This window comes from Phacochoerus africanus, chromosome 1, assembly GCF_016906955.1.
Source record: "Phacochoerus africanus isolate WHEZ1 chromosome 1, ROS_Pafr_v1, whole genome shotgun sequence".
Taxonomy (NCBI): Eukaryota; Metazoa; Chordata; class Mammalia; order Artiodactyla; family Suidae; genus Phacochoerus; species Phacochoerus africanus.
Window position 1 is genome coordinate 281,676,290 of NC_062544.1, and position 72,089 is coordinate 281,748,378.

At 44.4% G+C, this 72,089-nt stretch overlaps 1 non-coding gene across 1 annotated transcript; it reads right to left on the minus strand.

Moving 5' to 3' along the window:
- Positions 1-28,559: 28,559 nt before the first annotated feature.
- Positions 28,560-28,691, minus strand: LOC125114347 (small nucleolar RNA SNORA72). Its single transcript, XR_007131767.1, has one exon. It is a non-coding gene; the product is annotated as a small nucleolar RNA SNORA72 (small nucleolar RNA).
- Positions 28,692-72,089: the final 43,398 nt, after the last annotated feature.

The following is a 72,089-nucleotide window of genomic DNA, read 5'->3' on the forward strand; positions in this document are numbered from 1 at the left end:
TGCTGTGAGTGCAGCCCTAAAAAAGCAAAAAAAAAGAAAAATCAGAGTTTAGTACTTCTTAATTATCCCAGTTGCCACCTCCACTGATTATTTTGACATAGCTCTGGTTGCAAGGGCAGAAGCTGACTTGGATGTGGAAGGTATGAGGGGCGGAGTTTAGAGCATCCATTCACTGAATTGTTTTCATGTAAATCCCTTGATTTTGCATTTTGCTTTTAGATTATTTTTCTTCTCATCAAACAGGAGTGAGACATGCAGGGGCCAGGGGTCAAGGTTGGGCACCAGCCTTTCTGCAGAGTCAGGGAATCAAAGCCTGAGCCTCTTTCTCATTGAGTGTTTTTCTTTTTTTTCCTTTTTTTTTGGTTTGTCTTTTTTGGACTGCACCCATGGCATATGGAGGTTCCAAGGCTAGGGGTTGAACGGAGATGTAGCTGCCAGCTTATGCCACGCCACAGCAACTCGGTATACAAACCGCATCTGTGAACCACACCACAACTCATGGCAACACTGGATACTTAACCCACTGAGCGAGGCAGGGATCGAACCTGCATCCGCATGGATGCTAGTCAGGTTTGTTAACTGCTGAGCCACAGTGGGAATTCCGAGTATTTTTCGTACCTGCCTGCAAACTCTCATCTGATCAGCTCAGAAAACTGATTTAGCAGGACCATGTGCACCTGTATCTCTGACCTAAGTCACATCCTAGACTCCTTTACCATCCTGGACTTGTGCTCTGTAAATCTGCAGGACATTTTTCTCCCTACTCAGTGATTCATGCTAGGAAAGTGTGCAGAGTAAGTACACTAACCCTAAAGCCATTGTGCTCACACGAGAAGGGTTTTGCCTTCCTCCCAGAGAGTAGTCATCAATGTCCAGAGAATTTTTTTCACAGTGAACAATTCAGTGGCATTTAATATAGTCACAATCTTGTGCAAATGCTACCTTTATCTAGTCCCCAAATATTTCCATCATACCAATATGGAAATATTCATACCCAGTAATCACTTTCTTCCAATATTGATCCTCCTTAAATCCCTGACAACCCCTGATCTGTGTCCTGTCATATGGATTTATCTATTTTGGTTATTTCATATAAATGGAATCCTATCATATGTATCCTCTTGTGTCTGCTTCTTCATTTAGCATAATGTTTTGGAAGTTCATACTTTGCAGCATGTATCAATCCTATGCATTTTTATGGCTGAATAATATTCCTTTGTGTACATCACAATTTGTTTTTCCCTTAACTGTTTATAGATGTTTGGGCTGTTTTATCTTTTGGCTATTGTGAATAGGTCTGCTCAAACATCCAGAGACCGAACTAATGGTTACCAGGTGGTTGGGGGGGGGTACCGGCAAAATAGGTGAAGGGCATTAAGAGGTACAGATTACTAGGTATAAGATAAATAGGTTACAGGGCAGTAATAGTACAGTGAGGGAATATATTTGGTATTTTATAACTTTGTATGGAGTATATTATTAAAAAATAGCTAATTATTATGATATACACCTGAAACTAATATTTTGTTAACTATATTTAATTAAAAAAGAAATTAGAGAAATATTTCCAAGTTACTTCTCAAAATATATATAAAGAACTGTTACAAGAAGTCAAAGAAACCAATTAAAATGGATGAACAACTTGAATAGACAATTATCCAAAAATTAAACACAAAAGACAGATACACATTTAAAGTATGGAAAATAACAAGTGTTGGTGAAGATGTGGAGAAATTGGAACCACGGTGCTTGGCTGATGGGCTGGCAGAAAATAAAAGTTGTTCGTCTTTCAAAAGTTCAGCATAGAATTACTATATGATCCCATAATTCCACTAGGGAATGTACCCAAAGTAATTGAAACAGATATTCAGACAAATCCATGTTGACATTTTTGATTGCCACACCTGGGGGAAGGTGCTATTGGCATCTTTGGACCGAGTCCAAGGATATTGCTCAACCCCACAACAAAGATTTGCTCAACCCCAAATGTCAATAGTGTCAAAGTTGAGAAAATTTGCTTTAAAGGAGATGGCATTGATGCTGTGGCACAGTGGGTTAAGGATCTGGTGTTGCCACAGCTGCAGTGTAGGTTGCAATTGTGGCTTGGATTAGATCCCTGGCCTGGGAATTTCCATATGCTGCAGGTGTGGAAAAAAGAAAGAAAGAAAGAGAGAGAAAGAAAGAAAGAAAGAAAGAGAGAGAGAGAGAGAGAAGAAGAAAGAAGAAAAGGAAAGAAAGAAAGAAAGAAAGAAAGAAAGAAAGAAAGAAAGAAAGAAGGAAAGAAGAAGGAAGGAGAAGGAAGGAAGGAAGGAAGGAAGGAAGGAAGGAAGGAAGGAAGGAAGGAAAGAAAAGAAAGAAAGGGAAAGAAAGAAAGAGTTCCCGTCGTGGCTCAGTGGTTAACGAATCCACTAGGAACCGTGAGGTTGCGGATTCAATCCCTGGCCTTGTTTATTGGGTTAAGGATCTGGCGTTGACATGAGCTGTGCTGTAGGTCGCAGACGCAGCTTGGATCCCGTGTTGCTTTGGCTATGGTATAGGCTGGCAGCTATAGCTCCAATTAGACCCCTAGCCTGGGAACCTCAATATGCCACGGGAACAGCCCCAGAAAAGGCAAAAAGACAAAAAAAGAAAAAAAAGAATAAAGAGAGAGAAAGAAAGAAAGAGAGAAAGAAAAAGATGAAAGAAAAAGAAAGAAGAGAGAAGAAAGAGAAGAAAGATAGAAGAAGAAGAAAGAAGAAAGAAAGAGAGAAAGAAAAAGAAGAAGAAAGAAAGAAAGAAAAGAAAGAAAGAAAGAAAAAGAAAGAGAGAAAGGGGAAAGATAGCATTTTGGTAAATGTGACACATGGCTACAATCACTTCCAAGCTCTCTCTATATTTGACTTGTAATTTAGAGTTCTATCTTCTATTTAAAATTGCATTCTAAGGTTAAATTTCCTACAAAATATCCCTGTGATGGATTGATATCTTCATATAATCTCTTCTCTAAGACATACTTTGAAAAACATTGTAATTTATAGGTTGAATCAGAAAAGGTGGAAAGTGAAGGTAGGAGGAAAGTTAAAATAAAGAGAGACAACATTAACTCTGCACCTGGAAGGTGCACCCAGACTCCTACTGGGGCACCTTTATCAAAGCATCAGTCTGAAATCTATGCTGGTTTCCTAGAGATGCTCTAACAAGTCACCACAAATACAGTAGATTAAAACAACAGAAACGTATACTCTCACAGTTCTGAAGGCCAGAGGTTCAATATCAAGGTGTCGGCAGGCCTGTGCTCCCTCTGAAGTCTCTAGGGGAGGGTCCTTCCTTGCCTCTTAGAGCATCTGGAAGGTGCCAGCAATCCTTGGCTTATGGAAGCATCACTCAGATCTCTGCGTCTCAACACATGGCCTCCCTGTAAGTCTGTATCTCCAAATGTCCTTCTCTGCACAGGAATGCTCATCATTGGCCTTCTGCCCACTTTAATCCAATAGGAGCTATCTTAATTACATCTGCAGAGACATGTTTCCACATCCCATCATATTAACTGGTACCAGGGGTTAGGACTGAACATGTATTTATATTGTCTGCTTGCAGCTATCAAGACCCCTTTTCTTTCTTGGAAAGACTCTCACCCCATTCACTGAGTATACTATCTGAATCTTTGCATCTTCCTGGTGGTGCTCATTGGCTGTCGGTTGCCTTCTGAACCAGAGGAGACGTTTTCTTCTAAGTGCTTAAAGATCAGGAGTCCGGGGATTCAGATATGATGCTTCCAGAAAAGAGAATTTGATGGCAAAGCTCTACACATTAACAGCTCTAGGGGATTGCATTTAGATCTTTTAATTTTCAGATATCATCACTTGGTTTTTAATTTATTTGTGAACACTAGCCTTTGGGGTCCCCTGAAGGTAAAAGGGGGTAAGAACTTAGAGGCATCATGTAGAAAGCAGGGAGTGGAGTTTTCAGTTGAGGAAAGAAAATGCTGGGCAGAAAATTTTGTTTGCTTTTTGGGCTGCACCTGCAGCATATGGAACTTCCCAGGCTAGGGGTTGAATTGGAGCTGCAGCTGCTGGCCTACACCACAGCCACAGCAGCACAGGATCCAAGCTGCATTAGCAACCTACACTGCAGTTTGCAGCAATGATCCTTAACCCACTGAGCAAGGCCAGGGTTTGAACCCACATCCTCATGGATACTATGTTGGGTTCTTAACCCACTGAGCCACAATGGGAACTCACAGAAACTTTTTTTTTTAATTAGGCAGAGCAGTAGTCTGTGAGAAGAGGCTTGAGACATGGGATCATTCCCTGCCTCAGTCAATGCCGAAGAGCCTGAAACCCCTGCCTTGGTCTAACCCAGATGATGCTGGAAAGATGCTCAAACAGAAATACAAAGTGGACCAAAACCGAGGCCAGATCAGCACTGGACCATGTTCTGTTAATGAAACCAAAATATGTCACGGATATGTTAAAGCTGCTTAAGAATACGGAGCAGATTTTAACTATGCACAAGTCAAGCAATGAAGGGCTGCAGGTTGGCCAATCATTGGCTCCATGTGGCTGGAAGTGAAGGATGTGGGCTGATTTCCCTCCATCTTCTCACCATGTGCGTGTGTCCTCTGTCACTTGAAGGTTCATGCACATGTCCTCTGAGAGACAGTTCCCTTGGTCCCCCTTAAAATATTGACAGGTCAGTTTTCAGCAGGAATGTGCTGCTCCATCTGTCTAAGACGGCAACTCTCGCCTCTCCCACCCGAAGTGCTCATCCCCTGCCGTGATTTCGTCCCTTCTTATAGAAATCAGCTTCAGATACACTATTTAATCCTTAATCGAATCCATCCGTGGTTGCTCCTGCCTGGAACAGCAGGTCCATGAGGGCAAGGGTTCTCGTGTTTTGTTCACTGCTGTGTCTGATGTATCTGACACAGCCCTGGACCACTCCCACGTTCCCAGCCCCGAACTCACACGCTTGTTATGACTTGGATGTGATTCATTGGAGGGAACAAACTGATGTTGAGGACGTAAAGCACCTGTGAACTGGGAGTAACAATGGAATTCAGCTCGTGTGGTTATTGTGAATTAGTATCTGCAAAGTCCTACAACAGTGCCTGACCCAGAAGAGGAGCTCGGCAATGTCTCTCGGCCTACCGCGCCCCTCTGGCTGGACGTGCTTGGAGTGCTGGGGTCCTGCTGCTGAGAAGAATTCATGTTTTATCTTTCAACAAAACTCAAAATAAAGGAGCATAGCATAGAACATTTGGTCCATTTTTATTTTTGCATTAATTTTTTCTTAATCTTTTGGTGCTTGGTCATTGCTTCTTTGTTGGGGAAACTATCCATGAAAAGGGGGGGGGAGGTAATGATAATACTTATTTCAACAACTTGTATTTTCAGACTTATGTATAAAGATAGTTTAGTTTTCTTTAAAATTATTAGAAGTTAATGAACTTAGGCTTAATTAAATTAAATACATCGATGTTTCATGAGCTTCCCTAATTACATCATGACCTCAGACACTCAGTCCCTCCTCTCACTAATTTTAATTGCTGTCTGGCCACCCAGGCAGGTCCATGCCCTTCGTGGACAATTACTTCTTCCTTGCGAGTTATAATCTGTGTTGTGAACTGAATGTTTTTCCCCCAAGCTCATAAATAAGAGCCCATTTCTCATTACATTTGGGGGAGGGGTATCTGGGAGATGACAGGATGGAGAAAAGTATATAGATAAGCTTCTGCATAGGTAGGCATTGATAGGCATTTGATGCTTTCAGCTTTGCTATAGATTATAAAACTACTAATGATTTGCATAAATGAGTAGCAAACTACAAATTACTTTATGGTTAGGAACTTCTGAAAGACTTATGGTAATGGCTTTCACTGACACTATGTAATTGGAAAAAGTGAGGTGATTTAAGATGAAAATTGATTTACATAAAAGTATATTATGGCCTTTTATTTCTGTGGAGAAGGGATATCGACATATTATTCATCTTTTAATGTTCTGAAGCCCTAGTGAACATTAAACTTTCACATGGTACAAAAACGGATTGTGACAAATTGGATTTCAGGCCAGAGTGGTTGATAATTTCAGCCCCAACCATCCGCCGAATCCAGGCTGGTAGAGGTGTGTGGAGCAAAGTAGATGCATATTCACTGAATTAACTCAACAAATAATTCGTGCGCCAGCTCTGTTGCAGCTGCTGTCGTGTTTGCTAAGCATCTAGTACAACACGGCCCTGTGCAAGCAAAGATGATGTAACCAAAAAGAAGACACAAGTGTATACAAATTAGCAACAAATGTGTGTGTGTGTGTGTGTGTGTGTGTGTGTGTGTGTGTGAGAGAGAGAGAGAGAGAGAGAGAGAGAGAGAGAGAGATGACTGCAGTGATTCTGGGTCCAGGTCACAGTGTGAGGAAAGTTTAGGAGATGAGACGTAGGCAGGGCAGGAAGTCAAATATGACCAAACTGTGCGAAGAGCTGCAAAGAGAATCAAAACTGGAAGGAAGTTCAGGTCAGACCTTGGCAGGACCTGGAGGAGCTTGGAGTTGATCCACTGGGTACACAGGAACCATTAACATTCTTTTTTTTTTTTTTTCTTTTTGCCATTTCTTGGGCCGCTCCTGCGGCATATGGGCGGTTCCCAGGCTAGGGGTCTAATCAGAGCCATAGCCACCAGCCTACGCCAGAGCCACAGCAACACAGGATCCCAGCCGCGTCTGCAACCTACGCCACAGCTCCCGGAAATGCTGGATCGTTAACCCACTGAGCAAGGGCAGGGACCGAACCCGCAACCTCGTGGTTCCTAGTTGGATTCGTTAACCACTGTGCCACGACAGGAACTCCAGGAACCATTAACATTCTTCAGCGGTGGATTGAAATGATCGGATTTCTTCAGCAAGGGGTCTGGCCTAGACATGCTCTTCTGAAAGTCGCCAGTGTATAGGTGGAGCTGAAAGTATAAAGTGAATGTCATTGTCTAGGCAAAGAATGGAGAATGAAGAGAGACCAGTATTTCTGGGCTGACAGGAGGAGACCAGCTCACAAAAGAGGGGAGGAAGTGGGGGATGGGGACACTGGGAGAAAGTAGATCCTGAATCCAAGGGGCTTCAGGAAGGAAAGAGTGGGAGTTCCCATTGTGGCTCGGCCATAACAAACCCAACTATGATCCATGAGGATACGGGTTCGATCCCTGGTCTCACTCAGTGGATTGAGGATCCAGCATTGCTGTGAGCTGTGGTGTGGGTCACAGATGCTGCTCTGATGTGGTGTCGCTGTGGCTGTGCTGTAGGCCGGCCGCTGTAGTTCCCATTAGACCCTGAGCCTTGGAACTTCCATATGCCACAGGTATAGCCCTAAGGACAAAAAAAAAGAAGGAAAGAGCTGTCTGAAGCCACAAACGCCACAAAGAGGGTCATGTGGCTTTCAGCTACAGTACCTGTTGCCTTGGGAAGAGGATAAGGAAGCTGTTCTAAGAGAGCCAGGCTGCGATGCGAATCTGTAGATCAACTGCGGTGCAGAGAAGTGGAGATCCGGGTCCCACCTCTGAATGGCCGTATGGGCCTTTGCTGCAGGAGAGCATCCGGCTCCTCTCAACTCCGCTAGGCCGCCAGACAAAATCAGGCACCTGAGCGACACGTGCCCTTTGTCCCTCTGGCACAGGATTTCTCACCCTCAGCACCACTGATGTTTTAGTGTAGACCCGTGTCTGTTGTGGCGGATGTCTCGTGCATGGCAGCAGGCCTGGAAGCAGCCCAGGCCTCTATCACCAGGTGCCGCTTTCACCATTCCTCTCCCCAGGCTGTGACAACCAGCTATCTCCCTAGGCCATGCCCCATGTCCCCCTGGGGGGTGAAATGGCCCCAGGGGAGAGCCATGACTCCAGATCTGTAGCAGGACAGATCAAGCTGCATCTATTGATATGTTCTTTGGGATAGGAGCAGAGATTGTAGAAATAGATTTTATTTTTTGTATTATTATCATCATCATCCTCATTTGCTTTGTAGGGCTGCCCCTGCTTTCACTGTTGCATTTTTTTCTTTTACAGCTGCACCCCTGGCACATGGAAGTTCCCAGGCTAGGGGTTGAATCAGAACGGCAGGTGCCGGCCTACACCACAGCCACAGCAACACAGGATCCAAGCTGTGTCTTCGACCTACACCACAGCTCAAGGCTGGATCCTTAACTCACTAAGTGAGGCCAGGGATCGAAGCCGTGTCCTCATGGATACTAGTTGGGTTCATTACGGCTGAGCCACGATGGGAATTCCAGAAATAGATTTTCGATGAAAATGGTCCCGGCCATAAAGTTATCTCAGAAAAGATGTGTGGTGATGGAAGCCAAATAACAAAGCAACACAGACCTTAACTGTTTGAGTAAAACATATACATTTTTTTTTTCTGAAGCAAGGTTCAAGTTATCTCTAGAAGGACAAGAAAAAAACCATAAAAGCCAATAATAGAAAGGACTACCCATAATGACACGCGTGTGGCCTGTATACCAAGCACAGGGAAGCAAGAGCTGACAGCAATTACCACTTGTCTTGGGTCCATTGGCGAACAGGACCCATCTATTGCTTTGGTACTAGTCCTCATAGATCTTCAGTGGTTGATTAAAATATCAGCTCAGAGTCACGTCATTTGTTCTCTACCTCACCTCTGCTGACCTCAAACCAAAGAGTTCAGGTTCTCTTAGTCCTTAAGACAGAAGCAATATTTTTCCCTGTTCATTTGGTTGGTTTTCTGCTTTCCAAGATCTGGGCAACATTCGTGGTTATTAGCAGATCTGTTTTTCCCTTGCTCACACCCATGCTCATAAAACGATGGAATGCATAAACCCCCTAGTGAGGCGTTTTCTGTCCAACTGAGTATGTGGCACTCATTCTGGTTCTAGGAAACCATCCTAATTCATTGGTTCCTTCATTCAGTCAACAAATAGTCATTGTTGGAGTTCCTGGCGTGGCTCAGTGGTTAATGAATCTGACTAGGAACCATGAGGTTGTGGGTTCGATCCCTGGCCTTGCTCAGCGGGTTGAGAATCCGGCGTTGCTGTGAGCTGTGGTGTAGGTCACAGATGCGGCTCAGATCCCGAGTTGTTGTGGCTGTGGTGTAGGCCGACGGCTACAGCTCCGACTGGACCCCTAGCCTGGGAACCTCCATATGTCACGGGAGCAGCCCTAAAAGGACAAAAGACAAAAAAGAAACAAACAAACAGTCATTGTGTGCCTGCTGGATGCGTGGCACTGCGGAGACTGGAGCTGTGGTGTAGGTCACAGATGTGGCTCGGATCTGACCTTACTGTGGCTGTGGCTCTGATTTGACCCTGAGCCTGGGAACTTCCATATACTGCAGGTGAGGCCCTCAAAAGCAAACAATAAAAATAATAAATAAAATAAATAAATAAAATCTAGTTCTATGATCTGTGCTCCTATCCCAAAGAACATATCAGAAGGTGCAGCTTGATCTGTCCTGCTACAATGCAATCCTGCTATTATCTTCTAATAGCTTCCTCATCCTCTTCCCAAAGCAAGAGGTACTGTAGCTGAAAGCCACATGACCCTCTCTGTGGCATTTGTGGCTTCAGACAGCTCTTTCCTCCTTTTCTTTTTCTTTTTTTTTTTGTCCTTAGGGCTATACCTGTGGCATATGGAAGTTCCAAGGCTCAGGGTCTAATGGGAACTACAGCGGCCGGCCTACAGCACAGCCACAGCGACACCATATCAGAGCTGCATCTGTGACCCACACCACAGCTCACAGCAATGCTGGATCCTCAATCCGCTGAGCAAGACCAGGGATCGAACCTGCATCCTCGTGGATCCTAGTCAGGGTCATCTCAGTTGGTGTCCCCTAGGAAATATTCCGGAAAGAGCAGGTGGACTAGAGAGCCACCTCCCTGGGGCCACGCAGGAGGCTGGGTTCCTGGGAACTCTCATCCCTGCTAAGTCTCTGAATCAAAAAATGGCATCGTCAGGATGCAAACTCAAGTGTCACGACAAGAGCAAAGCCTTTTATAGGCTCATGTGATCATTGTTATAAATCATTTCCAAGACTGGGGGCAGGCACAGCCCAAGGAAAAGGGGCTGTTTCTGTCCTGAAAAGCCCAGTTGTCCATCACGGTCTGAGCGCAGAGCTCCCCCTGGGATCTTCTCTGTGGCTGAGAAGGGTCACTGATGTTGGACTTGGTGATAGAATTGGGGGCTTCATCACACTTAATGAGTGATGCTGAAATAAAAGTTTTAACTAAAAAACAACCCCCCTTGGCTAAAAAGGCAGCTGCAAGCCTTTCCAGCTATGCTCACCACTATACTACCCTTCTTGTGTGCCCTACGTCCAAGCCAGCAGCCCTGCTAATCATGTGCCTAGCATTGCTTTTCAGTTCCGCTTCTGTAACCTTGCTTGCTCAGTTTCTTTTTTTTTCTTTTTTCTTTTTTTTTTTCATTGCTCAGTTTCTTAGGGAGGAACACTGTATTCTTGGGGAAGGGGGGGAGGTCCACGATGCTTACTTGGGAAAATCAAGACCTCATAATGCATAAAAGTTGCTGAGAACAAAGACCTGGTGCTCAGACTCTGGAGGTGACTCCTCTGAGGCGGCACCGGAGCTGAATAAACCTTGCTTTTCCATATGTCCGAGTGCTGTTTGTCTCCTTCCACTGCCACGGTTCTTGCAGTTTCCGCAACAATGCCAATTGTCTAAAAAAGCAGAAATACATAACAAGTTTTAAAATGGGGTGTCATTTTGACCCCTGTGACCCTCACTGAATCCTCCAGGGTCCAGGTCCAGCCTGATCTCTGCTGCCGGCGCCCCTCCCCTCCCTGTGGGGGCCTGTTGGCCTCAAGGACACAGTCAACCACCTGGGCCTGGCCCACTCCCCACTCAGGGCCACCCCCAGTCTGTGTGCTCCCATCCCTGCTGGCATCTGCACACGCCCCACTCTCATGACCCTAGCTACAGACCTGGTCCTTGGGCTGCCCCTTCCCACAGACCCCTGGCTGCCACCCCTCTCCCACAACCGCCGGGACCCTTGGCCCCGAGATCTCATTTGATGCCATAGAGCTGCCGGAACATGATGTGGTTTCAGAAGGTGTAGCTCACATCCAGGCCCATCTGCCTGATTTCCTGAGAGTAGAGCCTGGGCCCCTCCTCCATTCTCTGTGGGCGGGGCCAGGGGTGGGGAAGGTGGGATCAGAGGTCTGGAACCCTGACCAACTGACACAACTGCCACAGCAGAGTGGGCACTGCCGGCTCAACAAGAGTGTCTTCTGCAGAAACCACTCTTTTGGCATGTTTCAGAAAGCTGGAAGGGTTGCAAGGGTGCCCAGGTCTCAGCCTGTGCCCAGCAGCCCTGGGCAGGAGCCCTGGCCAGAGGATAATCAGCCTGTGGCTTCTCCAAGGCCCAGACGCCCAGGCTTCACCCAGGCACCGGCCAGGCCACCAGGGTGGTCCTCTCCCACCTCCATGAGCCAGTCCAGGATGACAGTGCTGGAGCCAGGGCCCTGGGCTTGTCCCCTGAGAGGCTGCTCCCAGGTGCGGGGGTCCCAGGGCTGTGGGGAGGTTGGGGTGCTGGGCCTCTGTCTCCTGACCCCAGCCGGGTCCCACTGCACACAGACGGCGCTTTCTGTGGGCGGGAGGGGGGAACCTGAGCCTGGTTTGGGGGCCTTTTGAGAGCTTGAGCACCAAGTGTGATGCTGGCTCTTGTCCCACAGTGGCTGGGGGCGTCCACCAGGCTCTGGGCCTCTCTGAGGACCCTTTGTCCTCGGGCTCAGGGGACAAGCATGGCCGATTGATGCATGCCTAAGAGAGGAGCAGCGGCATCTCCAGCCACACTGTGCTGAAAGTGTCCTCAGTTCCCAGCGGGGAGGGGGAGGTCCCTGGAGGGAGGGGTCCTGAGTCAGGCCAGAGCACTGACCCTGAGGCCCGGGGGGGATCCCTGTGGGCCCCGACCCCTTAGTGGGCTGTGGGGGAGCTGCTGAGGAAGAGGCCTCCTGGTGGGTGGCCCTGGGGCTGGAGAGGGGTGGGTTCTGCCCTGAGCAGGCGCCTTCTGCAGGCTGGTAATTCAGAGCCAGAGGCACAAGGGGCACAGGCTGAGCCTCCCCGCTGAGGAGGGCAGCAGGGGCTGGGACTGCAAGAGCTGCACGGTCCTGCTTTCTGGACACCAACGCCGCATCTGTAAATGTCTTGCAGGTCTTCCGTGTGGCCCCCACGTGGAGCGCCCTGCTGTGGGGAGGAGGGGCACGCAGAGGAAGGAGGAAGCAAAGGACAGAGGTTCCAGGCTGGTGCCAGCCCAGCCCAGGTCACTGGGCACATCGATCACAGGTCTTCCAGGATGCTTAGCCCAAGCTGTCCTGGCCTTAAGCCTCGGGCACCTCAACTCTGATTCTTCTCCTGCCACTGCCCTCGCCCACTGGGCACAGGCTATAGGGAGGAGATGCTTTGAGGGTCTTGACCCTGGCGCTTGGGTGAGGCTGGGAGGAGGCAGGCGAGAGCCTCAGCTTCAGGCAGCCAGCAGCTCCCTGCCTCTGGGGGCACCCAGGGCATCCTGTAGAGACCCCTGAGTGCTGCACGACAGGCCAGCCCAAGGTTTCACAGGGGACAACGTGTTTGACCTTTGACCAGCAAGGAGGGAGGTTGAGACCAAAGGCAGTTCTGTCCCTGGGAGGAGGACCTTCGTAGGGAGTGGCCCCAGGAGGGGGCGGGCCTCCTTCTGACTCCCCCTGGGGTCCTATTGCCTGAGCTTGGGGAACCTTGAAAGGCAGTACTGACTTTGGCATTCACAGACATTAGTATGAGGGTGTGGCCTGCCTGCCCCTCCCCATCTCCTCCTCCTGGGTGGCTTCCTATTCTTGAGGTTACTTCAGGTCAAGGAAGTGGCCCTGAGGGCAGGTCTAGGCTCCAGGTGGCAGGCAGAGCTCTGAGAGGGCTCAGCTGGTACTGAGCCAGCATTCTGGACTGGCTCTGCCCAAAGCGGCCTTGGCCCTTCAGGCATCATCCTGGCTAGAGGGATGGGTCAGGGGGCCACTGCCCCCCCCGCCAGAGCCTGCCTTCAGGCCAGGCCTGGCCCTCCTTGACTGCTGTGCGGGGGACGTTGTCCTGCAGGAAAGCCAGGTGTGGAGGCAGGGGGTGGTGCTGGCCTCCCAGAGCCTTGGGGCCACCATGCTCCTGATCCCCCCCTCCTCAGGGAGCCCCTGAGTGTCCAGCATCCCTGTGGACACAGAGGTCTGAGGTCATGTGGAAGTTCTGGGCCTTGGGGCACTGCCCTGGCTCATTTGTGGCAGTGCTGGTGCCTGCCCCAGGAGGGGCACTGGCTGTGGAAGCCATGGGGTAAGAGGGGTGCTCCATGGGCTGTGCCTGGACAGGACGTGTGGTTGGGGCCTCGCTGTGACCCTGAGGGTGTCCCTGCCCCTCAGTGAAGAGCAAATGTCCCTGCACTCTGGCTCAAATCCGATGTCTATTGCAAAATTAGTAGGCACTCCTAGTTCCCTGGGAGGGTGGGAGGGCACTGCATCGCCAAGGCCAGAGCCAGTCCTGAGGCCTGCTCTGGGCTGGGGACATGCAGGCCAGACTCAGAGGTTTCAGGGCCCCGAGGGAGGCCTGAGGCCATGGTGCCCTCTTGGTGCTCCTCCTCAGCCTTCGGGAAGGCCTTTTGGTTGATGGTCTTGACTTCAGTTTAATTTTACTGTCCCAAGGATGGCCAGCCCGTGCCCTCCAGAAAGTGTCTCAATGCTGGCAGAAGTCAGGAGAGGCTCGGGTGCTGGGACAGTCACTCCAGGTCCTGGGGCCTCGTGGGGGGCTCCCAGGTATCAGTGGAGGTGATCAGACTGGGTCAGTGTCAGGGTGGGGACTGCCCTGACCCCACCCTAAGAACATCCCTCAGGGCTTCAGGGGACCTTAGAGCAGGAGGCTCTGGGACCCTCCCTACCCACAGCCCTGGAGGGAGCATCAGGAGGAGCCCCCAGCTGAGCCCACCTGGAGGGACAGGTCACGATTATTCCTGCTCAGCTCTGCCATCAAGGCCTGCAGCTGCTTGAGCACCGCGTCGTGCTCCAGGGCCCCGTCCTGGGACAGCATGTCCTGCATCTCCAAAGGACCTCAGGGTTATCTTCATCAGGCATGCTAGGGGTGGTGATGCTGTCAGCCCCCACCCAGGGGCCCCTCCCCAGGGGCCGCAGTCATGCTGCTCTGGGCTCAGGAGAGCCCTGGCAGTGCCCTGGCCAGGGGCCGGCCCCATTCCCACTGCCTCTCCCAGGGGCCCTGCCTGGCCTGCCGTCTGGCTGGCCCTCCTCTATGGCCCGATGCGCCCTGGGCTCCTGCTCCTTTCTGGGCACCTTGAGGAAATGTCCCCATGAGTACAAGCACTTGGTCGCCCTCCAGTGTGTCTGCATCCCAGAGCTTCAGGTGAGTGAAAACGGTGTCTTTGGGGACACCTGGCCCAGGAAGGGTGGCCTGAGCAGGGCCCGGGGTGGGGAGTGGGGGTCCCAGCACAGCGGAGGAGCCCCCCACGGACTCTGGGTCCTGCAGCCTGGCAGTCTGTCTCACAATGGTCCGACAGTTCCTATCTGGGTGGACAGAGGAGGGCCCCGCAGGCCACGTGGAGTCCTCAGGGCCTGGCCTGCTCAGCGTCCCCCTCTGCTGACCTGGGGACAACAGCCTACCCCACACTCGGCAGGAGCTCCTCAGAGGAGCCTGGTGCTGGCTGTGGGTGGGCGTGGGCTTGCCCTCCCCCCGGGCTGCCCCAGCCTCCCCTACAGAAGCCCGGGGGGAGATAGCAGGGCCCTGGGACCCCAGGTCCCTGCCCCAGGGCGAGGGAATTGCCCTGGTGTTCGCCTCACGGACCTAGTCTCCCTGGGCACTCTCACCGGGTTGATGAAGCACTGTGGAACCACTTGGTGGTATAAATTGCGTGGATGCCTATTCCTCCTCCTGGCGGAGGCACGAGTGCCCAGGGCCAGCCTGCTCAGCCCCAGACCTTCCCACCTGGTGTTCCCATGCAGATGTTCCCAGGGCCAGGGCACCCCAGCTCGGGCCTGGCTGCACCAGGACCAGGAACATGAACCTGCAGGCAGGCCGGGCCCTGAGAGGCTGGCTTCTACTCACCAGGTGCTGCTTCCGCTTGGGGAGGGCCTGCCTAGCATGTGCTCTGCTGGGCCTGGACTTGCAGCAGTTCAGAGAGGCCTGCAATGAAGAAGCCTGAAAACCCCCAGATTCCTGCCTGGGAATCTGGCCCTCGGGGGTGGTATGGCATTTCCATAACAATATTCTCTTCTCCGCAGTCTGGAAGGGGGCACAGCAGGGGATGCTCCCTCCTGGGCTTCCACTGAACAAGGGCTTTTGGGGGTGGGTGGCGCTAGGTGGGTGGCAGTCAAGAGGCAGAAGGACCAGCAGGGATGGACTGGTCTGGACAAGGCCTGGCGTGAGGGCCATGGCTGCTGGACCCAGAGGGCCTAGGGGTGCCAGTTCCCTTTGCTGATGGGGACATGGACTGGCCGGTCCCAGCCAGCACCCCTACTGGGGAAAAGCTGGAAGGAGACTCCTGGCCCTGAGGCATGTCCAGCTCTGTGGCAGTCACCCACCATGCCTGGCGTGCTTTGTGTTGGTCATTAGGTGGCCCGGTGCCCAGAAGGCATTTGCCTCACTCGGGAATGTCAGCAGGGTAGCCACACCTAGTTCCCGCCTTGGCAGTTGCCCACCTCCTGCAAGAGCCAGACATGCCTGCAGGGACCCCTTCGGAGGCCCCCTCTTGCCCTTCCCTGGCACGTGCCCCTCAGCTCCTGGATGGGTTTTGCCCAAGCTTGGGCGCCATGCAGTGTCCCCTTTCCTGGACCATGAATTTTGGGTACCTGGGACCAGCTTGGTCTGGACAGGAGGCAGGGGTTCTGACTATGGCACATGTGTAGGCCTGGGAGGGTGCACTGTTGGTGGGGGGGGGGGAGCTGAAATCCCATTCTGGGCAGCCTGTGCGGTCACCTCAGCTGGTGTCCCCATGTGAATGTTCTGGAAAGAGCAGCTGGGCTGGGGAGCCGCCTCCCTGGGGCCACACAGGATGGTGGGTTGCTGGGAGCTCTCATCCCTGCGAAGTTTCTGATTCATCACATGGCATCTTCGGGATCCAAACTCAAGTGTGACGACCACAGCAAAGCCTTTTAGGCTCCTGCGAACTTTGTCATAAAACATTTCCAAGTTCAGGGGCTGGCCCAGCCCAGGACGAAGGGGCTGTTTCTGTCCTGAAAAGCCAAGCTGTCCACCACGGATTGAGAGCAGAGCTCCCCTCGCATCATCTCTGTGGCCGCATGAGCTGGTGACCTGACTGATGACAAGAGGCCACTCAGGAAGCAGGGCCACCCTGGATGGCTGGCCGGGAGTGGCGCTCGCGGGGTTGTACACGGACTAGGGCCGAGAGCATGTGAAACAGGACAATGGGGTTCGCTACAAAGCACCTGCCACTGGTCAAGCGTGTGGTGAGCGCGGGACCTGGACAGGGCAAGGGTCACTAATGTGGGACTTGGTGATAGAACTGGGGGCTTCATTGCCCTTTAATAAAGGAGGCAAATTGTCTAAAGCAGAAACAACATGAAAATGCGGTGTCCTTTTGAGCCCCTTGACCCTCAGTCCATCCTCCTGTGTCCAGGTCCAGTCTGATCTCTGCTGCCCGACACCCCTCCCCTCCCTGCCAGGTCCTGTTGTCCTGAAGGACACAGCCAGACCCCTGGGCCTGGCCCCCTCCCCACTCAGGGCCACCCCAGCTCCAGACCTGGTCCTTAGGTTGCCCCTCCCCCAGGACCCCTGGCTGCCACCACCCCCCTGCCCCAGGACTCTTAGCCCAGAAGTCTCATTTGATGCCATAGAGCTACCAGATCATGATGTGGTTTCAGAAGGTATAGCTCACATCTAGGCCCATCTGCCTGATTTCCTGAGAGTAGAGCCTGGGCCCCTCCTTCATTCCCTGTGGGCGGAGCCAGGGGTGGGAAGGGGAGCTGAGGTCAGAGGCCTGGAACCCTAACCAACTGCCACAAGGGCTACAGGAGAAGCGGGCACTATTGGCTCAACGTGTCTTCTGCAGAAACCTTTCTTTTGTTTGTTCTGGAAGCCAGGCAGGGTTAGAAGGGTGGCTAGGTCTCAGCCGTCAGCCAGTGGATGATCAGCCTGTGGCTTCTCCAAGGCCCAGACCCTTACCCATGAGCGAGGCACTGGCCAGGCCACCAGGGTGGTCCTCCCCCACCCGCAGGAGCCAGTCCAGGATGACCATCCTGCCTCCCCGGCCCTGGGCTTGTCCCTCGAGAGGCTGCTCCCAAGGGTGGGTGTCCAAGGGCAGTGGGGAGGCTGGGCGGGTGGCTGGGCCTCTGTCCCCTGACCCCGGCCGAGTCTCACAGCACACAGGCAGGGTGTGTAGAAGGGTGGGATGGGGGACCTGAGCCTGGTTTTGGAGGCCTTTTGAGAGCACGAGAACCAAGTGTGACGCTGGCTCTTGTCCCACAGTCAGTGGGGGTTCACCACGCTCTGAGCCCCTCTGACCACCTGTCCTCAGGCCGCTTGGAAAACCGGGCCCCCATCACCCCTGCTCCTGCTGCCCTTCCCCTGCAGGTCCTGCTTAGCCTCCCTGCACAGAGCGCCCTCCCTGGGCGGTGGCACCTGGAGGACCCTCCGTGGGGATGGGGGTGAGTGGCACGAACCGGCCAGGAGCAGCACCTCTCTGGGTTGATGGGTTGAGCCCTGTTTCTTGTTCCAAGTTAGTCAGGCCTGTGCTCATCTGGCCCGGCCATCTCTTCCTGTTGTTTCTCTGGGGGTCTCCTTGCACTTTTCTCCTGGCTTCTGTCCCTTGCTCTGTGGCTCTGTCCCCCTCAGGTGTCTAGGAGGTGAGCGTGACACCAGGTAGCACCTGTTCATCTCTGGACCCAGTGTCTGCACTGGGCCAGGCAGGACAGGCAGCGAGGAGGTGGGCAGGGGGCCTTCCTGGCAGACGAGCCCCAGGGCTGTGAGACTGGGAGGTGCCAGGATTGCTGGGGACGGGGAAAGGGTCCTCGAGGCATAGGTGGAGGGGCCGTACCTGGTATTTCCCTTTGTTCTCCGCCTCCACCTTGTCCAGGTCCAACAGCAGAGACCACACCTGCCCTTGCACCTGACTGACCCCGGGAGGGTGTTGGCTCTGGAGCAGACTGCAGCTCCCTGAGCGGAGCCTCTCCTCCCTCCACTGCTGGTCGCCCCCTCTGCCCCCACCCTGCCAGGTGAGCGGCCTCTCCCAGAGCAGAACTGTCTAGGAGCCGAGCATCTGCAGTATAGTCTCCCCTCCCCCAACACGGCTGGGCCAGGCCTCATACCCCAAGTCTCCTCCTGGCCTCTGTCACTTTCCTGGGAGCTTTTGGGTCCTGCCTAACCACCCCCAGACCACCCCTCCAATGCCTAAAGCCTCATGCCCCTCACGCCTGGCCCCATGTGGCCCCCTGTGTGGGCCCAATGCTCTGGGAGACCTGCGCCCCTCACCCTGTGGCCAAGCTCTGTAGAGCCACTGCATACCAGGCTGAGCCCGAGCCCTACCCTGAACGCTGGACAGATGACCCAGCCCCTCCCCAGGGCGGGCATGAGTGCCATGGACCTGAGGCCCAGGCCCAGCCTATTGCCTAGCTCTGCCCACATTACCTCCCCGAGCTCTCTCAGTGCAAGCCGAGTGTGGACCCTGGTCCCCAGTGACCCCCAGGGCTCAAGGCCCTGAGCTGGGCAGAAGGATCCTCCCTCCAGAGAGGCAATTCTGCAATTGGCAGCCCTCCCTGGGGAAATGGGAGAGGGGTGTCCTGATGACTCATGGTCAAAAACCTAGCCTGTCAGTAACTTTGTACAGCGAGATGTTAGCATCTTCCCGTGCGTCCACTGGAGACCCTGACTGGCACCCCCGAAACCCAGATGAGACACCAAGGTGAGGGTACAACCAGAGCGTCCGCGGGAGTCCGGCAGCCTCTGACGGTGGGCCCAGCACAAGACCCTGCCTGAAGGGGAGCCACCTGCACCTCACCTGCTCATACCTGCTCTGATCCTGCCTGGGACGCACCTGCTCTTGCTGCCTGTGGGCCCCACCTGGGCCTCACCTGCTCAGTCTTGGCTATGATCCCACCAAGGACATAGCTCCCCCTGTGGGCTGTGATTTCCCCGCCTGGGCCTCACCTGCTCCTGATGGTGCTCACCTGGGCCTCACCTGTCCCCTCAGGCTATGGTCCACACCTGGGCTGCTATGATTCCCACGTGGGGGATGTACCTGCTCCTGCTGACGATGATGCCCCCTTGGGCCTCACCTGTTCTACACAGCTTTGGTCCCTACCAGGCCTCCCTGCCTGTCCTTGCCTCTGACCCCTCTCAGGGCTGTACCTGTGGCTTTTCTCCCTCTGGGGCCTTACCTGCTCATATTCGGCAGTTATTTCTGCTCATTCCAGGGCCAGCAGGGTCTCCAGCTTCTCCATGTCCGATGCTGCAAGAAAACGTCCAAATATTCCAGCGCCCGAAAGAGCTGCAGAAAACAATCTGGTTGAAGTGGGCTCCCTGTTGGTAGCTCCCCCATCTGCCTGATTGGAGGGGAGAAAACAATGCCGCCTGGCTGGGTGACATCCCATATGTCCTAATACCTCCAATACAGACCCCTCCCAGCAGCCTGGGAGATCCTGTCACAACGAGACGAGGAGGAACAAGAAGTGGGCCCAGAGGCCCAGGCCAACGGCCATCCTGCAGCGCTGGGTGGCATGCTCCTGGCCCAGGGCACTGAGGGAAGGGCAGCTGCCAGCTGGGGAGGGCCCTAACAGGCTCATGGGACTCACATTTTACTTAGGCATCAAAAGCACAGCCAACAAAAGATAAACGTTGATAAATTGGACCTGATCAAAATTAACATGGCTGTGCCTCAAGTGAATGACAACCCACACAATGAATAAAAAAGTTACAATGACCTGAGGGATAAGGGCCTAGGGTACAGAATACGACCAAACTCCTAAGTGCACAACAGACGGACCCAGTAGAAAATGGGTGGTGAACTTGGACAGACATGGCTCCAAAGTCAACCCAACTTTAGAGAACAAGACCAAGGGGCTCAGGAGAGGAGGCTCAACATTAGTATGGGGGGCGGGGGGGATGCAAATTGAAGCCCCCAGGAGACCGAACTTCTCACCCAGCGGAGTGGCTATTACTTATCACATGAGGACATGGAGAAACTGGAACCTTCCTGCATGACTGGCAGGATTGTAAAATGGTGCAGCTGCTGCGGAAAACCAGTCTTTTCTCAAAAAGTTAAATGAAGAGTCGCCACAGGACCCAACCGTTCCACTCCTAGGTATTCACGCAAGAGAGAGGAAGACTGGGACGCAGACATCTGTACAGGCACGTTCATAGCAGAACTACTCCCAAGAGCAAAAGGGCGGGCCCCACCTAAGTGACCCTGGACACGTGGCCAGAGGACCCGAATTCCACCAGAGGAGGAGTGGCACACGGCCACATGCTGCATCATGGACGGACATGACACCCAGGAAGGAAAGCAGACCCAGAAGACCACCTGCTGTGAGGTTCCGTGGATGTGCAGCGTGCAGCAGGGCCAGGCCCAGAGAGACAGAAAGAGGCTGGTGCTCTCTGGGGTGGGGTGGGGTGGGGGGCGTGTGGGAGTATCTGCTGATAAGAGATTGTTTTGATGAGGTGGTGGAAGGTAGAAGCAGTGATGATGGCGTGGCTCTGCCAATACACTAAAAGCCACTGGAAGGTCTACTCTCGCAGGTGCATTTGATCCCAATTCGACCGGCTCTGGGCTGGCCAGGACGCCCCTGGCTTCCCCTCCACCCCCTCCTCATCTCACGTTCTTGGTCTTCCATCCATCCATCTCCTCCGGCTCAGTCCTGTCCCCTGCCCTCCACCATCTACTCCTCTTCCTCCTCCTGCTCCCCTCCTCTTTCGAATCTACTCCTCCTCCCCTCCTCTCATCTTTCCTCTTCTTCCTCTCACTTCCTGTCCCTGCACTGTAGGTGAAACAGTGGCCTTTGGGAGTTCCTTCTGCGGCATAGAGGGTTAAGGATCTGGTGTTATCTCTGCAGCAGCACGGGTTCAATCCCTGGCCTGGTGCAGTGATTTAAGGATCCAGCATTGCTGAAGCTGTGGCAAAGGTTGCCGCTGTGGCTCAGATTCTCTTCCTGGCAGGGGAACGTCCATAGGCTTCCATCTGTTTCTTTCCTTTTGCTCAACTTGGGGAGAGAGACAAGTTAAATATGATTAAAAAGATAAAATAACTGCAAAATGTGATCATTGCTGTGCAGGAAATAAACAGAATATCGTGGCCATAATTGGAATGGAGTATGATCAGGGGTCTGATTTAGAGAAGCTGGGCAGGGAAGTCAGCTCTGAGGAGACAGCGTTTGGCTTGCTGCCTGTCGTTTGAGAGGTAGCCAAGCGTTTAAGGAGCTGGAGAAAGGTAAGGACTCTTCCAAGAACAGGAAGAACAGTCTAGGGAGCAAGGGGCTGAGTGGTGGGAAAAACTCTAGACATGGAGGCAGGGCCAGACCCCAAAGAACTTTTTGCTTTGGAATTTTGGTCTCAACAATAGGGGGGCAATGAGGGTTAAGCTGGAGATACAAGAGAAGATTGCATGCCTGAGGCTTTGGAATATTGTTTTGCCTGCAGTGTAAGGAAAAGCAAGAGTGGAAGCAGAAAGAATGAGCCCAATGATAGAGGATGATGGAGCGGCTGAGGGCAGTGAGAGTAGAGAGAACTGTGAACGGATGGACATGTGCATTGAGTACAGAAAGACGGGATGTAGAAAGCAGAATGAATGACCTCCTGAAAGTGTCTGTGCCTAATAATTCCTAGAACCTGCCACTGTGGAACCTTACATGAAGAAAGGGACTTTGCAGATGTGATTAAGAGCACGGATCTTGAAAAAAAAAAAAAAAAAACAAACCTCTAATTCAAAAAATACATGCACCCCAAATAGCAGCATTATTTACAATAGCCAAGGCATGGAAGCAGCCCAATCAAGTGCCTATCAATGGACAAATGGAAATGGACAATATGGTACATACATACAACGGAATATCACTCAGCCTTAAAAAAAAATGAAATAATGCCATTTGTAACAGCATGGATAGACTGAGAGGTTATCATGCTAAGTGAAATAAGTTAGATAGAAAAAGATATTATGTGATATCACTTTTATGTGGACTCCAAAAAATAATACAAATTAATCTATATACAAGTTCAGAAACAGACTCACAGACAGGGAAAACAAAGATTACCAAAGGGGAGAGGATGGGGGTGAAGGACAAATTAGGAATTTGGGATTAACAGACACTAACTTCTATAGATAAAATAAATAAGCAAAAAGTATTTACCATATAGTACAGGAAATTATACCCAATATCTTGTAATAAACTATAATGGAACATATAATATGCAAAAAAAACCTGAATCAATATACTGAAACGAACACACCTGCAGCTAACACAATATTATGAATTAACTATGTTTCAATAAAAATAAAATATTTTTTTAAAAAGGGTACAGACCTTGAATTGGGGAGACTATTCTGGATTACTTGAATGGGTCCCACCTAATGGATCCTTAAAAGCAGAGTCTTTCCCAGTTGAATCAGAGAGATGAATTGGAAAGACTAGAAATATAAGAGGCACTTGTCTCATGAATTCTGGCTTCCAAGACTTAGGAAGGGAGCTGTAAGCCAAGACATACACGTGGCTTCTTAAAACTGGGGGCCAATAACGAGAATCTGAATTAGCAAGGAAATGGACTCTCCCTTAGAGCCTCCAAGAGGGAGGTGACCCTACTGATGCCTTGATTTTAGCCCAGGGAGACTCAGCTCAGACTCGTGGTCTTCAAAACTGTAAGATGATACATTTGCATTGTTTAAGCCACAATTATAGTAATTTGCCAGAGTGGCAGCAGGAAAGTAACCCATAGAGCTTGGAGGTGGATTGTATGTGGAGGGTGGGAGAACCACAGTGTGGTCACCCAGGTTTCCAGGCCGGTCAGCCAGTGGGCAATGATGTCATATAACAAAGTGCAGAAAACTCGGAAAAAAGCAGACTATGGAGGGTGAGACCCAGAATGGTGTTTCAGAAGTTTGAGATGCCTATAAGATACTGAAGTGGAGGTACCAAGCAAGGGATTGGTTATCTAAGTCTGGGCTACAGGGAAGAAGTCTGAACTAATGATAAACTTATGGACTGGAAAGAAAACAGGTGACATTTACAAATGTGAGACTAACTGGTCAGATCTAAGCAGGGCATGTAGATGGATACGCAAACGAAGGCTAAAGTCCAATTCGCAGATGCTGCAATGCGTGGAGGTTGTGTGGAGCAGGAGCAGGAGATGGCAAAGGTGACGAGAAGGTGCCCAGAGCACAGGGAGATGAGCAGGAGAGCAGAGCATCAAAAGCCAAGAGAGGGGTGTGTATTGTAAAGGAGGAAGTGACTGTGCCAGACACTGAAGGGAGTCTGGTGGGACCTCATAGAAGTGCCACTGGATTTGGCAATAGATGTGGCTCACAGTCCTTGGCAAGACCACAGTGGTAGACTGGTGAGAAAGCAGGACACATAGGATCAGGATGAAGAGATGGCAGGGGGTCAGGTGAAATAAGAGCAAAGAATGGAGAGGTTTTAGCTGGTGTTGAGCAAGAGATCAAGAGGTGCCTTTCAATGATGGATCAAGTGTGTGAATTGACATGAATGATCCCATGGGGATGGAGAAATATATCTGGATGGGGGAGAAATAGAAATGGGGGGGAGAAGTGAGGAGTAGAATATCTAAGAAGGGAATAAGACATGGACCCAGGGACAAGCAGAAAAATGTACCAGTTTTGTTTATGTACTCGGAAAGCAGGGCAGATGGATGGAGGTGATGGTAGGTCAATAGATTTGTTGGTAGGAGGATGAAGAGAAGAAAAATTCCAGGCAGCCTACTAGCCCAGCCTTTCTGCATTAGTATTGCCTTAAGAACAACTTGGGAGTCATGATCCAAAAATTAGAGGACATGAGTCACTTGGACCCAAACATCATTTTTATGATTGTACCAAATATGTTTATGACATCTGTAAGAGGAAAGTCTAGAATGCTGAGCAAAACAGTGCCTTTGGGAAGGAACCTTAACAGACAACAATAACTACCAGCCTTGCTTCTCCTACTTCCCTAGAACTTATGCTTCTTTTAGTCATTTCATCATCAAACACCTGAGAGGTGGACCAGCAGGCCCATGCCCAGGGACCAGGCTCTTTCAGCCGCATCCTGGCAGTGGTATTGGGATCTTTTTGAGTCAAATCATTAGTCTTCCCAGGTGAACTTGAAACCTGAGATAGTCATCTTTGAGCTGGTGCTTGCTTAGATCCCAGGGGCATTTTTTTTTTCCTGAACTATGTAGAGTATCAGTCCATGCATTAAAAAATAAATTTTTATTGGGGTACAATTGACTTACAATGTTGTGTTAGCTACAGGTTTACAGTAAAGTGAATCAGATGTAGATAGATAGATAGATAGATAGATAGATAGATAGATAGATAGATAGATAGATAGATGGATGTGTGTGTGTGTGTGTGTATTTCCATGCTTTTTCAGATTCTTTTCCCCATAGGTTATTAAAGAGTATTGAGTAGATTTACCTGTCATGCATGGTTTTTAGGGGTCCGTAAGGAGAAAGAAAATCTTAGAACTTTTATGGTAGTAACTTGTCTCTCATTTAACAGGTTTGTATATTATAGTACACACAGAATATCAGTACAGTAATATAAGCATTCAATAGCACTCCATAGAATAGTGAGTGTGTTCAAAACCTGTATCCCAAGAGTGCAAAGTGGTCAAAGTCATACATGGACCACTGTTCTAAATAGCTAAGCCAGTTGGATAAGACACTGAGTCATTTTTCTCTTTCTCCTCCTCCTCTTCCTCCTCTTTCTCCTCCTCCTTCTTGTCCTCCTCCCCTTCCATCTCTCCTTCCTTCTTCTCCTCCTCCTCCTTCATCTTTTCAAGAGGCCCCTGGTTCTCATGGCAGGCAGGATATGATTGGTTGCTTTAAAAATTTTGCAGGCTGGCAGGAACTGAGCCCTCTCCTCTTGGACAAACAAGACTGGGCCTGGTCCCCTTTGTCAGGAGGACTGCTTGGCTAGGAGACCTTATCTGCAAGAGCAGGTGGGAGAGGGACCAGGACAGACTACGCAAGGCCCTCCCAGGTTGACCAGATGTCAGGGCAGCACACACTGTGGAGCCTTCATTTTGGTTTTCATGCCATGACGAGGGCGGCAGAGCAGTCTGACTGCAGTGAGGACTGTAGCCCAGCGTCCTGCCTACCCAGAACTTCTCCTTCAGGGGAATGGGCCCTGCCCGCCAACCGCAGAACCCTGGGGGTCGCTCCCAACCCCGTAGGGAAAGCTCTGCGCTAGAAGACCCTTCCTGCCCCTGCACACACCTCTCTCTCTGTGGACCCCGCTCTGCCTAAGGCACTAAGTCCCCACTTCCCTGCCTGGCTTTCCAGCACCGCCAACAACGTGTGAACCTCCACATCCCCAGCATAGCTTACCATCCCATTTCCTGTTTCCGGGTCCTCATTGCCCCATGGCTGGCGGGACACACACTGTCCTCCTGACCACACATCTAGTCTCGGTTCTCAGTGTGGGACTGGCTGCCTTCCCTGACCCACCCTCCCCCCTCAGAATTTTGTTAGGATTATTATCGGGTTCCACTTTCCTGCGGACCCCAATCCCTATCTTCACCCTCCCACTTTGCTTTCAACTTTTTGCAAAGAGGCCCCACCCCCGACCACCACTAGTCACTTTACTTGACAGCTTCTTAGCATCGTTTCATGGAGTGCTTTCTCTGACTTTTTACTTGTGGTTCCTTCTTCACTTGTATAAAATTGAGGTCTAATCAACATACATTGTATTAGTTTCAGGTGTACGACATAATGATTCAACATTTGTATATATTGCAACATGATCACCACAGTAAGTCCAATTAATATCTGTCATCATACATGGTCACATATTATTTTTCTTCATATGAAAATATTTTAACATCTAAGAGTAAACATTTAAATCATCTTTAATTTCATCTTTCAGAGATAACTACAGTTAACATTCTCATGTGTTTCCTTCTAATCTTTTTTTTTCCCCATGAACTTTGAATACAAAGAGCTGTAGTTTAGAACTGGCAGTAGTGGAGTCTTGTGTTATATCTTGACAGACGTTTTCTATTTTTTGCATTTACAGAGTAAATGAAACTGACATAAAAGAAAAATCATATTTCTTGTCATAAGAGCTTTTAAGGAACTATGTCTGGCCACTTGTGATGGAGCATGATCATGTGAGAAAAAAGAATGTCTACATATATGTGTGACCGGGTCACCTCGCTGTGCAGTAGAAAATTGACAGAACACTGTAAATCAGCAATAATGGAAAAAATTAAAATCGTTATTTAAAAAAAAAGAACGTTTAATATATTAAAAGTCCTTTTTCTTTTCACACTCAGAAGTTATGGCTAATTTTAAGTTAAAGCATGACTTTCAACAACCCTATACGCACCCACTCCCACATTCCTGCATGTGACGGTCACTGGACATTAAAGAGGCAGACTTTCCTCCTTGTCATCTTTGTTGGAGGCTCCCTTCCAACAGTCTTGCCTCATGGGTTTGGATCATAGAGGACTTTCCCCAGAGAATGGAGGACACCCTGGCCGCCTCTGAGCTGAGCTGTGAAGGGCTGGCTCTCAGGGGAAGGAGGAGAAGACCGGGGGGACCCTACTAGAGAAGGAGGAGGAACATCCACCCTCCCCTTCTGGACGGTGATGACAGAAGATGCATTAGAGGGAAAGGACACTCCCTTTCCAGGCTGAAGCCCTGGGAAGGAGTGAACGATGTGGGGGAGAGCTGGACGAATGTTTGGATGGCCTCCTAAGGGAGGTCCCCAGTCATCGCCTGGAAGGCTGGTGACTCAACAGACAGCTTGCAACCCTGCTTCTAGTACCTTGATTTACATAGAGAGTGAGAGTAGAAGGCTGTGGACCAGCAGAGGCTGGAGACCAGATGTTCACGTTGCAAAAGACGGATTTGGCACACAGCACAAATGACAAGGATCACCAACTGGATCAGTCAGTCCCAACACAGGTGCCAAGGAGAAGACGGGACCTGAAAAACTGAAAAACTGAGTCTTTCTCTAAAGGAGATGGAGCTGTGTCATCCACGTAAAATGGAAAACACTGGGACTTGAGCAGCAAGTTTGAAGCATGTCTCCTGCGTCTTTCCCCAGCTCTGAAGAATGATTATAACAATTATGGAAAAGGAAGAATGTTTGTAGGTCTGCAGTGTTTGAGCTACAGTGAGGATGTTCTTACTGTGATGTTATTACTGTCTGTAATGTCAAATGACCTGCAGTGTACCAGTCGGTACTGACTGATTGGCCCAGAAGTGGTTTCTCGGCAATAGGGGTCCAGAGGCGGGTGATCCAGCATCCATGGTCCATGGCTAAGTGCCTTGCAGAGACACTGCCTATTTCCAGGGCTCTGTGCCCATGGGTCTTCAGAAAGGCCATTGGTGAAATGAAGCTCTCAGTATCCCACTCACCTGTGGCTGCACCCAATGTTTTTTTTTTCTTTCATTTAAAAAGTTTTATTGAAATACAGTTAATTTACAAAGTTGTGATAATTCTGCTGTACAAGAATTTATTCAGTTATACATCTATACACATCCTTTCTTTATCAGGTTCTTTTCCCATATAGATTATCACAGAATATTGGGTAGAATATCCTGGGCTATACAGCAGAATGATTGGCCAGCCATTCCACACACCTCAATGTGCATATGCCAATGCCAAACCCCCCGTGTGCACCTCTTCCCACCAGTCTCTTTGGTAACCATAAGTTTGTTTTCAAAATCTGAGTCTATTTCTGTTCTGCAGATAAGTTCATTTGTATCCTTTTTTTTTTTTTTAGATTCCACATATAGGTGATACCATATGATGTTTGTCTTTCTCTGTCTGACTTACTTCCCCTCAGCATGATAATTTCTAGGTCCATGCATGTTGCTGCAAATGACATTATTTCCTTCTTTTTTATGGCCGAGTAATATTCCATTGTATATATGTACCACATCTTTGATATTTTCGATAGTGACAGCTACTAGTCACTCTGTGTTTCTTCTGTGATAGGCACTGTTCTTTATTCATGCTCAGAACAACACTTAGGTGAGTTTTCTCTTACTAAACGTACCTGAAATATAAGGAAATGGAGTACCATGTATTTATAATTTTCTCAGAGCTACTAAGTGGTAGATTCAGGATTTGATTTCACTTAGAGTGTCTCCAAACTCTGCCTTCCTTTTTCTTTTAAAAATCTGTGGCCAGTTTTATTAAAGGAAATTTTTAAATAATTCACTTTCTGTTCTAGCATGCTTCTAATGACCTAAAAAATAAAACACAATAATTTTACAATTCATTTAATTGCAGCTGGTAATCATCAACGTAGCATTGGTTATCTTCCATAGTTTATTAGCTATTCTGTCTTTTTTTTTTTTTTTTGAGGTTGACCAGATACCTAGAGTCACAAACATTTTCTGCATTAGATGCATCATGCAAATCAGAGTTGGTTTATCACCAGCATTTGTAAAACCAGACCTAGGAAAAGACCTAGGTCTTGGGACACATATATGGTCTTAATATAGTGAATGTTTAGCCTTCCTGGATTATTACAATATCAGAAGAGCAAGAATATTCACAGCAAACCTTGCATTCTTTAATGCCTCGTGCACATCTGCACACACAATGATCCTGGATTTACAAAGCCCTGGGAATTGGAACATCTAAGCTAGCATGATTTAAGGAAATGCTGATGTCTGGGAAGAACTATTCAACCAACCTGAAATATTGATATTGTGCCCTCACCTTTCAATTTCATTTTTCATGTGTGCACATATTCTCAGGTAATTTCTACAGCCACAACATCCTGGCACATATTAAAAGGTTATAAACAATAGTGCCTTTAGCTTTGTTTTTGCTTTAATGACAAAAGGAAGGAGGTAAGTGAGTGTACTGGCTTCACTTACCTGCATTAGAAGTACTTTCCTGGGAGTATTTTCATGTAGCCATGTGAATACAAATAAGAAAAATTGAAAACAGGAGTTCCCATCATGGAGGAGTGGAAATGAATCCAACTAGGAACCATGAGGTTGTGGGTTCGATCCCTGGCCTTGCTCAGTGGGTTAAGGATCCAGCATTGCTGTGAGCTGTGGTGTAGGCCAGCAGCAACAGCTCTGATTAGACCCCTTGCCTGGGAGCCTCCATATGCCACGGGTGTGGCCATCAAAAGACAAAAGACAAAAAAAAGAAAAAAAAGAAAAAAAATTGAAAGTAGTTTTTGAATTTTAAGTTAAGATATATATATATGTTTCACCTCTTATTTGTTTCACTTTATTTGCAATTGAGTTGGCGCAAACAAAGACCATTTATTTGACTAAATGGCCTGTGTCAGTTGCCTTGATGGGTTTTTTTTTCCTGTTTTTTATTTAACTGTGATACTAAATCTTAAGACAGTACTAAGGCAAAAAAGACAATGTACAGAGTTTTCAAAGATTATATAGGCTGTTGGATGGAACCTCTTAAATGGGAGCTAGCTTGAGGTCACAAGATTTCAAACCAACTGATAGTCCCTTAATAGAAGGCTTTCTTTCACTCATGACAAGGATGAATACAGAGTGGATTACACAGGGTGACCTGGACAGGCCTGGGCCTGAGGCCATGTCTGACTCATGGCCATGGTGTCTTGCCTGGAGACTTTTATGGCTCTCTAGGCCCCTCCGTTTGACCTGGCTTAGTCTAGCTGTAGTCACTCTCATAGCATGTCACACACTCCCACTTGTACTTCTATTTTTCTGTATTCCTTCAACTTCTAGTAAAACAAAACAAAACAAAAAAACCTGAGGCAAGGCTGGTGCTTGGTGCCCCCAACAGGCTCTAGCCTAGAGACATAACCTAATTTGTGGGTTATGTCTCTCGGCTGACCCAATATTGGTTTATGGATGAAGCAGACAGCTAAAAACCTGCCCACCAAAACCAGAAGGAATGGGTCAAGACATCTTTTATTCACCTGTGCAGCATCTCTGATTTAGACAGTTGTATGCACACCTGTGTGCACATCTTAGGCAAGTAACCAGCATATAGCACCAGCTCGTCAGGGATTCATAATTAGTTAAAGCATAACAACTGTAATAATGTAATCTGAAGAATTAAAAGCAGGGCTTCTGATATTTATTTTATTTAGGATGCGTATAAATATCCCACTGCCCTCTTCAGCTTATACTTAGAGAGGGGAAAATGGCAATCCCAAATTACTCAGTAAAAGGGGCTTATGAACAGGTATTTGTTTGTGTGGACAGAGGCACTAGGAGCTTGTCTTAAAGCAGAATTTTTATAGCAAGCATATTGGTGTTATATAAATTGTGTATCTATTTGGGACTTGGAGAAATACCTACCCATGCCACCCCTCCAGTTCTGTCTTGGTGGAAGTGAGAGGACCCCTCCTAGAGTATTCGATGAGTATTAAAGAAAAACTATTATTTCACATGTTTTAGAAGTGTACCCCAAGGCTGACAAATTGGCTTAGGAGATCCCCAGCGGAGTTTTGTGTTTATACAAAGGTATGAACCTGGTAGCCAACCAGTCTGGAACAGGAGTGATTGAAATGGAGATTCAATTTTGTTTTACAGGGTGAGCCAGGGAGTTGGGGGCTCAGAGAAGAAGAGAATTGGGCTCTTGTTCTAGAACCAGAGGGTGAAAACTGGCCACAAGGAGACCTATCTTCTGCTCTGATGACATACTGTTGGGTAACAGAGCACCCAAATCTTGTGGGGTGAGTAATGAACATTTTATTAGGTTTACAGTCTTCAGGTCTAGTGATTCTTCTGTTTCATTAGCATTGGCTGGGGTCCCTTGATGGGATTCAGCAGGTAGCTGGGCTGGGCTGGAGGACCAAGACCATTGGGCTCAGGTCAGCATCCACTCTCTCCATTATAATTCTCTCTCTCTCTCTGGTTTCACAGTCTCTCCACGTGGACTTTCCTATAGGATAGTTGGGTGCCTTACACAGCAGCTCAGGCTCCAAGAGACCGGAAGTGGAGGCTGCCAGCTCTGGTTTGGAATCTGGCACAGCACCACTTCCACCATATTCTACTGGTCAAAATAGTCAGAGGCCCACTCGGATTAAGTGGGAGGGACCCCACCTCTCAAGGGGAAGAATCTCCATGACTCTGTCTTTAACGCGCCATATCTGCTGTTCTTCCTGAGGTGGCTTTTGTTGTTTCACACTTGCTTCAGTCCACCTCTCCCTTCCGCCAACACTTAGTAAAAGTGAGAAGAAGGAGAAGACTCTGTGTTCATGCCTGAAACACTAATGCAGAGAGGAGGCTGGGCCTCAAGGAGGCCAGGAATCCATGGGAGCATGGATTGAGAGAGAGGTGAGCAGAAGATCCTAAGTCAGCTGCGGGATCTTCAGGAGGACTGGGGAGAGCTCTGGATGCCCCACAATGTGTAAGATGACATTCGAATGATAACAGTAGATGAGCAGACTGAGGGATTCCCTGTTCCTACGGTAGAGCACATAGCAATCCCTCCGCCTTTTTGCCTCTTCCCCAGCAGAAGGCACATGTCGCAAAACCAGGGGTTAGATCTGGCTTTTTTTGCCCATGTCCCAAGCACCCAGGAAGTGCTTAATCACTATGTGTTGGATCAATATACATCTGTGAATCTATTGCTCCCTATATGCTATTCATTCTATTAGTGTTTACATGCTTTACCCAATTTAACAACGTTGACAACCTATGCCTTTATTATCCCCGTTTGACAGATAAAAACAATGACCTATAATGACCTACTCCTAGTTGTTCAAATCCAGGCATGCCCAACTTCAAGCTCATAGGCATGTTGGCTCTCCATTCACAAATATTTATTCAACTCCTGCAATATACACAGCACTGGGCCCCTCCCTAGGGATATTACAGTTTATTTAACCAGAGAAGTAAAGACAAATTCACAAGGAGTGAGCTGGCCAGAACCTAAGTAAATAATGATTGAAGTGTGTCATAAGGCAGTGCAGGAGACCCAATGCCTAAAAAGGATAAGGAGAGTGAGTTCTGTGAGTCCAGAGGACCCAGAAAGGAATGGACTCTAAAGGCCCGAGGAAGTGTCACAGAGGGATTGAGACTCCTAGGATGGATGCAATGTAATGGACTGGGGGGGGGTGTAGGATCAGGAGTCGGAGGGAGAGGGCAGGGCAGGGGAAAAGGCATGAGTCAAAATGTGAGGACAGGAAAGATACAAGGTACGTCGGAAGGACTGGGGACCAGGTTGAAGAAGAGGTTAGTGCTGGATTTGAATGTGTCCACATACTGTAATCGAAATTAAAAAATAAGAAAAAAAGAAAATGTGGCATACATATACCATGGAATGATACTCAACCATAAAAAAGGATGAAATCTCGCCCTTTGCAGCCACATGGAGGGAGGGTATTATGGTTAACGAAATACGTCAGACAAAGAAAGACAAATACCATATGCTTTCACTTATAAGTAGAATCTAAAAAACAAAAGAACAAACATAACAAAACAGAAACAGACTCACAGAAAACAAACTGGTGCTTCCCAGAGAGTGGTGGGGAGACTCTCCCATAACAGGGGAAATAAAGTAAAACGGGGAAGCGAATTAAGAGGTACAAATTACCAGTTACAAAAAATGTTAGACGGACATAATGTACACACAGGAGGTATCAATGTTTTATAATAATTTTGTCTGGTTTACAACCTATGAAAATATCAAATTGCTGTGTTGTACACCTGAAACTAATATAATATAGTAAGTCAACTATATGTCAATAAATTTTAAAAGAAAAGTGTCCCCACAAATAACACTCACAGAAGATGCAGGACTGTGAGAAATGGAAAGATGATTATTGTAATAAAATTTTAACATTAAAAGACTGACTCCAGGAGTTCCCATTGTGGCATAGTGGAAACTAATCTGACTAGAAACCATGAAGTTGTGGGTTTGATCCCTGGCCTCCCTCAGTGGGTCAGGGATACGGTGTTGCCACAAGCTGTGGTGTAGTTCAAAGACATGGCTCAGATCCTGCATTGCTGTGGTGGTGGTGTAGGCCAGCAGCTGTAGCTCAGATTTGACCCCTAGCCTGGGAGCTCCATATGCCATGGGTATAGCCCTAAAAAAAAAGAAAAGACTAATTCTACGGAACCGTATGTAATCATGAGATAGATAGATAGATAGATAGATAGATAGATAGATAGATAGATAGATAGATAGAATATATATAATTTACATGAAGTAAGATCTACTTTCTTGCAGAGTTTTATGAATTTTGACAAACACATAGTTATGTAACCATCATCAAGTGAAAACACAGAACCCTTTCATCATCAAAAAGCAGGCTCCTTGTGCTGCACCCTCATGTCAACCCAAATCATAGGACTGTAACTATATGTCCAGTTGTATATTTCTGGTGGCATTCAAGATGTCCTGCAGATTTTTCTTCCCTCTCAAGCATAGCTTGGCGGTATTGACTCTTGTTGGTTCTAGGATAAGGGATGAACACTAGAGTGGCGTTGAGGTTCTGGAAAGGAAAAGTGAAAACAAAAGAAAAAGTCCTGAGAGAGAGTAGAAAACCATCGTTGTGCCTTTCGTTCCACATTCCTCTTAGGAAAACCCAAGCATGCTCCCTCGGAAGAGAACAGGGCCCTCCAGCCTCGTGCTCTAAACTATGAAGATGACGGTGATGGAGCTCATGACGTCCCGACAAGAAAGAGGCGGCTCAGGCCCATTAGAGGATACGTGCCACCCAATGGTCACAACTCCTTTCTAGCAAAGTCACTACTTAGTTAAAGCAGGCAATTCTTCTTCTTCTTTTTTTTAACCTCTGGACTTGGGAAATGGTTATAAAAGAGCCCTGGATTAGAAGCTCCAAAGCCTGAGGCTGCAACATTAACAAGAGCAAAACACTTGACTTTGGATTTCCCTTTCGGTCTCTGCAAAAGTAGGCATTTGATTAGAATGACTTCCAAGATCCCTTTAATCAGGAATGAGAACTGGGTGGATAATGTCTTTGGGGAAACATCCCACAGACATTCCTTTGGCTGTTTTCTTCAACGACTACAGGCTCCCTTCCCTCCCTGCCTCTGTGCATCCTCATCTCTACATCTTAGCACGTCGTCCCTTTGCTTGCTACTTGCTCTTGATCCCAACTTAATGTCCTGCTGATTAGTTCATCCTTGGGGGATCTCCTTCTATCCTCATTCCTGGTGCTGGTCATTCTCCCTTTTCAGAGACTGACCCTGGGACTGCCCATCACTGTGACCTGTGGTCATGACCAGACCTTTCTTCTCTACCATCTTCATTCACTACCTCCCCATCCGAACTGCCACTTGCTCCCCACTGATGAACTTTCCTCAGTCGGCTGAGGACAAACTGATAAACAGAGGTCGCTCCTTCTCCCACCCAACTCTTTGCTCCTAGGTCGTGTAGGAGAGAGAGGTTGGCAGAGTTGGTTTTCACAGTTGTGGTGGAGAGGAACCAAAGGTGTGAAATTTGTAAAAGTTGTTAGAAAAAAATTAGCCAAAATCTAGAAACACAGCAACAAATGTGGACGGCATGTCCTTCAATATGACACAGGGGCAGAGGTTACTCAGGGATTGACCAGGAGAATGAACTTAGTTCATCTCATTGTTTACCACTGATCAAAATAACAAAATGAGGTTACTTGTTAACTTTTTACAGTCTGATAATTGATGCAAATAATTTCTGACTATGGAACCGATGACCCTAAAGTTTTATGATCTGCTGGACACTTATCAGTGTTATATCCAACACAACAATCTTACTCAGACATTACTTTATTAAGTTGCCCATAAATATCATAGCTTCTCAGATGTTCTTTGAACTGGTCCTGATATCTTAGTTGTTCCCTCAGTAATTGATAAATTAAACAGCATCTTTAACACATGTCCACTTTATATTTGCCCAGAGTCTATTTTTGCTTTTTTGAAAATTATATTCTCACAAAAAAAGCCCTGATGGATAGAATGTGCTATGCCCTGCATTTGAGAGAGTGGATTTTTTGAGCAGAGGGAACATGTTTGCAGGAAAACTGGAAAATAAAGCTGAGTAGAAAGGCTAGGGCTCCTAAAGGCAGGCTTATGTTGAGTAATCTGTACCTGTTCAGCCAGCGATGGGGACCCACTGAAGGTTTTTTAAAAGGAAATTGGCTTGGTTGGAGTTGTGTTTTCACTAGGTTTGTCTGTTGGACATATGTAGACTAGTTGGATTGGGGAGGGAAGAAAGAGAAGCTGGTGAGGAGTTGCGGCAGTGACCCCTGCTGGAAGAAACCTGAGCCCAGACTGCGGAGAAGCAGTAGGATGACGTCATGGTCAGGAGAGACCCACCCCCAGCCCCTCCCCAGACACTGACCATCCGGAGGCTAAACCATCTTTCGCTGCCTCTTTACCAATAGCCATGGTGCCATGATATTGGTCTTTACCATTTCCAACGGTTTCTGGTTTTCACATCAAATATTCAAACTCTACCAAGATTTCAAAGGTATCCTCTATGTTTCTCTCATGGCTCAATTCACTTATGATGTTGGATACGTTCATTTTCATGACACATATTCATTTTAACTCGAGTTAACTAACATGTGTCAGTTAATTTCCACGACATGTGTTTATCTCAGCGTAGTAAGGATGAAGAAAAGAAGCCAAAATTATCATCAAGGCTCGGTCAGAGGAAATAAAATTAGAAGGAAAAAGAAAGGTATGTGCACCCCAGGCAGAGCTGGGAAGAGAGATGAAAAGTCGGAGGTCCTTAGGGGTTCACTTTCAAGACACACAGCACCTCCCTTCTTATGAGAAACATTTCTAGAGATTCAATGTCATCAACTCCGGTGCATCCAGGACTCTCTTATTCTGTAAGAGAACCCTAACTTTACAGGGAAAAAAAAATAACAGATAAATATATTCTGCTCAGGTCTACTGGCTTTCCTTACCTCAAAAATGGAAATAAGTTTATTGGATTTTCTCATTCCGTTCCTAAGAAATACCAGGTGGTTGGATAATCCAGGCATTGCATCCCAGCCCTCTTTCCCTCATCCCTCTGGACCAGAGCACTGCCTGGTTTCCTTCTTCAGGATAATAATGTCACTTCAAGGACAATCACTTCATCTGAAGGTATTATTGTTTGGTTCAGCCTTTAAACCAAGGAAGCTCGTCAAATGCTGATAAAGCAACACATCCAAGCTTCCCACATTTATTCAGGACCTGGGGCTTTTAAATGTTTCTCTCTCAAGAATATGAGAATGACAGCAGGATACATGCCAGAGACTGCTGTTTCTTATTTAATATCTTAAGACAAGGAAAGATTTGCACCTGGATTTAAATGGCATCACCCTGAGACCATTTTATGTCATCAGTTTGAGGAAAGTGCTCTTTGGTCAGGACTGTCTCTCATAGTTTTAAACGTGATGGTCACAGGGACTGAGATCTATGTCTCTCTCCCAGCAGCCTGACTCCAGGAACCAGGCAGTGGTCACTGTCGCAGAGAACCAGGGCCTGCAGCTCTGCTTTCAGAGCTTCTGAATGCAGAGGGAACCAGTTTTCTGGACTACCGTTGTTATTAACACAGCAACATGGGTTTTAAAATCTTCTGAGAATCCTGGCAGCATAGCAAATATGAGACCATCAGGACTTCGCCTTTGGACAGGTGCAATGGCTATTTTCATGATAACCCCACACATCCTATGAGCTGCATTTCTCAGCACCCCCTTGCCCCATGCAATGGTGCAGTAATCACTCAAAGCCCTCAGTGTTATCTGAGCACTCTGCTTTCTCTCTTCTTGGCACGCCCTTCCCCTTCTTTCCACCTGGAGGAACTGTGTTCATTTGTCACAACCAAGCCTTTTGTCCCTACCGTCTCCTTCCCCTACTCCACAGGGAATGAATCCTTTCCTGCTGGAGGCTTTTATTAGCCTTTGTTTGCAACTCAGTGTTTCCACTTTCTTTTTTCCTTCTTTTATTTATTAATTTGTCTTTTGTCTTTTTAGGACATATGGGATTGAATCGGAGCTGTAGCCACTGGCCCACACCACAGCCACAGCAACTCTGGATCAGAGATGCATCTGCAACCTACACCACAGCTCATTGCAATGCCAGATCCTTAACCCACTGAGCGAGGCCAGGGATGGAACCCACGCACACTAGTCAGCTTTGTTAACCACCGAGCCACGACAGGAACTCCAGTGTTTCCACTTTCATTGTGTGTTGGTTTACACGTCTGGGCTCTACATCCACTCCAGACGGTCAGCCTCTTGAAGGCAAAGGCCTCCACATAAGCAGAAACCCATAAGAGCACTTTGCAGCTGGAGTGGAGTTGAATCTGTTGACACATTCGGGCCCTTTCCTGCTCTCAGAGCCGCTCCAAAGGCACTCTCCCCCTGTAGGTGTTTCTGTCCCACCCATCAGCCTGAGGAAGATGCATGGTCTTATCTGAGTGGTGAGAGGAGGGGTGATGCTTCTGCCCCAGCAACTGAGAATGTGCAAGACTTTTCAAGTGGAGAGAGACAGAGACAGAGGGACAGAGAGAAAGAGGGAAAGACAGAGAGCAAGAGGGACAGTATGACCACACACCGATGGCATGGCGGAACAAGTTTTAACTACTTTTTTCACATGACCACATACTACACTTAAATGTTGCTAACGGAAGTTCTTGTTTTTAAAGTTTTTTAATTTTGATTTTTCTTTGTAGCAGGTCGTCTCACAGAACCCAACTCCCCCTGCCTCCAGGACACCCAACTGCTGTTAATTTGTTAAGATGAGGGCTCCTTATGTGGAATCAGAACATGGATATCTCAGTAGAAAAGCATTACTTCGATTTTGAGCAACAGGGGCGGGCTGTTCGCTATTTACAGGAATTAGATGTCCACACTAGAACACTGCTTTGGGGGCCCAGGGAACATGTGACAAAAGCTACCAGGGATAGCATAGCTCTAAGTAAGGATGCGTATAAGCCTTGAGGTCTACACCTGAGGTATGACTGAGTCTTCATTCTCTGTAAGAATCAAACTTATTTTCTTTTTTATGATGAGATATAATATTTATTTATTTTTATTAAAGTCTGGTTAATTGTGTCAATTTCTGCTGTACGGCATAGTGACCTAGTCATACATCACACACACACACACACACACACTCTTTCCCTCCTACTGTCTTCCATCATGGTCCATCCCAAGAGACTGGGTACAGTTCCCTGTGCTGTGCAGTAGGACCTCATCGCTTATCCATTCTAAATGTCATAGTTTACATCTACTAACCCCAAACTCCCTGTCCATCCCACTCCATCCCCTCACCTTTGGAAACCACAAGTCTGTTTTCTATGTTTGTGAGTCTGATTCTGTCTTGTAGATAGGTTCATTTGCGTCATATTTGAGATGCCACATATAAGTAAAAGAATGAAATTAGAATATTCTCTAATACTATACACAAAAATAAACTCAAGTAAAAACTAAATGTAAGGCCAGATATTATAAAACTCCTAGAGAAAACAGAAGTAGAACACCCTTTGACATAAATTGCAGCAACACCTTATTTAATCCACCTCCTAGAATAATGACAATAAAAACAAATATCAATGGGACCTAATTAAACTCAAAAGCTTTTACACAGCAAAGGGAATCATAAAAAAGAAAGGGAAATCACAGAATAGGAGAAAATTTTTGCAAATGATGCAACCAACAAGGGTGTAATCTCCAAAATATACAAACTCATACAACTCAACAACAAAAAAGCAAACAACCCAATCAAAAAATGGGCAGAAGACCTAAACAGACATTTCTCCAAAGAAGACACACAGATGGCCGATAGGCACATGAAAAGATGCTCCACATCACTCAGTATTAGAGAAATGCAAATCAAAATAACAATAAGGTACCATGTCACACTGGTCAGAACGGCCATCACTAACAAGTATACAAACAGCAAATGCTGGAGGGGGTGCGGAGAAAAGAGAACCCTCCTGCACTGTTGGTGGGAATGTAAATTGGTACAACCACTGTGGAGAACAGTATGGAGGTTCTTTAGAAAACTAAATATAGAACTCCTATATAATATGATCCAGCAATCCCACTCCTGGATGTACATCCAAACAAAACTTTCATTAAAAAATACACACACCTCTATGTTCATTGCAACACTATGCACAATAGCCAAGACATGGAAACACCCCAAATGTTCATCAACAGATGAATGGATTAAGATGATGTGACACATATATACAATGGAATACTACTCAGCCACAGGAGAAAAAAAAATGATAATGACATTTGCAGCAACATGCATGCAACTAGAGATTCTAATCCTAAGTGAAGTAAAGTCAGAAAAACTCAAACTTCTTTTCTACACTTTAACATGATTTTCCTAGAGGAAAACATAGGCAAAACACTGTGAGGGCTATGTATGATAAAGTGCAGAAAGTAAGTTTGATTTTTGCAAAAATTGAAGACTCAGTCATACCTCAGGATGTCTTAGGCCTTGAGACGACAAAGGCCCATATACATCCTTATTTAGAACCATGATATCCCTTGTTGCCTTTTTGTCCTGTGTGCAGGGTAGTGTCACAGGTTCCACTGCGAAATAAAAAAAAAAAAAAAAAAGGTGGTAAGTGCATATTTTAAATTGCATGCTTTGAGTCATCTTTTATTAGTAGGAATAGTATCCGCTGAATTCCTATAAATTCAAAGTTGCCATTATGGACTTACTTTATCTGGAGAGGTCTACAGATTACGTTGGTTTCTTCTAATTGCAAGATATTTCTCTAGCACAAGTGGTATCTGTCAAGGTGTCAAATGTCCACCTTCCAGTTCCTGCTGCTGTGACAGATGCATCATGGAAGCCCATGGGGGGACAAAGCAGGTTTTAGAGGACTCTTTCATGGATTGACATAGCAGGGAGCACTTTCCCCACGTCCTGAACAAAACCAGGCAGAACTCAATGTATTAGCACAGTGGCAAACACCTATAATTAGAAAAAACGGACATTTATGGAAAATCACAGGGCACCTGCTGCAAACGCAGCCCAGCTCTGCCTCCAGGAGGGAGAGAGCCTGTTACACTACCTCCGTGTGACCTTGAATAAGGAGGAGGGATCCCCATCAAACGTCAATTCTGAGCTGGATGCTAATAAGGAAATCGAGCCTGGGGTCCTTCTTCCTTAACTGGTAAAGTTTATTACCGATAGTTTAAATCTTCCTACCCTCTCATTTCCACTCCCTGTTCTGATGCTCAAATTGCTCTCCTCTGCCCAGGATCCCACCCCAGATCTATTAAGAGATGATGACAAACTAGACCCACAACACAACTTGGGCAAAAGCTTAACTTCCCTCCATGCTTCTTCTCTCCCCAGGATGAGGCTGCTCATTAGCTCAGATGATGAGTCTCGGAAATCTGGATGGAGCATGTTGTGCCACCTCACTGAGCCATTTGCTGTTTCTGTTCTTTGGGTAGACCAGAAGGCCTCGGCACATCAATTAATAATATGGCTTGTTCCCTGCCAGGTGACATCTGTGCATTATCAGTAATGTCCCTCACCCCCACCCCAACACCCCCCCACACACACACCTACACCTCTCCACTTGGTCAGTGTCTAAGACTTTGGGAGAACCCACAGGAGTTCCTTATCAAGTGCTTCAGGTAGCAAGGGACTGTGGGAAGGTGCAAGAGTCCCGTTTCTGGGCTCAGGGAGTAGCTCCACCCACCCTTTGCCTCCTCCCTGCAGTCACCCACATCAACCCAAGCAGTGTTTGCTGGTGCCTGCCTCAACCCAACTGGGGAAATAAGACTTTGTCAGGGCCCAAGGTCATGGGCACACAACACCCAGCAATCATGAAAGCAACTGGGTTTTTTGTTGATCCCTGTGAAATTAGGTTTTGAACCTTCTTCAGGCACCCCTTCCCAACAAACAGAAATGTAATTCTGCCTGAAAGGCTTAATTAAATGACTCCTGAAAGATCTGTCTGATTTCATGAAACATAATAGCATCTATTGGATCGACAGTTCCATGGTTCCAAACGTGAAGACTATAAATAGGAGCCAGGGAGCTGACAGCACAGTTTAGTGTGGTTATTTATGCGACAATGAACATGAACTGTGTGGGAATTGGGCTAGGGAACGACAGAATCTCAAAAAGGGAAGGATGCGTTTGCCCATGGCATTAATCTGTAGCTACAGGCTGGCAGGAGAAAATCAATGTGGCTTCTGGAGAGAGAAGGCACCTCACCAGGAGATCAATAACTTGAGAGAATTAAGACATTCATGGTGAAAATTAACACACATCCCTTAAAAATTTTTAATTTGGAGATACTTTCAGGTGTGCAAAAATAGTATGGAGTTCTTGTATCCCCCTTCATTCAGTGTCACCTAATTTAACATCTAACAAAACTGCAGTACAGCGATCACAACGGAGAAATTAGCATTCATACAATACCGTTAACTAAACTGAGGAATTTACTCAACCTTCGCCAATTTTTCCCACTAATGTCCCTTTTCTGTTCCATATCCAGTCCAAGAGGTCACCTTACATTTGTTTGTCCTGTCTCCTTGGTCTTTTCCAATCAGTGGAAATTCTTCCATCTTTCCTTGTCTTCCAAGACCTTCACACGCCTGAAGAGTACTGGTCAAGCATTTTGCAGCTTGTCCTACGCATTGGGTTTGTGTGGTGTCTTCTAAAGATTAGATTGAGCTTGTGCATTTGGGGATGAATACCCTCAAGGTAATGCAGAGATCTTTGAGACTGTGAAAATAACCTGTTGCTTCTTAATATTTTACTCACTACTTTTAGCAACGATTGGTGGATCTTGACAGAAGTTTTTACCATGTGGTTCCAGTGGTGATTGCCTATTTTCTTCATTCTTTCTACATTTACTAATTGAAATTTCTCTAGAGGGAAGAGGTATTTCTTCTCCCTTATTTACTCAATTATTTTTTTCATCAGTATGAACTCAAGAAGTATTCATTTTATCCTTTGGCTTGTAATCCAACACTCTATTTTGTCATTCAGATTTTTTCATCTTGGGCTACTGGGAGTTCTTCACATAGGCTCCTCCCCCCATGGTGTGTGTCCATTCTTTTTGTTTGAGCATGTCTTTACTTCCTGTCACTGTAAGGTTGTGTAATCAACCACTTCTCCATAAATCCTGGTTTCTCTTTTTGCAAAATAGGACTTAGGAACCAAGATCCAGGCACTTGATGTGCTCACAGCACCTGTAATGTCATGACTTCAAAGTCCTTTCCACATAGAGAACCAGGAAATATATGTATTCACTGGTGCATACATTCCCACAATCTATATTTCTGCACATACTTATCTATGCTTATCATTTATAAAAACGTAGGTCTGGCTGACACCTCTGAGTCCTGCCCAACACCACACCATTCAGTCTAGCATCCCTTTTTTATTTGTAACTCCTTCCTCTGGCTGCGAGAAATGAGACATTCATTATCTTACATTTCTTGCTTGTTCAGTTCTGGTACACACATAACGTGGTGTGAAATTGCTAACCCATACCTCAGAGAAAAACAAATCTATCAAATAAAGTGCAGTGTCCTGTAAAGTTCTTTCTGTCCATAACCTTTTGGTACCCAGTCGAAAGAGGTTTCCCAAAGACAATGGGTCATTTCTTTTCTTCCCACAATCATCATCATCACGTGATTCGTGTGTGACACAGCTAGCTTCATTTCTCACCATCTGCTTTTCCACGTGGGTCTCCCTTCCATGCAACAGGCTTGTTGATTTTAAAATGCAATTTACAGACAGCAAATTCACTCTTTGTGATGCACAGTTTTATGGATTTCTGACAATAAATAGTCGCTTATTGAGTCTCATAGGCTTAAAGAATGATCCCATTCCCTGTCTCCCAAATTCTGTCATAACTTCCACTTGTGTGCAACACTTACCATCATCATGCAACCCTTGGTAATCACGGATCTGCTTTCTGTCTTTATAGTTGGGGCTTTTCCAAAATGTCGTACAAATAGAATCATATCACATGCGGCCTTTGGGGTTGGACTTCTTCTCACTCAGCAAAACGCATTTAAGATTCACCATGTTGTTGTATAAACCAATTGCTTATTGCTATTTATTTCTGAGTGGTATTCCCTTAAATGGGTGTGCCATAATCCATCTACTCACTCTTAGAGGTCACATGAGCTATTTCCATCTTTTGTATATGAGGAATAAAGCTTTTATAGAAATTCACAATCAGGTCTCTATGTGAACATAAATTTTCTTTTTCTTGGGTAAACAACTAGGAGTGGGACTGCTGAGTCACATATCATAGGTGTATATTTAACACTATAAGAAAAAGCTCAACTGTTTACCAATGTAGTTTCATAGGTGTATGTTTAACACTATAAGAAAATGCTCAACTGTTTGCCAATGTAGTTTCATAGGTGTATGTTTAACACTATAAGAAAATGCTCAACTGTTTGCCAATGTAGTTTCATAGGTGTATATTTAACACTATAAGAAAATGCTCAACTGTTTGCCAATGTAGTTTCATAGGTGTATATTTAACACTATAAGAAAATGCTCAACTGTTTGCCAATGTAGTTTCATAGGTGTATATTTAACACTATAAGAAAATGCTCAACTGTTTGCCAATGTAGTTTCATAGGTGTATATTTAACACTAAAGAAAATGCTCAACTGTTTACCAATGTAGTTTCATAGGTGTATATTTAACACTAAAGAAAATGCTCAACTATTTACCAATGTAGTTTCATAGGTGTATATTTAACACTAAAGAAAATGCTCAACTATTTACCAATGTAGTTTCATAGGTGTATATTTAACACTATAAGAAAATGCTCAACTATTTACCAATGTAGTTTCATAGGTGTATATTTAACACTAAAGAAAATGCTCAACTGTTTACCAATGTAGTTTCATAGGTGTATATTTAACACTAAAGAAAATGCTCAACTATTTACCAATGTAGTTTCATAGGTGTATGTTTAACACTAAAGAAAATGCTCAACTATTTACCAATGTAGTTTCATAGGTGTATATTTAACACTATAAGAAAAAGCTCAACTGTTTACCAATGTAGTTTCATAGGTGTATGTTTAACACTATAAGAAAATGCTCAACTGTTTGCCAATGTAGTTTCATAGGTGTATGTTTAACACTAAAGAAAATGCTCAACTGTTTGCCAATGTAGTTTCATAGGTGTATATTTAACACTATAAGAAAATGCTCAACTGTTTGCCAATGTAGTTTCATAGGTGTATATTTAACACTATAAGAAAATGCTCAACTGTTTGCCAATGTAGTTTCATAGGTGTATATTTAACACTATAAGAAAATGCTCAACTGTTTGCCAATGTAGTTTCATAGGTGTATATTTAACACTAAAGAAAATGCTCAACTGTTTACCAATGTAGTTTCATAGGTGTATATTTAACACTAAAGAAAATGCTCAACTATTTACCAATGTAGTTTCATAGGTGTATATTTAACACTAAAGAAAATGCTCAACTATTTACCAATGTAGTTTCATAGGTGTATATTTAACACTATAAGAAAATGCTCAACTATTTACCAATGTAGTTTCATAGGTGTATATTTAACACTAAAGAAAATGCTCAACTGTTTACCAATGTAGTTTCATAGGTGTATATTTAACACTAAAGAAAATGCTCAACTGTTTACCAATGTAGTTTCATAGGTGTATATTTAACACTAAAGAAAATGCTCAACTATTTACCAATGTAGTTTCATAGGTGTATATTTAACACTATAAGAAAAAGCTCAACTGTTTACCAATGTAGTTTCATAGGTGTATATTTAACACTATAAGAAAATGCTCAACTGTTTGCCAATGTAGTTTCATAGGTGTATGTTTAACACTATAAGAAAATGCTCAACTGTTTGCCAATGTAGTTTCATAGGTGTATATTTAACACTATAAGAAAATGCTCAACTGTTTGCCAATGTAGTTTCATAGGTGTATATTTAACACTATAAGAAAATGCTCAACTGTTTGCCAATGTAGTTTCATAGGTGTATATTTAACACTATAAGAAAATGCTCAACTGTTTGCCAATGTAGTTTCATAGGTGTATATTTAACACTAAAGAAAATGCTCAACTGTTTACCAATGTAGTTTCATAGGTGTATATTTAACACTAAAGAAAATGCTCAACTATTTACCAATGTAGTTTCATAGGTGTATATTTAACACTAAAGAAAATGCTCAACTATTTACCAATGTAGTTTCATAGGTGTATATTTAACACTATAAGAAATGCTCAACTATTTACCAATGTAGTTTCATAGGTGTATATTTAACACTAAAGAAAATGCTCAACTGTTTACCAATGTAGTTTCATAGGTGTATATTTAACACTAAAGAAAATGCTCAACTATTTACCAATGTAGTTTCATAGGTGTATATTTAACACTAAAGAAAATGCTCAACTATTTACCAATGTAGTTTCATAGGTGTATATTTAACACTATAAGAAAATGCTCAACTGTTTGCCAATGTAGTTTCATAGGTGTATATTTAACACTAAAGAAAATGCTCAACTATTTACCAATGTAGTTTCATAGGTGTATATTTAACACTAAAGAAAATGCTCAACTATTTACCAATGTAGTTTCATAGGTGTATATTTAACACTAAAGAAAATGCTCAACTATTTACCAATGTAGTTTCATAGGTGTATATTTAACACTATAAGAAAATGCTCAACTGTTTGCCAATGTAGTTTCATAGGTGTATATTTAACACTAAAGAAAATGCTCAACTGTTTACCAATGTAGTTTCATAGGTGTATATTTAACACTAAAGAAAATGCTCAACTATTTACCAATGTAGTTTCATAGGTGTATATTTAACACTAAAGAAAATGCTCAACTGTTTGCCAATGTAGTTTCATAGGTGTATATTTAACACTATAAGAAAATGCTCAACTGTTTGCCAATGTAGTTTCATAGGTGTATATTTAACACTATAAGAAATGCTCAACTGTTTGCCAATGTAGTTTCATAGGTGTATATTTAACACTATAAGAAAATGCTCAACTGTTTGCCAATGTAGTTTCATAGGTGTATATTTAACACTATAAGAAAATGCTCAACTGTTTGCCAATGTAGTTTCATAGGTGTATATTTAACACTATAAGAAAATGCTCAACTGTTTGCCAATGTAGTTTCATAGGTGTATATTTAACACTATAAGAAAATGCTCAACTATTTACCAATGTAGTTTACCGTTTTGCATTCTTGCCAGCAAACTAGCAATGCATAGGCATTCCAATTGCTCTGCACTCTTTCTGACATAAGATATTGTCAAGCTTTTTGGTTTTAGCCATTCTCATAGGTGGGTAGTGGTATTACAGTGTTGTGTGTGGCCTTATTTACATTTCCCTAATGATTAATAATGTTAATTATTTCTAAAATACTTATATGCCATCATTGGTGACCTACCTGTACAGAACATTTGCTCATTTTTTTAAATATTGGATTGCTTGTTTTCTAAATTTTTGAGTTTTGAGAGTTTTTTATTCCGGACACAGGTCCTTTGTCAGAAATGTGATTTTCAAATGTTTTCTTTCAGTTTGTAGTTTGTCTTTTCAATTTCCTAAGTGTGTCCTTTTCAGAGCAAAATTTTTAAAGTTTGATAAAGTCCAATTTATCATTTTTTTCTTTATGTATTGTGCTTTGATGTTATAATTAAAAACTCTACCTGACCAAAAGTCTTAAGGAGTTGTTCCTATGTTTTCTTTTGGAAATTTCATAATTTTAGTCTATTATCCACTTTGAGTTGTTATTTTTTGGTATAAAGTATGAGGGTAGTTCAACACATTTTTCTTTAGTCACTGTCCCATACACCCAGTACCATTTGTAGGAAAAGCTATCCATCCTACATTGAATGCTGTTGTGCCTTTGTTCAAATCAGTTGGCTGCTTGATTTTATGGACTATTTATGAACCCTGAATCTGTTTCATTGATCTGTGTGTCTGGCTTTTTGTCAATATTACAATGTCTTAATTACTGTAGATTTATGGTATAAATCTTGAAATGGGTTGGTATGAGTCTTCTAACTTTGTTCTTCTTTTCCAAAATTGTTTTGACTGTTCTATTTCCTTTGTTTTTTCTTATATATCTTACAATCAGCTTTCCAATAGCTACAAAAACCATCTTCCTGGATTTTGATTACAGTAGTATTGAATTTATAGATCAAATTAAGAAGAATTGAAACCTTAACAACACTAAGTATTCTAACTTTGACCAAAGTATATCTCTCCACTTATTTAATTTCTCCTTTTGCAAATGATTTTTTTTCCATTATAGTTGGTTTACAGTGTCCTGTCAATTTCTACTGTATAGCAAAGTGACCCAGTCACACGTATGTAAACATTCTTTTTCTCACGTTTTTTTCTCACATTATTCTTTGTCATGTTCCATCGTGACTAGGTAAAATTCCCTGTGCTATACAGCAAAATCTCACTTCTTATCCACTCAAAATGCAACAGTTTGCATCTACTAACTCCAATTCCAGTATATCTCCTTTTTTTTTTCATCAAACTCTTGTAGTTTCAGTATACAAATCCTATGCATATTTTTAGATTTATAAATTTCTAAAAATTCTGAATTCCAATGGTTCACTTCTATTATTTAAAAATTGACACATATGTTGACTTTGTATCCTGTAACCTGGATGATCCCACTTGTGAAATCTACAAGCTTTTTTGTTGTTGTTTTTGTTGGAAAGATTCCATGATTTTTTTTTTTTTTTTAGGGCCACACCTTCGGTATACGGAGGTTTCCAGGCTAGGGGTTAGATTGGAGCTACAGCTGCTGGCCTATGCCAGACACAGCAACTCCAGATCCGAGCCTCATCTGTGACCTACACCACAGCTCAAGGCAACACCAGATCCTTAACCCACCGAGTGAGGCCAGCAATCAAACCTGCAACCTCATGGTTCCTAATCGGATTTGTTTCCACTGCGCCACCATGGGAACTCCCCTAGATTTTCTATGTAGATAATGATGTCTGTGAATCGAGAGAGATTATTTCTTCCTTTCCAATCTGTGTGTTTTTTATTACATGGACTATGAATCCAGCACAATGTGAATAGAAGAATTAAAAGAGGACATTCTTGGGAGTTCTTGCAGTGGCTCAATGGTAATGAACCTGACTAGGATCCATGAGATTGCAGGTTTGATCCCTGGCCTCTCAGTGGGTTAAGACTCTGGCACTGCTAAGAGCTGTGGTGTAGGTCACAGATGAGGCTCGGATCTGGCATTGCTGTGGCTGTGGTGTAGGCCAGCAGCTGTAGCTCCTATTAAACCCCTAGTCTGGGAACTTCCATATGCTTTTTTAGGGTGCAGCCCTAAAAAACCAAAAAACAAACAAAAAAAAACCATTCTTGCCATGGTGTAGAGGGAAAAAGTACCCAGTCTTTACTATTAAGTTCTATATACTTAATTCTTGAGATATCCTTTACTGGTTCAAAATAAGTTCCTAGGTTTCTAAGAGTTTTGATAATTAATGAATCTTGAGTTTTGTCAAATGTTTTTTCTCCATCTATTGAGAGGAACGTATTTTTTTTAATCTTTTGAGTGCATCAATGCGTGAATTAAATTGACTAATTTTTGAATATGAAACCAACCTTGTAGTCTTTGGAAGAAACCCAGTTTGGTCATGATGTTTTTAATGGATTGTTCAGTGGGAAAAAGTACTGGTGAAATGGATTCAGTGTTGGTAGGAAAGATCTTTCTGTTGTGGTACAAACCACAGTAATGCTGGGCATCAAGCTTTTTTTTCCAGTTTAATTAATTTTTTAATTAATGAATTTTATTACATTTATAGGCATACAATGATCATCTCAACCCAGTTTTATAGCATTTCCATCCCAAACCCCCAGGCGCATCCCTCACCCCCCAACCTGTCTCGTTAGGAAACAATAAGTTTTTCAAAGTCTGTGAGTCAGTATCTGTTCTGCAAAGAAGTTCATTGTGTCCTTTTTTAGATTCCACATCTAAGTGATGGCATATGATGTTGGTGTCTCATTGTCTGACTGACTTCACTTAGCATGATAATTTCTGGGTCCATCCATGTTGCCACAAATGTTGTTATTTCTTTCCTTTTAATGGCTGAGTAATATTCCTTTGTGTATATGTACCACATCTTCTTTATTTACTCCTCTGTTGATGGACATTTCAGTTGTTTCCATGTCTTGGCTATTTCATATAGTGCTGCAATGAACATTGGAGTCCATGTATCTTTTTGAGTCATGTTTTTCTCTGGATAGATGCCCAGGAGTGGGATTGCTGGATCAAATGGTAATTCTATTTTTAGTTTTCTGAGGAATCACCATAGTGTTTTCTACAGTGGTTGCACCAGTTTACATTCCCACCAACAGTGTAATAGGGTTCCTTTTTCTCCACGCCCTCTCCAGCATTTATTGTTTATAGACTTTTTGATGATGGCTATTCTGGCTGGTGTAAGGTGGTATCTCATGGTGGTTTTGATTTGCATTTCTCTAATAATGAGTGATGTTGAACATCTTTTCATGTGTTTTTTGGCCATCTGTATGTCTTTGGGTGTCAAGCTTTTCCTCCCTGGGAGCCATACCACTTTCTTGCCTGGCCTGGACATATCTGAAACTATGCCAACCTCATTCACCTGTTATGGGAGGTGCAATTCTAAAGCTGTCTCCCCAGGATGCTGTCCCCTGGTTAGTTTTCAGATACTAATCTTGGTAGTGCTGTGAAGAGGTTTTGCAGATGGAATTAAGGAAAATAATCAGCTAACCTTAAAGTATGCTGATTATATCCTGGATTATCCAGGTGAGGCCAAGGTAATCATATGAGCCCTTAAGTGTGAAAAAGAAGTCAGAGAGATGCAGTAGAAGGGGAGGTTGGGGAGACTCAAAGCACGAGAAGACTTTCTCTGCCATTGCTGGTCTAGAAGATAGAGAAAGAGAGCCACATACCAAGTAACATGAGGGCCTCTAGGAGCTGGGGATGATGCCCTGCAAACAGCCAGCAAGAAACAGGGACTGCAGTCCTGCAACCCCTGGCATTTAATTCTGCCAACAACCTGAATGTGTTTGGAAGCATATTCACACACCAAACCACTAGAAAGGAACACAGTCCTGCTGAAACACTGCTTTCAGCCTACAGGACCTGGGGTGGAAAACTCGCTGAGCCAGGCTGTGCCTGGACTCCTGACCTACAGCACAGTGAAATAATAAAGGGGCACTCATGTAAGCTGCTTACTTTGTGGCACTTTGGAAAAGTAATGCTTTCACTAACCAAACATACGCTGAAGACCTTCTGTGCCAGGAGCTGCCAGATGCTGAAAATGGAAATAAGACCGTCTATCTCCAGGGAGCTCACAAACTGAGGAGAAGTCAGGGTATCTTGCATATATACTGTAAGGGAGAAGTTTCTCCTGGTTGCAAAGAACAGAAAGAAATTCTGGCTGACTTGAAGTCACAACAACCATCACAGAGAGAGAAAAAAAGAGAGGTAGAGAGAGAGAGAGAGGGAGGGAGAGAGAATATACACTTTTAAATTTGGAAAGGAAGATACTGGAAGATCTAGAAAAATTAAGGAAACTTTAAAGGTATCAGCGTTGGGAAAAGTAGGACCAACAGAGTCCTAAGACTTTCAGCTATAGGAGTTTGTGGACTGTCTGCTGTTACTGTGACTTTGCCCTCACAATTCTTGGCCTTCATCTTTTTTTTTTCAAATTATAAAGGAGAAAAAAAAACTGCTGCATTGCATGTAGAGTCAGAGCATCCCAGCCCCAAAATGTCATAGACTGACTACCCTGAAAGGCAAAAGTGGGAACAGGGATATATGTGACACAATGAGAGGTTTTCATTTTCTCTTGTGTCTTAATCATCTTGACATTGTGACATGTCAGGGTCGTGTGTACTGATTATATTTTGACAAAACTATTAGAGGCCTTAATGAGTCTCACAAACTTTGTGCCCCTCTATGCCTCACACAGCCTGCCCTGGCTTCATAGCAGGGCTCACTGTGGACTTTATCCCACATTTCTTAAACATCAGAATTGATAACCCCGTCGCAACCCTGTCCCTGTCACTTTGTCTTCTCTCTCTCCTTCCCTTCCATCCTCCCGGCACATGTAACTTAGGCAGAATTTTGTTACTTATGTATCCACTCTTACCTTTGTCAGCATCATTTTGCTTAGCATTCATTATCATTTCCGAGGGGTTGCATCAGGCAAAGCTGTCCTCAATTCTCCAAGCAAGGAAGCCCCAGCCAGACAGTTGTCAAGGCAACAGAAAATGCACACTGTGAACCACCAGGAAAAGGCCATTTGTATTATGTTGCAGCGCAAATGTAATTTGGGGGCTTGGCAAAAAGATCTCTTTTACGGCTAATTATAAAACGTACCCAACGTTATTAGTCTGGGTGATAGATGATTGCCTGCTAAATGTGACGTGAAAAATTAAGGTAGTTTTCAAAGCGGAGGGACCTAAATTAAATGCGCCTCGAGGATCAATTGCTTATTTTTGTCATTCTGCATAACCCAAGCAGAACAGCTGAGTGTGTGTGTATGTGTGTGTGTGTGTGTGTGTGTAGGAGCTACCAACCTCATATTTATTTGAGTCACATCATAACTTTTGCTTCCAAATGTATTCAAAAGAACGTAGGAAGTGTCCCCCCCATTTAGATATTTGGGGGGAGGGAGACTTTAAATTAAATCCCTGTTGATCAGCGTTAAGAGTTTTCAATTAAATTACTCCATCAGGTGAGAGCATGGAATCAGAATTCGTGTGCCCATTTCAGAGGGTTCCCTTACATCTCCACCTGATTTTTATTTATTTATTTATTTTTGCCTGCTATTATTTTCTTCCCACATACTTCTTGGTCAACGAATTCCAAATAAATGCTAACAGGTTAATTTGGTGAACGACGTGGCAATTCAGGATAGAAGGGGTCAGGGTGAAATCACTAATTTAATAATCCACCATGTCAAAAAATGGAAATGGATTCCTTTGACGTCGGAAGGTTTAAATCTGCCTTTATATGAACAGCAGATCCAAAGGCTGGCAGCCCGTCTTAGAGCGAGCGGAAATTCAGTGCACACAGCTGTGGAATCATCTGATGGAAGCACTTTTTTTTTTTTTTTTTTTAATCTGTCCTGGGTAAGCCCTCACTCTTGGTGAACAAGGTAAACTTTCATTGGGGGTGACTCGATTAGATATGTTTCCTTAGGCTCGCATCCTGGGGAGAGGACAACTGAACTTCCAGCCTTTAAAAGAGGATATTAGATTTCCCTGAGGGAGAGATCAAATCTTCCTCTCCTGTGGGCTCAACTGACTGACCCTGAAATTAAATGGTATTTGTAGTCCTCGTTCAGACACAGGACGCTGTTGAGGCTGATCTTCTGGAAGATGAAAACGTCATGGAAACATATTATGCTTTAGCCTTTAATGTACATCGTATTTACACACACCTGCTAAAGCAGCGGGTCTCCTCTTCAGCCAAAGTGCTCCTGAGGCTGCCTTTTATACACTGGCGCATCTCTCCAGCCGAAAGGATGGGAAAAGCAATTACCTGGTAAACAGACACGTCAACCGGCTTGTTTGGATGGCTTACAGCAATAGGCCAGGTTTTTTGTTTGTTTCCTTCACAATCTTTTGGGATCTTATTATTTCTCTTTATAGTATTTCCATGTGTTGAAACTGGTCCTAATTGGAAGTATTTGGGATATCAAAACTAGAGCTTGCTCAAGGATTCAGTATAATGTACTCTTGACTTAAGTCCCTGTGTTATTTCATTTCTACCCCTGGTGTGGAGGTGATGGGGGGCTGTGAGGGAGAAGAACCGCCCAAAGTTAAGAAACTGAAGTGAAATCTGAAATCTGTTGCCCAGCGGTCAGCTTTGTGAAACTGTAGGTAAAAGGAAGGAAGTGTATGCATATTTCCTAGGGGACAGATCAATAGCTTTGAACTTGAACAGTTTCTTTGGTGGCTCCTTAACCCCCCAAAGATTAATGACGAGCACACCCTAAGAGTTTGCAAAAATATGCAAAGGGACCATAGAAGGCCACCCAAAGGCAGATTTTATTTTATTTTATTTTATTTGTTTTTTAGGGCTGCACTTGAGGCATATGGAGGTTCCCAGGCTAGGGGGTCAAATCAGAGCTGCAGCGGCCAGCCTATGCCACAGCCACAGCAACCCCAGATCCGAGTGGCATCTTCAACCTACACCACAGCTCACAGCAAAGCAGGATCCTTAACCCACTGAGCGAGACCAGGGATCAAACCTGCATCTTCATGGATACTAGTCAGGTTTGTAACCCAATGAGCCACAATGAGAACTCCCAAAATGCACATTTTAAAGGAAGGTCTGTCTGCAGGGCATCAAGCTGAGTCAAATCGAGCCTAACACAGTGAGTAAAGGAGGAAGAAAGAAGGTCCACCCAGATCTGAAACTGCCTGTCCTTGGGGCTGGGGTCCAGGTAACTACCCCCAGCTCCATTTGAGTGCCCCCCTCTTGAATCTTTCTCCAGTATCTACTTCGATGTATTATCATGTGAATCAAAGGAAATAACATGAAGAGGAGCTTGTAAACTCTACAGATGCTCTATAGATGCTTAGTTATCCTTTTAAAAAATAAGATTTGGCAACACACAGGCTGAGTGTCTGCCCATCCCCACTGGAAATAGCCATGACATTCAAAGTACCTGTCAGTGCTCCAATTCACTAATCCTTTTGCTAATAAGTTAGCACATAAAGTTAGCATGCTTCAGACACTAAGATCTGCCATCGATACAAGCCCATGCTTTGCTCCTCATTCAGGGCTAGGTCCGATGCCCCCTGAGACAGCATTGATAGATGGCCGAGTGATTCAGAGGCAGCATGAGGATACCATCCAGCAACACTATGAAGTGGTGCAGTCATTGAGAAGTAACATTCAATTTCCATGCAGCTAAAATGATGCTGAATTAGCCACGGTGCAGAGGCACGACTATATCTCAACACAGCTGAGATCCGTGGGACCGGGAAGGAAATCCTCTGTGCAGGGAGCGTCTTCATAACATAAAGGCCTAATAGGACTTACCAGATTTGTTTTGGAACTGAGGAAGTCAATATAGCCTATAAATTTAGAAAAGTTGGCTGTCACCTTTGGATGATTTGAGAAACTTGAGGCACATCATTTGTAGCCTGGATTCCGCTTTGAGGCAAAATGCAGTCGGATTTCAATAACTCGGTTTTGAGCCATAGAGCTCACAGAAGGGGTAGGTCAACTGGGAAGAGGTGCTGAAGGAAGTGGATCCCTGCATTTAGAGTTCCAAGATGAGGAGTAAGAAAAAACCTGGGAGTTCCTGTCATGGCTCAGTGGGAACTCGAACCTGGCTAGACTAGTATCCATGAGGGCGTGGGTTCAATCCATGGCCCCATTCAGTGGGTTAAGGACCTGGCATTGTCTCATGCCATGGTGTAGGTCACACTTGCAGCTCAGATCTGGCATTGCTGTGGTCACAGGGGAAGGCTGGAAGCTGTAGCTCTGATTTGACCCCTAGCCTGGGAATGTCCATATGCCTTGGGTGTGGCAGCCTAAAAAGTAATAATAATAATAATAATAATAATAATAATAATAATAAAGAAAAAACCCTCTGCTAAAGGTGCTGAAAATAGCCAGAGCTGATTTAACTTTAAACAAATTAGCTGTCTATGATTACAAAAAATTATTTTTTAGAGGAGGCTTTTAGAAACATGTTGGAGGAGTTCCCATCATGGCTCAGTGGTTAACGAATCTGACTAGGAACCATGAGGTTTCCGGTTTGATCCCTGGCCTTCCTCAGTGGGTTAAGGATCCAGCGTTGCCGTGAGCTGTGGTGCAGGTCACAGGTGCGAGTTGGGTCCTGTGTTGCTGTGGCTGTGGTGTAGGCTGGCAGCTACAGCTCCAATTCAAACCCTAGCCTGGGAACTTCCATATGCCATGGGTGCAGCCCTAGAAAATACAAAAAATAAAAATAAAAATAAAAAAAAAGAACAATGTTTGGAAAGCAACGTTGAAAGGATTTCTTTCTTAAGTTATTGAAGAAACGGATTTGACTAGTGACATCAAATAAGCAGATGAATTTAGAATGTAACAACAGTTGAAGGTAAAACCCCTACTTTTGTGTTAAGATTAAGTGAGTGTTCCAATGGCAAAGAAAACAGACAACAGTAAAGCCAAATAAAACCAACATGAGATTGTGCAAAGGCCTGGATAGCTGTGTCTCAAAAAAATTCCTATGTCGAAATCTGAAACCCAGTGTGATGGTGTTAGGAGGTGGGGCCTCTGGGAGGTGATTAGGTCATGAGGATGGAGCTCTCATGAGTGGGATCAGTGCCCTTGTGAAGGGAGCCCAGGGAGCACCCCCCCTCTCTTGCCACCAGATGAGGACAAGTGAGAGGTTGGCAGGCTCCACAGAGCCCCTGACCATATTAGCACCCGGGTCTTGGCCATCCAGCCTCCAGAACTGTGAGAAGTAAATGCCTGCTCTTGATAAAGCATCTCTGTGCGGTACTGTGTCAGCCCCCACTGATGAGGCAAGTGGGGGTCAGAAGTCCCAGGTTCTCTGATTCCCAGCCCTGGCATTCAAAAGCTAGGGGACAGCATGCTGGCTTCACAGGGCTGCCTCAGGACTCCTCATAGAAATCAGAATGGCCCCTGCCAACTTTACAAGGTTGGGGAGCAAAGATGAAATGAGATCATTGCCCAAAAGCATTTTATAAGCTACGTGTTATACAAATAATTCATTTGGGCATTACCCTAAAATTTTAAAACTGTCTTCATGAGAACTTTCTCAGCTTATCACTACTACTTCCTACCCTTACAGAAAAAAATATTTTCATGAGCTGTTTGGTTTAGAGTTTGAAAGAGGGAGGCAGGGAGAATCATTATTCAACCATAATTGATGTCAAGCAAAGTCCAAAAAATCTCTCTTAATTTATTGGAGTCTGAACGTCCTTGGTTAGGAAACCTAGATGATACAGTGCAGCTGAGGGGGTTTTGTAGATTCTAATGCTCACTGCAAATATGTGAGTATATATACATACATATATATATATTTTTTTCTTTTTTAGGACCATACCCACGGCGTATGGAAGTTCCCAGGCTAGGAGTTGAATCAGAGCTCCAGCTGCTGGCCTATGCCACAGACACAGGAACATGGGATCTGAGCTGCATCTAAGACCTGCACCACAGCTCACAGCAACTCTGGATCCTTAACCTACTGAATGACGCCAGGGATTGAACCCGTGTCCTCTTGGATAATAGTTGGGTTCCTTACCACTGAGCCGCAGCAGGAACCCCCCAAATGTATATATTTTAATTACTCTCTTACTTGCTAAAGCCTGTGTTTGTTTTTTTGTTTCTTATTTATTTATTTATTTTTTGGTAAATCTTTTTGCTGCTGATATATTTTTGCTCTGGTAAGTTAAAAAAAGTTAAAATCCATTATTCCTGGATAAAAATACCTCCCTGGAAATTCTGATATATCTATAGATACAGATAATATATCCATATGTATTTCCTGCCTGATTCCAAAGCATCCCAGCTAGTTGATGCCTACCCAGCCCATTTATCTTATGAGTTTGCATCTCATTGTCCTCTCACCTCTTTCAGGAACTTGGCCTTGGAAACGTCAGTCGACTCCTATCTAAGCCAAAAACAATATTCAATTTTACATCCATTAAAGTAATGCTTTGTAATTCAAAATGGACTTCAAGATGCTCCTTGCTGAGAAAGCTGATTTCAAGGTCCCTGAAAGAGGAACGAGGAAGCAATTCATTAATGATGGTAACTCTTCCTATTTAGAGATGGCTGCTGTTAAAAAAAAAAAAAGTGCTTCCTCGTTCATCTATGACCTCATTGGAGCTTCATTTATATATATAAAAAAATGATACCTATAACCAGGTATTTTTACATGTGGCCTTTCATCCCTAAAAGAGGAAGAAAATCACCAGTGTTTAAAACGTTAGGTCCAGTATTGATTGGCTAGTAAGCAGGACAGTGAAGACTGCACCCATTTCTGCAGAAACCTAAATCTCTTGCTTTCAAGATTTTCTCTTTTTTTTTTTTTTTCAGTTTGAATACGATATGCCTAGATACATTTGGTCTTTTGTTTTTATCACTTTTTATTGAGGTGTAATTGATGTACAGCCTCAAATTAGTTTCTGGTGTACAACATAACGCTCAATATGTGTGTATATTGCAAAACGATCATCAGAGTGAGTCTAGGTAACATTCGGCACCAGATAGAGTGGACAGAATTATTTTTTCTTCCTCTGATGAGAATTTTTAAAATTTACTCTCTTGGCAACTTTCCAATAGGCAGCACAGTATTACTGACTGCAGTCACAAAAATACATGGAACACTATGAATTTGCACATTGTCCTCTCGCAGGGCCCTTGTTTATCTCTGGACCATTCTGATGTTATTTATTCTGCTTTGTGTTCTCTGAGCTTCCTGCCTCTGGTATTTCTCATTACTGTTGGAAAGTTCTTAGCCATCGCTGCTTCACCTTTCTTCTGTTCCATTGTTTTTCTTTTCTCCATCTAATCTTCTCATGACATGTGTATTATACCTTTTGATATCGTCTCACTGTTGCTCAGCCCTGGGCACTTCATCAATTACCATTTGCATGTTCCTACTAGTTCATGATTCCTGTGGCTTTGACCCAAAGTAGCAGGTCTAGGTTGTATCTTTTCAGATTTCGGAATGGCAACTTTTTTCCCCCTGAAACCTCAATTTTTTTCATGGCTATAAGAAATGCCATTGATTTTCCAAGGAAAAGGGTCATCTTTTTCTTGTAAGGACAGAATGAGTTCCAAGCTCTTTACATGTCAGAGCTAAAACCCAAAGTCCCAAGTCTTTCCTTGACTTGAGAGACTTCATCAGGTTCTAGGAAAGAAAAAAAGTCTATAAGTAATCCAGTATGTACTTGTTGCCAGTGAGTGTCACGATTTCTGTCTTAGTAAAGAGGAAATTGCCAGTGTGCTAACTTCTCTCTCTGCTCACCCTCTGCAGAGGAAGGAGGCCACCAGAAAATAGGAGTAACGTTGGGGCCTAAAAACACAGGCACCCCACGCCGGAAGAGGACAGCAATCCATCCAGCCAGGACCCTGTCTGATTGTGGCTGTTAAGGGTGTTGGTAGAAGGCTGGGGGCGGGGGTGGAAAGATCCTCAGAGATTTGGGCAAGCCCCAGACGTTCCTTGCTTCCTGGCCAGTTATGGATCCATTGTCTGTGCAATCACAGGAACCTATAAAATCACAAAATTGTAGCATGTTGGAAATAGAAGGGAGACAGAAATTGTCCTTTAGGTTGCTACGTAAATCCTCTCAACTTTTATAGAGGTGTAAATGTCCAAATAAAGAAAGACAAAGCAGTTGTGAGAATGGGGAAAAAGAGGTCGGCAGCATCCATTTGTTTCCTCACTGCCTTGTCATCGAGGCACTAGGGAAGGTATCAGAAAAGTTTGCATCTCATTAATCTGCTCTCACCTCCATCCCCCTCCATTTCACCTGAGGCTGTGTTAGGGCAAGAATCAGGAAGACACCGCTGGTCCTCCCGTTTGTTCACTGGTTCAAATGGTGAGGAAGGCTGTAATGAAACAGACAGAAATGGGGAATGGGGCAGAGCAAGGATAATAAATCCACACATACAAGAAAATATTTAGGCAAGACTTTAGAGTCCTCACCAGGGGTCATTTGAAGATACCCCTGAAAATGGCATTTTTGTTTTGGTTGTCTGGGAGGTTACATAACTTTGTCTAGGGCTTGGTTACCTTGGAGTCTTAGCTGTCAGAGTAGAAAGGACTTGAAAGTCAATCTCCATCTAGATGAAGGCTCCTCAGGCTGCGCTTGAATCCTCTGAATCACCGGGGACCAGCCAACCTCTGCTGAGACCCCCAGTGCTGGGGGGAGGTCTCGCTAATCCCCAAACTGCTCACTTTATGCGCCACAGCTTTGGTTGGTAGGCAGTTCTTTCTCTCATTGAATGCAACAACTGTTTCCTTACCAATCCATAAATTTGTTTTAATTATTGCACAAGATAAATGTATCTTACCTTTGAGCCCAAGTATAAACTTTGTACCTACTGGACATCTTTTTTGTTTGTTTGTTTTTGAGAAGAAATCTTGGATGAAATGTGACAAGCCTTTCATTTACTTTCATGAATCTCCAAATAGATGAATCAAAATGCATAGCCTTGGTCACCTAAGGAGTTCAGTAAAGGGAGCTATAAATAAAGCAGAGTGGAAGAACCTGGGGACACAGCACACAGAAATGTCTTTATTTCTCCCCAAGAAGTGAGTGAACACACGTCCCTGTGGAACCCACAGGGAATCTGCCCCCGATTTATGGGGATTAGAGATCACTTTCTCATCTAGATTGTGAAGTGACTATCGATTGGGCAAAAGTGGTGAGTTATATTACAGGAAGCATTTCCAATTCTGACTCTGAAGATGCACCTGAAAACTGGCAGCTGTGAGTGTATCTAACAGAAGCACATTACACTAAATACCAGAGAGGGAGGAGTTCCTGTCGTGGCTTAGCAGAAACGAATCTGACTAGCATCCATGAGGAGACAGGTTCGATCCCTGGACTTGCTAACTGGGTTAAGGATCCAGCATTGCTCGGATCCGTGGCTCGGATCCCACGTTGTTGTGGCTGTGGTGTAGGCCAGCAACTACAGCTCTGATTCGACCCCTAGCCTGGAAACCTCCATATGCTGTGAATGCAGTCCTAAAAAGACAAAAAAAAAAAAAAGAATCAGAGAAGGAAGGTTGCATTACATTGTGACAGGTGAGGAAGGAATTAGTTCTCCAAACAGCCTCTTTTTCAGAAAGACATGGACCTTGAATTAGAAAAACTAGGGGGGACATAGAAGGTATGGAGACATTATTGTATTAAGTGTGATTTCAGGCCAGCTACTGGTTCTACCTGAGCCAAGGCGGATGCCATGCAGGTCAGAAAGCCGTTAGTGGAAGGAAGGACTTGGAGAGAGGAAGGCTTGGAAAATCTGGATCCAAGTAAAAGGACCCTGGGAAGCAAGGCAGAGGTTAATCTCCTCTGGCTGGGAATGAGCGGTAACAGAGACAGCGGCAGGAGCAAGAAGGGAGCCCCAACTCCAGCAGTCAGAGGGGAAAGCTGAGGGGAGGGGCTGTAATCTAGGCTTTATTTCAGGTGTGTGGACCTTAGTGCCTGAGTTCAATAGGTGTTCAAAACATACTGATGGAGCACGCGGTGACCAGACATCCACACACAATAGAAAAGCGAAAAAGGCCGTCTTACAGCACAACCTCGGGACTGGTGGAAGGGAACGTACTCTGGGAGTTCCCAGAATCTTTGAGTTTATTGATTTTTTAAAAAACTAAAATGTGAGTCACTTTGTTTGAAATATGGAATGGGATCTGAATATTAATGTCTTAGTGATGACTCAGATTCAAACGGATTTGTCATAAGGAATGTCTAGAGAGATCATGCTTGAAGAAAATAATAATTAGATGACTAAAGATAGCAATTACTTTCTGAGAAAAAAAATGATCCATCACTTGTAAAATCTTCTAGCTTCATGGAAATTTATTTTGCATAGACTTATTTCATATCCTTAAGCTCACTTCTGATTAAACAAAACAACTTTAGTCTTTCTTTATTGACTCATTGGATTTAATAAATAGACATCTAGAAATATTGGAAGTGACACTATAACAAAATCTAAATGAATTGACATTGAGCTGTTTTGGTTTTGTTTCTAGAACTTCTAAAATTTAATTTTATTAGAGTGTAGTTGACTTATAATGCTATCTTAGTTTCAGGTGTACAGCAAAGTGAATCAGTCATACATATTAATATATCCATTCTTTTTTCCCATATAGGTTATTATAAAGTATTGAGTGGATTTTCCCGTGCTGTACGGTAGGTTCTCATTAATCATCTATTTTATACAGTTGAGCTGTCTTTCAAATGAGATTTATTCACCTTAGAACTCTCAAAATCAACTTACCTTCTTTATAGGCAGCCAGAAAAGAAAGTTCTTGGTTCTTTACTTTGAAAACCAAATTTCTGGAGGAGGAGCAAGATGGCGGAGGCATAAGAGGTCACTCACGCCTTCTCCCATAAACACATTAAAAAAAACACATCTACATGTAAAACTACTCTCACAACATCAACTGAATGCTGGCAGGAGAACTTAAACCTCCAAAAAGGATAAGAAACTCTTGACATAATTGGGTAGAACAAAAGAATAAAAGAGAGAGAAAAGGAATCAGAATGAGACTAGCATTCCCAAGAGGGAGCTGTGAAGGAGAAAAGGAACCCAGCTCCTGGGAAGCCACCCAACTGAGGAAAGATCAGCTGAGTTGGTGGGATCTCAAAGTCACCAAGAAAAGCTCAGCAGCTGGACTGAGAACAGCAAAGCAGAGTAAGAGCCACATGGACCATCTGAACCATAGCTTGAGATGCTCGGGCAGGGGCTGGGCGCTGAGTCTCAGGCTTTGGAGGTCAATCCCAAGGAGAGAACTGGGGATGGTATGAGGGGCTAAGGAGCAGTGCACCACAGGCTAAAGAGGGGAATGCCACAGCAGAGGGAACCTGGGAGAAGTCCGGACCGCAGGAGAGGCAAGGTGCCATTGTCAGAGAGGGGAGAGGAGGAGGGGCGGCCGGCATAGGAAACTCCCTGCTCTGGAGCATGTGCATGCCCACGGACTTAGAGGGCAGGGCAGCTCTGCGGAAGCTATGGGTGGTGAGAAGCCTCTTGCTCCTTTGGGGAGATTAGGCGCTTCTCGTGTAGGCTACCAGTGGCCAGGCACCTGTTGCATGGGATAAGGGCATAAGGGGGCTAAGTGTGATGTGGTGCCTCTTGCACGATCTACAGGTGACAGGGGCAGACTGAGGTGGTCATCTCAGAGGCCAGAGGGAGGCGTGGCTTGCCACCACTGGGGGCCTGTGAGGGGGCTCCGCCAGCGACCCCAGTCACCTCAGGGGTCGGCAAAAAAGAAAAAAAGAGGGCACTGCAACCAAGCACCATACGCTGTTGCTCTCACTCCCCTGGGAACACAGCCACCCTGCAGCCGCCACTGCCAAAGGCTCTGGGCAGTGGCCAGACACTTGGTCACTGCCCCTTCCCAAGATCCTACAACTAGGAGCAGCTGGTGGAGCACCTCCTACGTGGACTAAATGGGACAGGGTGCTTCTTGCGTGGTCTGCAGGCGGCAAACCACAGCAGTTATCCCTGAGTCAAGAGGTGGATGTGGCCCTCTGCCATTGGAGATACCTGAACAAAAATCACTTGCAGCCCCATACACTTAAAGGGCACCACAGAGAAGGGCATTGTGACAGAACACCACCTGTTGGTGCTCTCACGCCCCCAAGAACACACCCACCCTGCTGCTGCTACTGTCAAAGTTCCAGGCAGTACCCACACGCCTGATCTCTGTCACTTTCCAGGACCCTGCAACTAGGAGAACCCTTTACAGCACGTCCTATGTGGGCTAAATGAGATGGATTGCTTCATGCATGGTCTACAAGTGGCGGAGGCAAACAACCACAGTTATCACTGACTCTAGAGATGGTCATGGCCTGCTCCTAATAGGGGTCCCTGAACAGGCACCACCTGCAGTTCCAATCACCTCAGAAGAGGGCACTGCAATCAAACACAAGCTGTTGTTGCTCTCACTCCCTTGGGAACTCACACACCCTGCTGTTGCTACAGCCAAATGCTCTCGTCACCTTGAAGATCTGCCTAGAGTTTATTAACACTTCCCAGGGTCCTGCAACTAGGAGTAGCCTGTGCCACCTTCCTGCAGGTCCTTGCTGCTGTTGAGAGCCCAACAACCAGGCACTGACTGCTGGTCCTACCCATTGCCTCCTTCCCTCTGAAAACACACTGAACATCCTGGGAATAACAGCCTGCTCACACCAAAGAAAAAGACAGCAAATATTCAAACTCCCACACCAAAAATAAATAGTAACCCCCCCAAAAAAACATAAAGGGCTATTCTTGCGTAGAAGTAGCCTTACAAGACTACAGTTTGGCTTCCCTGAACTCACAGAAAAAGAAAAACACAAGCAAGATGAAGAAGCACAGAAACCATTCCCAGTTAAAGGAACAGGAGAATTCACCTAAAGCAGTCAACAATGAAACAGACCTCTGCAGTCTGACATACATTGAGTTCAAAAGGGAAGTATTGAAAATAGTGAAGGAATTAAGAGAGGATATGAACAGTAATGCAGATTCCTTTAGAAAAGAACTAGAAAATATAAGTAGGAGCCAAGAAAAACTAAACCAATGGGGCCTAATCCAACTGACAAGCTTTTGCACAGCAAAGGAAACCACAAAGAAAACAAAAAGACAACTTACAGAATGGGAGAAAATAGTTTCAAATGATGCAACCGACAAGGGCTTAATCTCTAAACTATACAAGCAACTTAGACAATGCAACAGCAAAAAAGCCAACAACCCAGTTGAAAAATGGGCAAAAGACCTGAATAGCCATTTTTTCCAAGGAAGATGTACAGATGGACAACAAGCACATGGAAAAAGGCTCAACATCCCTGATTATTAGAGACATGCAAATCAAAACGACCACAAGATACCACCTCACACCAGTCAGAATGGCCATCATTAAAAAGTCCACAAAGAACAAATGCTGGAGGGGGTGTGGAGAAAAGGGAACCCTCCTGCACTGGTGGTGAGAATGTAGGCTGGCACAACCTCTATGGAGAACAGTATGGAGGTACCTTAGAAAGCTATACATAGAACTACCACATGACCCAGCAATCCCACTCTTGGGCATATATCCAGACAAAACTTTCCTTGAAAAAGACACATGCACCCGCATGTTCATTGCAGCACTATTCACAATAGCCAAGACATGGAAACAACCCAGGTGTCCATCAACAGATGACTGGATTAGGAAGATGTGGTATATATGCACAATGGAATACTACTCAGCCATCAGAAAGAACAAAATAATGCCATTTGCAGCCACATGGATGGAACTAGAGACTCTCATCCTGAGTGAAGTAAGTCAGAAAGAGAAAGACAAATACCATATGATATCACTTATATCTGGAATCTAATATATGGCACAAATGAACCTTTCCACGGAAAAGAAAATCATGGACTTGGAGAATAGACTTGTGGTTGCCTAGGGGGAGGGGGAGGGGGAGGGAGTGGGATGGATTGGGAGCTTGGGGTTAATAGATGTAAACTATTCCTTTTGGATTGGGTTAGCAATGAGATCCTGCTGTGTAGCGCAGGGAACTCTGTCTAGTCACTTATGATGGAGCATGATAATGTGAGAAAACAGAATTTGTACATGTATGTGTAACTTGGCCACCTTGCTATAGAGTAGAAAAAAAATTGTATTGGGGAAATAACTATTAAATAAATAAATAAATTCTGTTCCTTCAGAAAAAAAAAGAAAACCAGATTTCTCAATTTCAAATATATTAAAGAAAAAAGAGTTTTTGCATATTTAATCACATCTCATATGCATCCAGCTATTACTTAGTTTCTTTGTAAATAGCTAGAGTTGTCTACTGGTGATCTCTTGATATAACATACTAATTGCAATGACAGTTGTGAGTTGTTTAACACACACATATATTTGGAAATTCAAATAGGTTGCGTACTTATTCTCTTAGTCAATTTTCTTTTTTCTTTTTTTTTTTATGCCTTCACCTGTGGTATATGGAAGTTCCCAGGCCAGTGGTTGAATCAGAGCTGCAGCTGTAGACCTATGCTACAGCCATAGCAACCCTGGATCTGAGCCACATCTATAACCTATGCTAGAGCTTGAGGCAATGCCAGATCCTTAACCCACTGAGTGAGGCCAGGGATCGAACCTGTATCCTCGTGGATTCTAGTTGGGTTTGTAACCCACTGAGCCACAACAGGCACTCCCAATGTCAATTAGTTTAGAAGTTCCCTGGGAAGGGTACATAGGGGAAGGAACAATTCTTATGTCTTATGGGGCTGAGTTTGTAGTGAGAACTTATTTGAAAAATAAATAAATAATGAGAGATTCCAGAAAATTAAACTTTACTTTCTAACACAGTTGTTGACCAAATTCTTGAGATTTGTTGTCTCTCCTCATCCAATGTTGATAGAGTAGTTACTGTATTTATACACTATTAATATATCATAAATATACTATATGCATGTTACATGTGTTACTATAATTTTACCACCCTCATAAACAAAAGCAAACATCTAGGACATGCTCTTCTGAATTAAAAAGGATAGGCAACCCTAAATCTGAATCTCTCCTCATATCCTTCGAAAACCCTACAGATCAATGAGAATCATGCAAATAATGTCTCTCATGACCCTCATCATAATAAAATTAGGAGACAAAGAATGAAACAGACTCTATGCGTGATGGGAGAGTACACTGCAAACCAGCAGAGCCCGTCTCTGATTCCAGGCTGAGCCGAGAGAGGGGCCAGGCAGGAACAGAAGAGTTAAAACTGCCGTGGTGGTGGAGCAATCGTGGGAGTAGAAAAAGTTTTCCTTGACTCTCTTAGGGTTCCTGGCTGGGACTGAAAATCTGACTGCCAAAGACCAATTCACAGGTAGAGCACACATATTCATTTTGCATGAGTTTTGGGTGACCAGGGAGCCTTCTGAAAACCTGAAGGGCCAGTTAGAGCTGTGTGTGTTTCCGCTGGGCTTGATGAAGAGTGGACCGTCGTGAAGGACCATGACAGGTTAGGGAGGACGAAGGAAGGGCAGTAACCCCGGAAAACTTAGAAAGGCCTGTGTGTTCTGATTTCTCTTAGTGTTCCCCTGTTTGGATAAGGATGTCTTTTCCTCTGAGCATCTTCCAGGTACATGGAGGCACCTCTCACATGAGGGTTTTATGACTCCCCTGCTTCAGGAAAGAAGAACGAGTGGGACAGAAGTCAGAGTGACCTTCTGGCTTCTGCAATTTCTCTAACTCTTTCAGCTAAAAGTACTCAATATTCTGGATGTGCCATATTTGGGGGTATGGCGTCCTGAACTCCATCACAGTGGTGGCATGAGAAAGTACCCCCACCCCACCCAGGAGAAGAGAAGCCCCTCCTGAATAGGGAGACAGTGAGAACAGGTCAGAGGCCACAGGGATCGGAGCACAGGCTACTGTGGGATTGAAATGAAGAGGCCTGAAGTTTCGCAGGAACCAGGGTGAAAGTCTTCCAGGAAAGAGGGAGTCACTGCCAAGACTCGAGGGTGAAGGGGGAAAGGCAACCAAAGGCAGACGTTCCAGGAAGCAAAGAACATTACACATCAGAAGGCACTTTGACCACCTGCAAGGTAAAAGACAGTGAAAAGACAGATCTCACTCACAAGGGCAAAAGTAAGGAAACAAATATATTGATTTTTCAGAAAGAAATGAAAAATACTTAGAAGTAAATATCATACAAAACGGAGGCGGGGAACTGAGGAAGACTAAAAACACTCTTGAAAGACACATGATCGACTTGAACAACAAGGAAGATATTCCTTATTTAGGGACAGAACAAGTCAGCCTCATAAACCGGTCCATTCTTTGTAAATCAATGAGAATATTGAATAAAATCATAATACAAATTAATACTAATATGTGTGTGTTTTCCCTTGGGCTACAGCTTTGATTCTAAAATGCATATAGATTAAAAAAAAAAACATGGAATAATGGAAAAGGTAAGTCTGAAAGGAAGAAGGAATAGTCTTAACCCTACGAGGTTTTGTCATATGCCATTGAGCTTCTGCAGTTAAAACCATGAGGAAATGTTCCATGAATAGACAGACCAAGGGAACGTAATAGAAAGTTCAGGCGTAGGTCTAGCTCCATGGTAGGTGTGTGTAAGATAAAGGATGCATCTCAAATTATTGCTTTTTTTTTTTTTAATGGATGCACCTGCTGCATATGGAAGTTCCCAGGCTAAGGGTCAAATTGGAGCTGCAGCTGCCGGCCTAGCCACAGCTATGGCAACACTGGATCCTAGCTGCATCTGAGAACTACTCCACGGCTTGTGTCAACGCCGGATCCTTAACTCACTTGGTGAGGCCAAGGATCGAACCTGCATCCTCACAGATACTATGTTGGGTTTTTAATTCATTGAGCCACAGCAGGAACTCTAGCTCATTGGTTTAATTATGAACATTTTTGTGAATGTTGTTAGAAATGTTGGATTCATTTGTAAGAGGATAGAATTCTTCACGTAAGAAGAAACCCCAAATGATGAGAGATCTACGTGTAACACAAGCCATATTAATACTCAAATAAAACATTGTCTTGGAAGGAGGACAAACTCAAAATAAAATTCTTGATAAATTCAACTCTGTGGGTGTTAATGTGGCAAATGGAACAGAAACAGTGATCAAAGCTAAAACAAAGGAACATGCTTTTCACCTGAAGAATTTAAATCTGCAAATCACACTGCTTTACCGATTTTCATGCGAATAAAATGAGAGCAATATCTAGATGCAGCTGTGTGGAATTTATACGTCTCAAGGCAAAAGGTCCACCCTGCAAGTGTTCAGGCAGAAACATCAATTTACCTACAAATTAAGAAAAATAATCCTTGTCTCAGACTTGAACACCAGGTATAAATAAGAGTAACATTTACAGAGATTTAAAAGGGAGAAGGTTGTAACCCAGGCATCTAGACCAAACAAGTTTTCCTTCTCCTGTAAAGGCAAAAGTAAATAGTCAAGCCTTAAAAATGTAGTTCATTTCCATGCCATTTCTTTAAAAAAGCCCACAAAAAAACAAACTCCCAACTAAGTATGTATCAAAGCCATGTAAAAAATGAGAATGTGGCAATTGCGGCAGATAAGTTAGAGAGGAGTCAGATATACTTTTAAAAATTGCAACCATTATTAAAAATAATGTTGAAAACATAGTGCACCTATCTTTAAATACTCCTAAAAGCGAAGGCAGCCCCTCAACACACATACACTTTTAAAATCCCAGATTACTACAGCCAAAGTTAAAAAGCAGACAGAGAAGAGCAAAGAGATGAAAAGCTGCTAATTCAAAATGTTTATGTAAAGAAGCATCAGCAGAAACTGTCTTCACCTAGCAATACCAATTAAACACACATCAATTCAAGTGCATGTTTTGAGATAGATTTAAAGAAACAGGTAATTTAAAATATATCTATACACATTTCAAGTTATTAGAGGTGAAAATTTAAAAATAGTCTTTGTTGGAGTTCCTGAGCACCTCAGTGGTAACCAATTCAACTAGTTCATTGAGGATGTGGGTTCGATCCCTGGCCTCACTCATTGGGTTAAGGATCGGGTGTTGCGTGAGCTGTGGTGTAGGTCATAGATGAGGCTCAGATCTGGCATTGCTGTGGCTGTGGTGCAGGCCAGCAGCTATAGCACCAATTCGACCCCTAGGCGGGGAATTTCCATATGCTGCAGGTACGGCCCCAAAAAAACAAACAAACAAAAATTATTGTTTAATCCAAAGTCACAAAAATTTCTACGCACATGGAAGATCAAGGTGCCAGCCCAAGAACTTCTGAAAGACAAAGTAGAGTCTGCTTAATCTATGCTTTTCCAGGGGTACAGGGATGGCCAATGATCTACATAAGGTTTTTTTTGCCACACCTGAAACTACAGGGAATGGGAAAGAATGAAGCTCGAATCACTAGCTGTAAGAAGTAAATTTGCCACAGTCTTTCCTGGTTGAAGGCAGTAACCTACCAGGCTCTCAAATCCCTGGAGGGTCTTGCCTGACAAAAGGAAGACAGGGATGGGCAGATTCTTATTAAAATTGTGTATGTTTAACAATTTTAGAGTACAGGGAGAGAGGGTGAGAATGGGGCAAATGCAATCATTAAAGAGGTTATGGCCCAAAATTTGCCCAGATTGTTAAATACATTAATCCACAGATTCAAGAAACCCAAACAGTTCAGCAAACCTCAAGCAGTATTAGGAAGGAAGGAAGGAAGGAAAGAAGGAAGGAAGGAAGGAAGGAGGGGAATAAATCATCTTTTGGTATATTATAGTTAAACTGCTAAAATTTAGTTAGCAGATGTAGTGAAACTTCTTTTCAGAAGCAAATGCATTTCCATATATATCAGTATTAAGAAATAAATATTAAAATGTTTTAAACTAGTCATTCAACATAAGACACTAAGAAAATAATGCCAAAACAAACAAGTTTCAAAGGAGAATGTATATAATAAATATAAAAGCCAAAGTCAAACTATCAGTGATGGAAGACATACAAACGGCCAATAGATACATGAGAAGATGCTCAGTGTCACTAATCACCAGGAAAATGTCAATCAAAGCGCAGTATCACCTTACCCCTATTAGAATGGCTATAATGACTATTGAAAGGACAAGAAATAACTAGTGCAATCCTTGTGCACTCTTGGTAGGGATGTAAATTGGTACAGTGACTGTGGAAAACAGTGTGGAGGTTCCTCAAAAAACTAAAAATAGAACTACCATACGATCAAGCAATTCCATTCTGAGTATTTATCCAAAGGACATGAAAACACTACCTAAAAATATACCTGCACCTCATGTTTATTGCAGCGTTATTTACTATAGCCAAGACATAGAAACAAGCTAAATGTCTACTGATAGGTGAATGGATAAAGCAAATGTGGTATATACATAGAGCAAAATATTATTCAGCCACAAGAAAAAAGGAAATCCTGACATTTGCAACACCATGAATGGACTTTTAAGGTATTATGCTAAGAGAAGCAAGTCAGATAAATATAGATACACTATAATCTCTTATTTGTAGAATCTAAACACAAAAACAAAAAAAAATGATCTCACAGAGAACAGATTAGTAGTTGCCAGAAGTTGGGAGAGGATGGGTCAAATGATTGAAGATGATCAAAAAGCACAAAGTTGAAGTTTTAAGATAAGTCCTGGGGTAACTATTGTCAACAATAAGTTATTTCAAAGTGGCTAAGAGAGCAAATCTTAAATGTTTTCATCACAAGAAAATACGTATAATGATGTGAGGTGACAGATATTAACTAGACTTCTTTTGATGATCATTTCACAATATACAAATATATCAAATCATTATATTGTACATCTGAAACTAATCCAATGTGATTTGTCAATTATATCTTATTAAAAGATAACCACTGAAGGGTACCAGAATATGCCACCCGAAAACACCTTCTTTGGCACAGCAATTGTTTTGAGCTCAAAGCCACTGAGAACCAGAAGACACAGGAAAAGCTCTAAAACCAGGGCACAGGTTTTCTTTTGCAAAGGAAGTTTCCATTTGCAGAGCTGTGTCCTTCTGCAGCTGGAAGGGAGGGATAATTTACAGTCCAGACGGCACTGACTTGTCTGAGGAGCAAACCTTACTAAATACTCTCTTAACCATACCTTCCCTGGTCATCCTCCCACAAAGTGCCTCCCCTGTACAGAAAATCCCAGACCCCTTTTCTGGTTTTTGTACTAACGGAAGTCTGGATGCCTGAGTGCTTCAAGGTGCGCATGCGTGACGCACGCGTCCATAAACTTGTGTTTGTTCCGCTCTTGTTAACCTGCCTTTAGCCCGTCTAATTTCGAGGTCCCAGCAGAAGAACCTAAGATGATATAGGAAGAGATTTTTCTCTCTCACATCAGGAAAGAGGAAGAATGTTGAATTGATAGATGTAATAAATCTGAAATCTGGTTATCTGAATGGAAAGACATGACAAGAGACATGCATTCCCTTTGAATTTTTACCATTTTAATTAAATTTAATTCAAATAAAAACATAAATGTGAAGGTGAAAAATATGATGTGACTACAGATTCAGAGGAAACTACAAAATAGGGGTGACTTTAAAATTACGCAGTCTATAAATAAATTTGATATTTTTATGAAAAGGATAATGTTCTGGCCAAGGATAAATGATAAAACTTTAGTTTTTCTCTTTTTTTAAAAAATTAAAGTATAGTTAAAGGAGTTCCTGTCGTGGCTTAGTGGGTTAAAACCCACCTAGTATCTGTGAGGAGCCCCGACCAGGTTCCATCCCTGGCCTCATTTGGTGGGTTAAGGATCCAGCATTGCTACAAGCTGCAGTGGAGGTGACAGACATGGCTCGGATCCTGTGTTGCTGTGGCTGTGGCACAGGCCAGCAGCTACATCTCTGATTCAAACCCTAGCCCAGGAACTTCCATATGCCATGGGTGCAGCCCTAAAAAGAAAAAAAAGTATAGTTGATTTACAATTTTCTTTCAATTTCTGTTGTACAGCAAAGTGACCCTGTCATACATATATGTACATTCTTTTATATATATATATATATTCTCTTCTTAAAAAGGACCAGAGCAGTTCCCTTTTGGGAAGCAGGTTAAGGATCCTGAATTGTCAATGCAAAGGCTCAGGTAGCTGCTGTGGTGGGGTTTGATCCCTGGCCCAGGAACTTCCACACGTTGCTGAATCAGCCAAAAAAAAAAAAAAAAAACAACCAGAAACCTGAAATAAGCCAATTACTATTGCATATTACTGAGAAAATTATTCAGAATATATAATACTTACTACAAAATTTTTCAAGTTCAGTTGCTTTCATATAAAATAATTTATAATGCATATAATAGAACATGCGTAAACATGTACAGTCATATATAAATCTCAATTTATTTTTAGGTATTAGACTCACTTGTTACCAATGCTTAAGAAAGCACCAAAACTATGTGACTAAAAAAATATATATATATTATATGAGACACTCTCACATATGAATACAGGTGCAAAAATTCTAAATGAAATTCTAACAAATCAATTTCAGTGTTAAATAAAAATGAAAACCTACCATGATAAAACAGAATGATTCCAGGAACACAAGGACCACCCCATGCTAGGAAATCTATGGATTTAATGTATCTTATCTGTAGTTCAAAGTAAAAGCTGTGCATTGCTCTCTACACATGCTGCAAATGCATTCAGAAAATGAAGACACATTTTTTTAAAATAATGTACTATTTTTTAGAGCAGTTTTAGGCACAAAAATATTGAGTAGAAAGTACAGAGATGGAGTTCCTGTCGTGGCTCAGCGGGAACAAACCCCACTAGTAT